The 72,089-nt window shown below is 37.6% G+C and overlaps 6 protein-coding genes and 2 pseudogenes across 6 annotated transcripts; 3 read left to right on the top strand and 5 right to left on the bottom strand.

Annotated features, from left to right (window-relative positions):
- Window positions 1-2,383: 2,383 nt before the first annotated feature.
- On the bottom strand, window positions 2,384-4,783 carry LOC121802080 (zinc finger protein NUTCRACKER-like). Its single transcript, XM_042201641.1, has 3 exons — window positions 4,494-4,783; window positions 4,015-4,411; window positions 2,384-3,371 (listed from the first exon to the last, which is right to left on the bottom strand). The coding sequence occupies exons 1-3, from the start codon at window positions 4,588-4,590 to the stop codon at window positions 2,642-2,644; spliced, it is 1,224 nt and encodes a 407-aa protein (XP_042057575.1). The 5' UTR covers window positions 4,591-4,783; the 3' UTR covers window positions 2,384-2,641.
- Window positions 4,784-20,727: 15,944 nt separating this feature from the next.
- LOC121803341 (glutaredoxin-C9-like) lies at window positions 20,728-21,420 on the bottom strand. Its single transcript, XM_042203021.1, has one exon. The coding sequence runs from the start codon at window positions 21,179-21,181 to the stop codon at window positions 20,867-20,869; it is 315 nt and encodes a 104-aa protein (XP_042058955.1). The 5' UTR covers window positions 21,182-21,420; the 3' UTR covers window positions 20,728-20,866.
- Window positions 21,421-30,932: 9,512 nt separating this feature from the next.
- On the top strand, window positions 30,933-33,269 carry LOC121802595. The gene is made up of 2 exons (XM_042202279.1): window positions 30,933-31,714; window positions 32,939-33,269. The coding sequence occupies exon 1, from the start codon at window positions 31,083-31,085 to the stop codon at window positions 31,710-31,712; it is 630 nt and encodes a 209-aa protein (XP_042058213.1). The 5' UTR covers window positions 30,933-31,082; the 3' UTR covers window positions 31,713-31,714; window positions 32,939-33,269.
- Window positions 33,270-33,320: 51 nt separating this feature from the next.
- Window positions 33,321-34,610, bottom strand: LOC121803766 (annotated as a pseudogene).
- A 357-nt stretch (window positions 34,611-34,967) lies between these two features.
- LOC121803180 (8-hydroxyquercetin 8-O-methyltransferase-like) lies at window positions 34,968-36,365 on the top strand. Its single transcript, XM_042202880.1, has 2 exons — window positions 34,968-35,773; window positions 35,912-36,365. The coding sequence occupies exons 1-2, from the start codon at window positions 34,988-34,990 to the stop codon at window positions 36,218-36,220; spliced, it is 1,095 nt and encodes a 364-aa protein (XP_042058814.1). The 5' UTR covers window positions 34,968-34,987; the 3' UTR covers window positions 36,221-36,365.
- A 10,366-nt stretch (window positions 36,366-46,731) lies between these two features.
- On the bottom strand, window positions 46,732-54,019 carry LOC121802231 (annotated as a pseudogene).
- A 6,287-nt stretch (window positions 54,020-60,306) lies between these two features.
- Window positions 60,307-61,916, top strand: LOC121802785 (8-hydroxyquercetin 8-O-methyltransferase-like). The gene is made up of 2 exons (XM_042202484.1): window positions 60,307-61,243; window positions 61,465-61,916. The coding sequence occupies exons 1-2, from the start codon at window positions 60,428-60,430 to the stop codon at window positions 61,765-61,767; spliced, it is 1,119 nt and encodes a 372-aa protein (XP_042058418.1). The 5' UTR covers window positions 60,307-60,427; the 3' UTR covers window positions 61,768-61,916.
- A 4,790-nt stretch (window positions 61,917-66,706) lies between these two features.
- On the bottom strand, window positions 66,707-68,028 carry LOC121803348 (8-hydroxyquercetin 8-O-methyltransferase-like). Its single transcript, XM_042203029.1, has 2 exons — window positions 67,248-68,028; window positions 66,707-67,168 (listed from the first exon to the last, which is right to left on the bottom strand). The coding sequence occupies exons 1-2, from the start codon at window positions 68,013-68,015 to the stop codon at window positions 66,890-66,892; spliced, it is 1,047 nt and encodes a 348-aa protein (XP_042058963.1). The 5' UTR covers window positions 68,016-68,028; the 3' UTR covers window positions 66,707-66,889.
- Between the last annotated feature and the right edge of the window lie 4,061 nt (window positions 68,029-72,089).

Raw genomic sequence — 72,089 nt, 5'->3', positions numbered from 1 at the left:
CACATCAAATATTCTCAATATAAAGTGTTTTTAATTGATCCTAGCATATCTTTAATATATGACGTCATTTTGAATAGCATGTGTCATTGTTTCCAGTCAAGTAAGTTCAAATTTTGTGGGGTAAAAAGTGAACCAAAATACTTATACTCACTTGTGTACATTTCATTAAATATGAAATATTTTATTTCTTTGAAATAAAATATTAAATTTTTATAATATTATTTTATGAATTAATAAAAAAATAAAAAAATAAGAATAACATTTTTTTTAAATGTTCAAGAAAATAATTTCAAGACAAATTAAATCAAACTACATAGCAATGTTCAAGGCCTTTTAAAATACTTTTAATAGTTGAACCTATAATTTATTACTATATGAGTTTCACAACAAAATCGAAGCTAATATTTTTTTTAGTTTAAATCATAAAATAAACTTAACACAAAAACTAATAGTACTATTAATTTTAATGGATTTCAATAAATCGTGCATGTGAACAATTTTGTACAAGTCCAGATTTTTCTTCCCATCGGAATTTATGTGGCCACAAGTATTTGTAATACAGTACCTTTTTAGACTTTATGTGATGAAAGTGACAAATGCAATTTTTTTTCTTCCAAATAAAAGTTTGCAGAAGTAGATGTTGTCTACATTCTACAAATAATATCGGTTTTCCACGTATTTAATTTTTATTAAAAATAAATTTACATAATTGTCTCGACGCATAATTGTAAAGTCCCGGCCCATTTTCAAACAATCTCAGATGATTACAATATTTTATACTGTTTAACCATTATACCACACCACGTGGAAATCCGGATGAATGAAATGTTCTACTGTATTACTATCCTGAAAGAATTTGGCGCGATCTGAAATCAAACCATTTAATCAGATGAGTAAAAAATGATTGTAAATTAATCCATTACAAATCATAAAAAATAATTAAGGAGTGAAATGGGTTGGTATATATAGAGTTTTATAATTACAAAAAGTAAAATTCACATAATTATTCAGTGTATGTTCTAAAAACTAATGAGGCTCAAACAATTTTTTAAGGACCGGAAAATTTAAAACACAACACTACTAAGGTCTATATGTAATTTGGGCTATTCATCATTCACGTACTTATTTATATGAACTTAAATAGTAATAAATATACCTTATATAATTCTACAGAAATATTGGGCCACCAATAGGACTCTATATCAGCCCAATAAACATTGGATACAACCTTTTATTCCAGGATTTTGTTGAGTTATGAAAATATCGCACATTTTTGTTCAATTAAAAAGTTATACTATATAGTAATTAATATCGTATATTCATTATAAAACTATAGAAATATTAAAACTAATAATAATTGAGATATCATCTTTCATTTTTAAGCAAGAAAGACTTAAATGTGCATTCATTCAATATTAATGTTATTTTCACAAGTATCGCAATCAAGATTAGCAAACTTCGGTCGGACTCACATTGTGATAAATTAAGTATTAACCACAGACCGTCCAACTTCCATTAAGGTTACGAAACTCAGTTTACTTCTGCAATGAGCACTAACTATGATTACCTTAGTGTTGACTCATGGCAACGTGTCTAAATGTCTTGTTTCACTTAACTATATTTGGCATGTGCACTCAACGCTCCAAATTTCACCAACTCATTTAACTTATACTCCCCCCGTCCGTCATTAGAAGTCTAATTTCTTGGCGGCACGAGTTTTAAGAAATGTTAAGAAAAATGGGTGGAAAAAAGTTAGTGGAATAGGGGTCTCACTTGTATATATTAGTTTTAAATGAAATGTGAGTGAAATGAGTTAGTGGAAGGTGAAACCCTATTACCATTTATAATAAATGTGAACCAGGACTCCTATTCCCAGGCGGACTAAAATGGAAAAACAAGACTCCTATTCGCGGACATGGGAGTAGTATTTTAATATAAAATCAATATATAAAAGTAGAACAATATTTCACTAATTTTTTCTACCTACCTTCTTTTATAAAGTCAAACAATTTCATAAAATCTGAGTCGATTACAAATGAGACATTTATTGGCGGACGCTATTCCAACAATTAGTGATTTTGAAATTTGATAATTTTGTAATTTCTTTTTTCTTTTTTCTACATACAGACTTCTACATTGTACTTATAACGAGTTCTATGGAACTTTGAACTAATTCAGTTTGCATTTTATAAATTACTATAAAAAGTGAATTAAATCACGTTTAGATTCGAGCACCGGTAGTGGTACTAAGCGCATGTTGTTAAACAGAAGTGTCGGGAATGTCAGCCTTTTTTAGTTATCTTTTTGTATAGCAGTACGTAGTGGCTGCTTTTTGGATTGTGACACAAATTAAGAATCTTTCCACATTTAATTACCAGTTAGGTTTTACATCACCAAATTTTCCATTCTTAATTTCGAAAAGCAACGAAACAAATTAGAGAAGTAGAGAAGAAAATCGTTACAACTTACACAATCGCTTGCTAGTTGTAGCCTTTTGTAACACATTTTTTATTTCCACAATTAAGCAACAACAATTAATTAATAAACGTAATTAATCAAGATAGCAATAATGGAGTTAAAAAGGTGCCCTACTTCACTTTCCCTCCACTATCGTTCTTCCTTTTTGTCAAATTCCACAAAATTATATCCATCCATTGATAGAAGAGGGGTGGCAAATAGGATGGATCCCAACTCCAAGAAAATCCCTCGTCTCCCCTCCCTCCTCCTCATAGCTCTGCACCCGACGTCGTTTCGAACAAGTGTACATCTGCAACTGCCCATTCATCGCCGAATTCTCATTCACAGAGCTCTCCACATCGCTCCCAAAGCCGCTCGTCACCGAGCTTGTACTGTACAACCCGCAAAGCCTGTTCCCATCCAAGCCATTGTCGTTGCACTTCACCCCAAAACTCCCGAGTATCATCGCTGGATCGGTCGTGGTAGCCCCGATTTGTGCAGCTTTCTGTAACAAAGCCGTTGCAGACATCCTTGCGGAAGCTTCGGCTTCGTGGTTGCTACTAATTTGGTTTTGATGAGTGCTGAACAATGATGAGACGGTTGCTTCTTTGTGATTGGGGATATTTGGTGAGGTGTGGGTGATATCCCAATTTAGGTTGTAGAATGTGGATGGTGGAAGGTTCGAGAAGGATGGGTTGGGGAATGGTGGATGGTGGTCTTGGGTTGAGTGAGTGAGTTCGTGGATCGGATCGAGGGTTTGGTCGTTGATGGGCTTGAAGATGGAGGGGAAGTGTTGGGGCATGCCTAGGAAATGATAGTTGATGTGGTTTGGCGCATGTGTTGCAGCTGTGACTCTTGCTGTTTCTTGGGCTAATGCATCGCAAAATGCGCGGTGGGTGATGAAGCTGTCTCTCCTAAGAGATAGAGTGAGATTAATTAGTTCAACTGTGACGACGAATGTAGATGCACTTTCATGGACAATTTGGTAAGGTAGACAATTCTTCTATCGTGGAGTTGTCTGATCTAAAACATCCTAAATTTAGTGTTTATCATATTTTTCTTTATATATATTCCCTACAAGACTACCCCATCATTGTAACATGTAATGGTTTTTTGTGATAATCAGAAAACTAGAAATGAAACCATCACCCTAAGACCTTAAACTCAATTACCTCCTTGAAGATCGGCTGAGCTACCTGTGCAGGCAGACCATGATGTATCCATTCTAGTGAACTCATAATAATTATAACTAATAAATATTCTCAATTGGGGTTTGATGAAACCTAATCGAATTTAATTAGGAGAGGTGCACTTTACATCTAGATGCACATATTGTTTTGGCCGAGCAAGACTACCCTATCCAGTTTTGGAGATGTACAACTCTCTCTCTCTCTCTCTCTCTCTCTCTCTCACCCTTGTAGTCTAGCAAGCTCTAATCAAAGGTCAAAGCACAAAATATTTTTATTGAGGGCTTACTATACCACATGAATTATAATCTCAAACACACACACACATGTATGTATATATATACAGGGGGGGTGGGGGGAAGAAAGAAACCTTGAGAAAATGGTGCCGCAGTCACACTTATATTCCCTGGTTCCACAAGTCTTAGTGTGAGCCTTCCAATCAGACTGCACCGCATAGCGCTTGGCGCACTTGTCGCACTTCCACTTCTTCTCGCCGTGCTTCCGGCAGAAGTGCTTCTTGATCCCAGTCAAGTCTCCGAGGGCCCGGGACGGGTGGTGGTGGACGCAGGCCTTCTCGGGGCACACATACACCCGCTTCCTCACCTCCTTGCTCGACCTCTGCTTCAGCTTCCACGGCAGATTATGCCCTCTTCTGTGCAGCTGCAGATTCTGATCCCTTTGGAAACCCTTCCCGCATACCTCGCACACGAATCTGTTTGTCGCCATCAGCGTCTTCGGCGACAGCGCTATCACCTCCGCCTCAGGATCTGCACACATACATATATTCCCATTCAAGAATTAATATTCCCATAAATATTGAGAAGAAATTGATTTTTCTTAATTACTTACCTGGGGTGCCTGGCAGATTTCTCTTCTTCTTTGGTGGGGGACTGGATCCACTTGTTAAAGGGTTTTGACTGGAAATGGTGGATTCGTTATCTGTCATCTTCTCTTACAATGACCTTTTTTCAGAGAGAGAGGGAGAAAATATCTAATACTATGTGTTTTCAGTGAAGATGAGTAATGGAAGGTTTTGTGTTAAGCAAAGCATTAATGAGTGCTAAATTATGAAGTTTTTCAATCCCATTAAGTAGCTAAAGGGGAGCCATATGGCCAATCTCTCTCATACCTCGGATATACAAATATTATAACAGCTTGCTGTCGGAATAAAATAAAATACTTGTATACTTGAAAAGAAAGTGGGAGGTGGGTTGTGGGACTACAAAGGTTTATGATGACACATATGATGAGGGAAAAGTTGAACTATACACCTTTCTGATTGGAATCATTATCCTATAATTGTTTTCCATTTTTTTACAGTAATAGTTGTTTGCACTATACTAACTTTTTATTCGGAAACAAACATGAATTCGAGTAAGAATAAAGCTATGCGGCAACATTTTGGCCTGCCATAAATTAATTAAATAAAAAAAAATTGATTTTTTTTTAAATTTTTTGTTTAATACTACTTGATTTTACTTTTATATCATCTTCATTATATGTTGCTCAACATGTTAGTGTTGCTCTTTCGTAGTTTTTGCTCAACTTATTACTACTGTCATTTCTTGATTATTGTTCAACGTATACAGTAATTCGTGATATTAATGTGTTTTACGTAATGGAATTCAAAGATAAGTATCAACTCACAAGTCCATTCACACACATATAAGTTTATATCGGTAATTCTAATTTTTTTATACATGTAAATGGACTAAATTAACTCTTTATGGCCGGCCACATTATGGCCATTTAGCATCACTCTTCGAGTAATTCTTGTCTCAGTATTTAGTTTGTGCTCATTTTTTTAATGAACATTAAAGAGGCCTAACTAGTAAGTAGCCATTACCTAGCTAAATGTTTAATTTTACATTTTCTTCAACTCAATCAGCCAAGAATTATAAGAAAAAACATGCGAAAAAAGCTATTCTTCAACTAAAAGTAATATGCATTGACTAGCAGTTTAAATTCACCAAGAAAAAGTTGGCCCAGTTAAAGACACCTCATGAAAAAGAAAAGAAAAAACACGTGAGATGCAAATTAATTTCAAGAATTTTCGAAAACAAAATTTAAATTATAACCTTGACCTACCAACTGTGACTTCCAAAGTAAATGACAAGAAAATAATCATATATGAAAGGGTATAATAATCTCCCTAATTTTGTGTTGATAGTCTCAACCCCATTTTTCCATCACTGATTTTCAAATTATTATCTTTCATAATCATCTCTATCTCTCACAATTGTAAACAATATTTTGGACTCAACATAAAATTTTTGGCTCTGTCATGTCACTGGTGATAGGTAACGGTGAGATAAATTTTAGATAGCAATGAAAGATATGAATCGGCCGTTAAACAAAACTTGAGGGAAAAAGGTTTATACACTTGACCATTTGTTGATATTAAAGCTCTATGTTGAAGGAGTAGAATCAAGAATGACTTGGTGTTGGATGAAATGATTCTTCCTATTTCTTTCCTTTTGTGCTTTTCCTAAAGTTGATAAAGCAAATCTTTTTTCGAAAGAGATCTGTTGGGATTCAAGTTCTAACTTTCTCATCTCCACATACATTGATTTCATTTCATGAATTGCAATTTTACCTAATTCATAAATTTGTGTAGCATGCGATGTATCTCAACAACATACTTAAATCTGAGTTTTGCTTTATACTGCACGTCCTATTTATAAATCTTTAAGAACTTTTACATTAAAAGCGTATAAAGGATATTCATTGATACAAATTGTTGTTCGACAAATTAAAGCACGACGAGATCGATCATAATTCATGCACTCTCGCAGCAAATTTTGTGCATCAAGGGAAAGGGTGGTGTACGATTTGATTTTTACTAAATCAAAGTGGATGTTCGACTATACTGGAGTAATTAATGTGATCAAGAGCACTAGCATAATCTTGCATGCACTCTTTTCCTAATTTTGCTCTTGAAAGACTTTGTCATTGTTGTAGATTGTACATTAAAACTCAAGGCAACTTTTATAAATTATAATATTTCAAACCATTTATAGTTAAAAGAGAAAAGCATGCATTGACTGGAGATAAAAGGTGGCCCAGAATCTGATTTTACTAAAGGTGATTTATTTATTTAAAGTAGAAACAGTTTTAAAAATATGTTTAATTAAGAGAGGGGCAACTGACAAAGGCAGTGAATTTTTTGGAGTGTGAGTGGTCGTCCCCTTGTGGGCTGACTTTTCCTGCCAACACTTAATCATAATGTAATGATGTCTTTCTTTACAATTTAATCTTTGGAGTTTAGGTATTGAACTTTGGCGACTACAGAATATTCTTGCCCCTCCCCATAGGCTTCAACTTACTATGTCCACTTTTTCTCTAACTAAACCTAATTTTATTTCATAAAGGTAAATATTGGTATGATTTTCAAGATGGACTATAATTTCCTTTTTTACGGAAAATTATTGAAATCTATTACCGGACATTTTTTTTCGTATTTCAAAGTTTACAACGATTGTCGAGAATATCATGACGTGCTTGCCGTAAATAGTGTTTTGACAATGTTAGCATGTCAAATTCACAACAGTAATTTAAAGGTAGTGAAATTGTGTGGTGGTCGGTCTATACAGAATATATATACTTGTAGGAACTCAAAAAGGTGCAAAAATAGTTTGTATGCTTTTGTGTGTATCGTAGTTGGTTTGAGTAAAAGTGAATTGTTATCATCAAGGGTATGTTTGTTTCTTTATTTGTCTTTTACCTAAACTCTATGATATTACATGGATATTTTGAACCCTGGGAAATATTTTATACTAAGGATCTTGGACTTTGAGAGTATTTTCTAGTTTCAAGGATTGAATTTTGTCTCCAACTCTGTATTCATCACCTGCTGCATGCCTTGAATACTTCATTTCAAATTTCAAAGTGGGATTCACTCTCTTCTCTTTAATAATTGCATGTTTGTAGTTATTAGAAATGCCAAGAATTTTTGGAATGGAATATTTGTCTTATAAAAGTTTTCAAACTCAAACGGAATGTGTTGTTTATTCCCAATTCATTTAATCTATAAACTCATGGAGCTATATATATATAGGGGCTACCAATAAGCGTAGCTTAATTAATCAAATTGCTATCAAATTTAAATGAGCTCGAATGTAGTTTATGTTCATCTTAAGGATATTATTATATAAAGTGATTATAATTGTTTGTATTGTGAGTGGATAAAGAATCTCATTTTATAGATATTTTTACCTATAGTAATTGTACATAATTGTGATAATAAGGATATTAATGTAACAATTGTAGTAGGGTAATGTGCAAAAACAGAAAGTGCACGTTTTTATAGAATTGACGAAAAAATAAAAATGTGCATATTTTTATGGCATGAAAGATAGTAGTATATGACATTTTATAATGTCAAATTTAAATTATATCACTAACTATTTTCTTTTTCTAACTTTGAAGAAATTCACTGTTTGGTAGATTACAAATACCTTACAAAAATGTACTGAAAATTTAGATTCATAAATTCTTAATCACGATATAGACAATTCGACCTCCCATTTACATATACGAGTATTAATTATCCTTAATAAAACGGACTTTTAAAATAGAACGAAGTTTTTGTACATAACATGAGTTTCCCATTTGTCATTTGATATGGGATATAGTATTAAAGTCCGTATGCATTATTGTCAGAAGAGTAAGGAATCTTCACCTTTGGAGAGATCTTATCTCATGCTATTGCTTGTCTCGATCTAGTTGTATATGTTACGTGGATCATAATTAAGTACACCGATTGTCAAATGTGAAACGATTTTTATGAAGCTTACTACTTTTGTTACTAATTCTGTCAATTAAGAGGATATTTGCTTTGAAAAATTATAACTCATGATTGAATATGTATTATGTATGTTTGGTTCACGAGATTAAATCTCACAACTTAATCCTGAATAAATAATCTTAAGATAGTTAGTCATAGTAACCAAACGAAACCTAATTCAATCAACACTCATTAGTCTATATACTAGTAATATTTTACTAGAGTACTAATAATATTGTAAGTATTATTAATTAGTACTCTATCGTCAACACAAAAGGTCTTATACTAATGCACCATTTGTAAAATATGAGAACGAAAAAAAATTAGATAAAGTAGTACATAGAACAAGGAAATGTGCTGAAAATGTTTTTGAAATAAGAAATCGGACTAAATTTGGTAGACGGACGAAAATGAAAAAAATAAGACTGCCTCCATCCCACTTTACTTTAGGCGTTCCTTTCGGCACATGATTTAAAAAGTTGTGTTTAGTGAGTTAAATAAAGTAGAGAAAAGAATAAAGTAAGAGAAAGAAGAGAGAGTAAAGTAAAAGAAAGAATAAAGTTTGTGTGATTAGATGTTTTGTTTTTAGTTAAAAAAAGAAATGACTCAAGGACTTGGGACAACCCAAAATGGAATACGACTTATGTAACTTGTGATGATTATTTTTTTTAACGAAAGAGTATGAAATCATACCATAACGAGAGAAACAAAATTAAGTGCAAAAATACATAATTTTCTTTGTTATAATCCATTATGTATAGTTGGCCGCAGCGACGGAACCACGTAGGGACAAGCCCCCGCGCCAGCGGGGGCTTTGCGGCACTAGACCCCGATCCCCCCCATATACAGCCCAAATCCGACCAGTCTCCGCCCCAGACCAAGCCAGCACTGCAAGTCTCCAACTCCAGCCATGCCGCCGCACCACTGTTCTCTGGAATTGAAATTTGACGAAGACTAGGGCTTACTAGTTTTGGGCTATTAATTTTATTATTGGGCTGCTTTTTAATTTTGGCCTTTTGATATAATTAGCCCAATTCCCAAATCATTAATCACGGCTGGAGTTACTAAATTGCTCCTCACAAGTTCACACCTGGTCAGGAGAGCACGACCTGCCGCCGGATCTTTAAAGCTGTGCTCCGTCGCCGATTAGGGTAATTATTTTGATGGATAGCAGGGTACGTAAATGTTCACTATTTTATAAAATTATAAAATTAATTTTATCATAAAAAATAATCTTATTTTTTTACAGTAGTTCATCTCTATTTCATGTTTCTTAATTTTATTTTCCTCAATTCGTCTTAATTTGTTTGGTACTTGAATTTGGCCCACTTTGCCGGCACCAGACCCCGATCCCCCCCTTATACAGCCCAAATCCGACCAGTCTCCGCCCCAGACCAAGCCAGCACTGCAAGTCTCCAACTCCAGCCATGCCGCCGCACCACTGTTCTCTGGAATTGAAATTTGACGAAGACTAGGGTTTACTAGTTTTGGGCTATAAATTTTATTATTGGGCTGCTTTTTAATTTTGGCCTTTTGATATAATTAGCCCAATTCCTAAATCATTAATCACGGCTGGAGTTACTAAATTGCTCCTCACAAGTTCACACCTGGTCAGGAGAGCACGACCTGCCGCCGGATCTTTAAAGCTGTGCTCCGTCGCCGATTAGGGTAATTATTTTGATGGATAGCAGGGTATGTAAATGTTCACTATTTTATAAAATTATAAAATTAATTTTATCATAAAAAATAATCTTATTTTTTTACAGTAGTTCATCTCTATTTCATGTTTCTTAATTTTATTTTCCTCAATTCGTCTTAATTTGTTTGGTACTTGGATTTGGCCCGCTTTGCCGGCACCAGACCCCGATCCCCCCTTATACAGCCCAAATCCGACCAGTCTCCGCCCCAGACCAAGCCAGCACTGCAAGTCTCCAACTCCAGCCATGCCGCCGCACCACTGTTCTCTGGAATTGAAATTTGACGAAGACTAGGGCTTACTAGTTTTGGGCTATTAATTTATTATTGGGCTGCTTTTTAATTTCGGCCTTTTGATATAATTAGCCCAATTCCCAAATCATTAATCACGGCTGGAGTTACTAAATTGCTCCTCACAAGTTCACACCTGGTCAGGAGAGCACGACCTGCCGTCGGATCTTTAAAGCTGTGCTCCGTCGCCGATTAGGGTAATTATTTTGATGGATAGCAGGGTATGTAAATGTTCACTATTTTATAAAATTATAAAATTAATTTTATCATAAAAAATAATCTTATTTTTTTACAGTAGTTCATCTCTATCTTATGTTTCTTAATTTTATTTTCCTCAATTCGTCTTAATTTGTTTGGTACTTGGATTTGGCCCACTTGGTAGTTTGGTAAACTAGAATTAGTATAAAATTATCTGTATTGTGCAAGTTGTAGTTAGTAAATTTAGTAGTACATGTATATATGTATATATATTATCTAAGAAATCTTGTTGTTGTTGGTTATAGTTATGTATTTGTATTTTTCCAAAAAACTAAGGTATGATTAAACTGCAAGTGCTTCAAATAATAGTACTAGTATTCTTATTAAGAAAGATAAATCTGGGATAGAATGGAAGACGAATGGATGAATGATATCTTAGTTATATACACTGAGAGAGAAATTTTCATAAAAGAATTAGAAATGAGACTATTCTTCGGCATTTCAATGAATGATAACTTGTCGAAAATAGTAGTTTGTCGTAAAAGTTGTACAGACAATGTATGTAAAATTAAATAATACTATTAATTATTTTATTTTTAAATTTCAGCCCCGGCTTATTTGATTTTCTGGTTCCGTCACTGGTTGGCCATAATTCATAATCATTATACTGTGATGGAGTATCATTTAGGAAAAAGAGAATGCGAAGGAAAGTGTAAGAAAAAAGGCTATATTGTTCATGGACTAAAACGTGTTGAAACATTCAAAGTAAAGGGTCCACCTCCCACAAAAATTGACACTAATTTAATCAAGAAACCCAATTCATAATTTTGATGTTGATATATTTGTTAAATATAAATAAAAGGCAAATATCGACGCTTAGCACATTATCTGATAATATTCCATCTGTCTCGTACTTATATAATTAACTTTAGAACATGTTTCAATTTTATTTTATATATTTCAGTTGCTTGACTAAAAAGAGCAAAACTAAAGACATCACTAATAATATTAGTACATAGAACAATTTAAGGGTATGCATAGCTGTGCATAGAATTTCTTAAAAAGAATATGATTGTAAAAAACTAATGTTAATATATGGTATCAATAATTATACTACTATCTGTTTGGAAATCAATATTTTACTCAAAGTGCCAAATCAGACTCTGGTTAGTGGTGTTTGGGCTCTCTGAATTTCAAGTAAAAATGCATCGAGGTTTAAAGATATAAATAAGTTTTTTAAAATAAAACAAACTATTATTGTTTGAGTTGGTTTACACCACCGAATTAGTTCAGTTGTTAAAAAAGTCAATTTTTTTATGATAATGAAAAGTATTATACCACTCCCTCTGTTACTCAATAACTGGCCACTTTAATTCTTGCACGAGTTTAAGAAATATAAAGAAAAGTGGATTGAAAAAATTAATGGAATATGAGTCTTATTTTAATACTCTAATTTTATACTAATATAATGTGATTGAAATGAGTTAGTGAAATGTGACACTTATTTATCATTTATGGTAAAAAAGTGAAAGTGTACAATAAATAAGAGACAAACGAAAATGACAAAAGTGATCAATTAAGGGGGCGGGAGAGGGGGGGGGGGGGAATTTAGTTCCTTTTTGGACAATTATTGTGGTCAAATATAGGCCCCAATTTCTTAAAGGATTCCACTATAAAATTATTTCAAGTGGCCCTTCATCTAGGCTATAATGGCACGCTCGGCATTAGATATCAGCAAAATTTTCAACATTTTAATTTTGTTTTTAATTCATGGAACCTGCGTTAAATAATGGGGCGGTCGATAATAATAATAATAATATGGATTTCATACTGCTAACTAATCCATATTTTTCTTACAAAAAATATCCATATCGATATAAAAGAACTGATTAATTACTCTTCGCTTCATCTTAAAGATTAAGAATCTTATTCGTGAAAATTAGATTCAGATACCAATTAAAAATCTAAAAAAAATTACTGCAAGTCCAACAGATATAAATCTGTTTGAATAGTTAAAATTCCAATGAATGTATGTCGCTCCCAACTCCCAATCTATGATCTTCATGTGTAAAGGGTATTACAATCTCAAATAAAATTTCTCAAACATTCATTTCGATTGCATTTATCTATATTTATGTATTCAATTTGCCATAGTGACACAAGGTGTGCAATGACTAACAATTCAAACTCCTTAATATAGCAAAAAAAAAATCCTTAATATAGCTCTTTTTTATCTATAGGAAGTTAGAAACTAAATTATTAATTTGCATTTGAACTTCTGGACCAATAGTTTGGGCTATAATATTTATATGGGCCTAAACTTCAGAATTACAATATTCTAGCCTGCATTTAATTTTTGGGCTCTTACAAAATATATACTACTACTTACTGGAAAAGATTTGGTAACAAGTACAACCCTTCGCGGCCGAATTCAAGAATTCGTAATTTACTAATGTTTCACAATTCTCAATTGAAGATTAAATTTAGCTAAAGTCATCCTCGTTTTCCTTGCTATTGCAAAAACAAAATATTTTCTCATTTTATACTGAAATTATTATTAAAATCCTACAGTGCCTGACTCTAAAACATATCTTGCTCTCTCTTTATTTTCCTTTTTCAAATATTCCAAATATATTGATTTGTTTCCAATAAATTTTGTTTAAGACATCTGCCAATTTAGCCAGGTTATTAGCAGGAGGGACAAATGCCCTCACTCGAATTTTGCATGCATGTAAAAGAGTAAAGGTCAATTTTGGTCCTAAACATATGACCGAAATACGAATTTGGTCCAAAACATTCACTTTTGAAAAATGACTCCATAACAAATGAAATTCGTGTCGATCCGGTCCTTTTTTAACGGCGCCGTCGATTTCCGACGGTCAACCGTTAATTAACAAATTGTTGACCGATTAGGCTTAATATGGGATTATTACCACTTAATTATTTGCTAATTATTATGTTAATAAAAATGTTTTTTCTTATTTCATTTTTTGTTAATAATGAGAAACAAAATAAACTAACACTCGAACTTTTCCACTCCCAAAAATCAAACTCAATCGACTTCTCTCTCTTCTCTCTCGACGAACTCCGACCAAAAACACTAATCAGCGATTCACCACCAATTCCAACCTCGCACGTTGTTGGTGATGAGCTGGAGGTCGCCCAATGCTTACTACCGGTCCAGCGGCGGACTTGTGGATGTGAAAGCGACGTATTCAAGGAAGAGGAAGTCCAGCCTGAAACCGCCTGAAAACGATGGTGAAGGTCAATCGGAGCCGACGGTTTGAGTTCTCCTCCTAATACCCTAATACTTCTCACAATTTTTGTTGGGCCAACAGTTAGGAAGAAGCACAATCGAGACAAAGAAGGCAATCGGAGTGTAATGAATACCCTATTTGTTCGATGGTTGTGATGTATGTAATGAATACAAATACTGGTTTTTTTTACATCAATCGTCACTGTCATGTTTAGAATAATGAAATGTTCAAGACGTATTTGACATTCATAATGAAAATATTGGACTAGTTTGACGGGTATTTTGTTGTATTTTTATGCTTCTTCTTCTTCGACGAACAAGCTTCGTCCTCGACGAAATAGAACCCTAAAATCAAATTTTGAAATTCGCAATCCATATTTCAAATCCAATTTCATAACTTTCGTATGCATTACAGCATCGTTGGAATTCAAGGACTTAGATTAGAATCAGAGACGTACATTCAAAACTGAAAACTAAAAATTCAAATTTCAACATCGTCAGAATCTTCAATCCAACCAAGCTGCTCTAGTGGCTTGGGAGTTGATATCAGGGAGCTTTCACTTCCTAGGAGGTCGCAGGTTCGAATCCTAGGAAGTGCAGATTTGGGGATTAATTTCTCCTTGGGCCCACAAGCCCAGAATGACAACGAAGCGCACCTACGGGGTAAGACGCTTCACCTCCAACTGTTAGGTCGGGGGTCCGAGTCACATCGGAGGGTAGATGGGGAACCATCGTCGATCCTCCTAAATTTGAAAAAAAAAAAAAAAAAAAAAAAAAAAAAACATCGTCAGAATCTTCAGAGGAGCCCGAACTCACGCCTTCATCTTCGTCGATGGGCCGCCGTTGTCGCCGGAAGCCCTGCAACACCTGAAACGACCGATATCCAATGGGTCCGACGGATTTTGTGTTGAGTTGCTGAGAAAGTAAAAAAAATAGGGTTCATGGTGAAGAATAAGGGAAGAAACGAAAGAGAAAGAGATGGGAAAATAGAAAAAGGTTGATTTTCTTTCGGTGAAATTAAAAAAAAATTGAGTTTTAATTTCATCTTTATTTTGAATTTAAAAATATTTCACAATTCTAAAAAAAAATTAAAAAATATTTGCTACAGTAATCACAAAAGCCTAATTCGGTCAACAATTCGCTAATTAACGGTTGACCGTCGGAAATTGACGGCGCCGTTAAAAAAGGACCGGATCAACACGAATTTCATTTGTTATGGACCCATTTTTTAAAAAGTGAATGTTTTTGACCAAATTCGTATTTCGACCATATGTTTAGGACCAAAATTGACCTTTACTCCATGTAAAATTATTCAATGAATGCCCCTTTTCAAAAATTATAAAATATAATCATATTACTAATCTAATTATAGCTATCTAATTTTCTGATTATTTTTCTGCATATATTCCGAGTTTATTTTTAAAAAATTTCATGCTCAATTATTTTTCATAGACGAATAGACTGAAATATAAAACCCACAAATCACAGACACAGTGGACTCAGCTAGAGCATTAATCATGGTACCATTATTGCCAACTCATATTTTTCAAAGTAATTTTGTACTATGATTATATCTGTACGAAGAAATAATAGTAGGGTTTAATTTCTTATTGCAGTACACACTGTGAGACGATACCACCGTTATACATGTCAAAATCTAATTTCCTGTGTTCAATAAGAAATGAATAGTAATTTCTAGTATTTGTAGTACATGAGTATGTAGGAAAACGTGTGAAAATTGGAAAAGGCAAGGCCTTTGGCCTTTCACTTTGAGTAACCTCAAATTCTTTTATGTAGTGTCTTAATGCATGGATCTTTCATGTCTCCATCTCTAGCCTATATAAGGCATAAAGTTGTAGAAAGGAAGAACACAAAAACAAAACATTCTATCTTCTCTCTAGCTCTCAAGCATTCTAGTTTGCTTTTTAGGAGCATTGTCTAGCTCGGTTCTCGGAACTACATCAAGTTCGCCGGTGCCTAGCGGGTTTGAGGTGCTTCTACACGCTAGGAGGAAGTCGTTTTATCTTTGGGGGCAATACGCCATTCCGTGAGCACTAGCTGGGGCGTAATTTGTCTTGCGGAAAGAGGGCTTTCCTCGACTCGACTTATAAATTTGGTTTGCTTTATTTTCGTTGTAATTTTCATTCCTCTATTTGTTGCAAGTTTCCTTTCGATTGTAATAGTTAGAGTACCGCCTGTACACGGCTTGGGAATTTCATCCCATTATTTCTAACAATCGCAAGACAAATTAGTGTACTCTTCTAAGACATGATTATACCAATTGAAGTTGGAGGAAACATGAGCACCAAAGCTGGAATGAAGAAACGAACAGTACCAATGTTCATGGGCTACGAAATGGTTAATTCCTTGAGATCTATTCTCTTGAGAATTGTGTTTATCGTTTGTCATCTGACAAGCAAGACCAATTTAGACTTGGTAGTAGTAATTGGGATGCATTGGTTGTTGAATATACCAATGCACATATGGTTCAATATAATTGTGTACTTATTGATGGAGACAATATTGTGCAAATTATTTGAACGTGTTGTTATAAACAACAAAGATCACGAGGTGGTCGCAATAGTCTCCGACGTGGACCATGGTAATAATCCAAATGAATGGTTTGTTGATACGGGTGCCACATGTCATGTGTGCTCCGAGAGAAGCGTTTTTTCTACCTACAAATCTGTTGGAGGTAGAAAAGTAGGTAGAAAAGTACGTATGGGAAACCAAGCCTCTTCTAAGGTGGTTGGTGTGGGTAATGTGTTCCTAAAATTAGGATCTGGAAAAGTTACCCTTAAGGATGTACTGCATGTCCCAGACATCCGAAATAATTTGGTGTCAGGCTCACTTCTAGTAAATCATGGATTTTTACTAGAATTTGAGTGTGAAAAGGTTTTATTGACCAAGTATGGAAAGTTCATAGGTGAAGGCCACCTAGTAAATGGACTTTTTGAGCTGAATGTTACGGTCATTCACCGTGGAAAAGGAATAAGCAATAAGGAAGATGACACGTCCTCTTATTTGCTTGAGAGCTCTGATTTATGGCATAATAGATTGGGACATGTAAATCTAAATGCTATAAAAAGATTAGTAAATCTTAATTTACTAAAAGTAGACAAGTTTAACTCACAAGAAAGATGTGAAGTGTGTGTTGAAGCCAAAATGGCTAAACTGCCGTTCCATTCGGTAGAGCGAAGCACAAAACCTCTTGAATTGATCCATACAGATGTATGTGATTTGAAATTTGTGCAAACAAGAGGTGGTAAAAAGTACTTCATCACATTTATAGATGATTGCACAAGGTATTGTTACCTTTACTTATTAAGAAGTAAAGATGAGGCAATTGAAGCGTTTAAAGACTTCAAAAATGAAGCTGAAAATCAACTTAATTGTCGAATTAAGTGTGTTCGAAGTGATAGAGGTGGTGAGTATGTAGCTCCGTTTGCAGAATTATGTCATGCAAGTGGTATAATTCACCAAACCACAGCTCCATATTCTCCTCAATCAAATGATGTTGCTGAACGCAAAAATCGAACACTAAAAGAGATGATGAATGCTTTGTTGATTAATTCAGGATTACCCCAGAACATGTGGGGGGAGGCTGTGTTAACAGCGAATCATATCCTGAACAAAATTCCACTAAAAAATAGGGATGTGACTCCTTATGAGTTGTGGAAAGGGAAGAAACCGTCGTATTCATACCTCAAAGTGTGGGGGTGTTTAGCGAAGGTAGAAGTACCACCTCCGAAACAAGTTGCAATAGGCCTTAAAACAGTCGATTGCATCTTTATTGGCCATGCACTTAATAGTAGTGCCTATCGTTTCCTAGTCCATAGATCAGCTGTGCCTGGCGTGGCTGAAGGAACAACGATTGAGTCAAGGAATGCTATATTCTTTGAGAATGTTTACCCTTGCAAGAGGCAAGAGGATCGTTCTAGTGAAAGAATGATGGATGAATCCACTAGTTCTAATCCTCCAAAAAGGACGAGGTCAAGTCCTGAGGATGTTGAACCAAGACGTGGTAAAAGAGTTAAAGTTGCTAAAACATTTGGTCCCGACTTCATAACTTTTATGTTGGATGATGAACCAAAGTCATTGGCGGAAGCTCTGTCTGGCCCAGACGCAACGTGGTGGCAAGAAGCTATCAATAGTGAAATTGAATCCATCATGAGAAATAACACTTGGGTGTTAGTAGACTTGCCTGAAGGCTGTAAGGCTTTAGGGTGCAAGTGGATTCTGAAAAGGAAATATAAGCCCGATGGTACTATAGATAAGTACAAAGCTCGCCTAGTTGTCCAAGGCTTTAAGCAGAAAGAAGGGCATGACTTTTTTGATACCTATTCACCTGTTACGAGAATCACTTCCATTCGGTTGCTTCTTGCGATTGCTGCTTTGCACAATCTCGATATTCACCAAATGGATGTGAAAACTGCGTTTCTGAATGGTTATCTGGAAGAAGAAATATATATGGAACAACCCGAAGGGTTTGTTGTGCCTGGGCAAGAGCGTAAAGTATGCAAACTGGTAAAGTCATTATATGGGTTGAAACAAGCACCATTACAATGGCATTTAAAATTTGACAACGTGATGTTGGCAAATGGATTCACTATCAATGAGTGCGATAAGTGTGTTTACATTAAGAACACAGATAACGGTTTTATTATTGTGTGTCTTTATGTAGATGATATGTTGATTACGGGCAGCAATAGTGACATTATCAACGAAACCAAAAATATGTTGAAGAGAAATTTTGACATGAAAGATATGGGTTTAGCTGATGTGATTCTCGGAATCAAAATTAAAAGGAATCATGAGGGAATTGCTCTGACACAATCTCATTATATTGAGAAAGTGCTAAAGAAATTTCACTCGTTCGATTGTGATCCAGCTAAGACTCCATTGGAACCCAACGTTCATTTGAGTAAGCACACGGGTGAGCCTATAGCTCAAGAAGAATATGCAAAGATCATAGGGAGTTTGATGTTTATCACAAACTGCACCCGACCAGATCTTGCGTGTACGGTGAATAAGCTGAGCCGATTTACGAGCAACCCAAGTAAGGAACATTGGAAAGCTCTGCGTAGGGTTTTGAGATACTTGAAGTATACTCTTAACTTTGAGCTGCAGTACACAAGATATCCCCAAGTACTTGAAGGGTACTGTGATGCAAATTGGATCTCTGATTCAAAAGACTCGTTCTCGACGAGTGGTTATGTGTTCACTGTGGGGGGTGGTGCTATTTCATGGAAGTCGACGAAACAAACGTGTATAGCTCGATCCACCATGGAATCTGAGTTTATCGCATTGGAAAAAGCAGGGGAAGAAGCCAAGTGGCTCAGAAATTTCCTAGAATGTATTCCATGTTGGAAGAAGCCAGTGCCGACAGTAGTGATATACTGTGATAGCCAAGCAGCTATAGGGAGAGCACATAGTGGCTTATACAACGGTAAGTCTCGACATATTCGTCGGCGACATAATACCGTCAGACAATTGATCACAAGTGGTGTTATCACAGTTGACTATGTAAGGTCAGTTGATAACTTAGCGGATCCGTTAACAAAAGGTTTAAACCGTGATTAATTGCATAAATTGCTAAAAGGAATGGGACTGAAAACCACATCTTAAAAGATGATTATAGTGGTAACCCAACCATACGATTGGAGATCCCATGGGCTTGGTTCAATGGGAAAACGAAGCTATATGAATCTAGTTGTAACACTTGGAAGATTTTTTATCTTCGCCCATTCTTTAGAAAGCATTGAGTGTTGTAACCTGCATATGGTAAGAGGCTAAGTTTTGACTTTTAATGATTCTTAGAAACCTCGAGGAGGTGGGTATTGCAGGATACCTAGAAAAGAATCACCTATGTAAGTGAAGAAGTGTGAGCCGCTTCAACATGTGAATCACTTATGAATCCAAAGTGGTGTTCCATGGCCAGTAAAGGACACAAACGTGAGAACTGATGAGTTTGTAAATAATATTGTGTCAATATTATTGTCTCGGTATACACCAAGGAGGAATGGTTCAAGGCATCACGTCCACCAGGCCGCCGGTATGCCCGATAGTGTTGACTATGGAAAGTTCAAAGCCCCAAGCTACTATTTCAAATGCAATATTGTTTCTCGAGAATTGAGCAAAGAGTCTGCATACATGCATACATGTCTAGTGTTGGTTTGAGCTTGCAGCGCTCTAACCAATGTGGGGGATTGTAAGAAAACGTGTGAAAATTGGAAAAGGCAAGGCCTTTGGCCTTTCACTTTGAGTAACCCCCAAATTCTTTTATGTAGTGTCTTAATGCGTGGATCTTTCATGTCTCCATCTCTAGCCTATATAAGGCATAGAGTTGTAGAAAGGAAGAACACAAAAACAAAACATTCTATCTTCTCTCTAGCTCTCAAGCATTCTAGTTTGCTTTTTAGGAGCATTGTCTAGCTCGGTTCTCGGAACTCCATCAAGTTCGCCGGTGCCTAGCGGGTTTGAGGTGCTTCTACACACTAGGAGGAAGTCGTTTTATCTTTGGGAGCAATACGCCATTCCGTGAGCACTAGCCGGGGCGTAATTTGTCTTGCGGAAAGAGGGCTTTCCTCGACTCGACTTATAAATTTGGTTTGCTTTATTTTCGTTGTAATTTTCATTCCTCTATTTGTTGCAAGTTTCCTTTCGATTGTAATAGTTAGAGTACCGCCTACACACGGCTTGGGAATTTCATCCCATTATTTCTAACCGTGTATTTGGAGATGAGTATGGAGTAAATTAGTCAGACTCAATATCAGTCCTATTACACGAGATAAACATTACGTGGAGTACTATTTTTCCACGAGAAATTAATTAGGTTAGGCCCACTGCAAATCGAATATTTTGAAATCTCACCATCATGTTAATAACGTTCACGATGAGTAAAACTAGAATTCTCACGAACACCATACCAAAAATAAATAAACTGAAATGAAATAAAAGTGAGGAAATACATTAGTAATTCCAATTGAAATGATATCACAACCACAAGGCCCCAGCCTGCTTGAGCAACGGAGTCAACTCGCCCGTGATGTGACTCGCCATGATCCGATCCAACCCACCGAGCCACCGCCCTCCCACGAACACCACGGGCAGCTCCGCAGCCCTGAGCTCGACGAGTACGTCGTCCTCGCACTTGTCGTCGACCTCAAAGACGGCCGGGTTGGCCCCGAGGCCCTGCAGCAGGCGCTTGGCGACGTGGCTCATGCAGCAGCCCCTCCTCCCCACCACCACCACCGCGCTCTCCGCCACCATTCTCCTCAAGCTTGCCGGAATCTTGATCGCCTCTTGCATCTTTTTAGGAGATATAGCGAGAGACGTGGGGTTGTTATACTTATATATATTGAGACTGAGAGGGTGATGGGGTTTGATTTTAGTTTGTTAAGCGTCATAAAAAGTTGTGGGTTATGTAAAGAGTGACGTCATAGCCCTTGTTTTGATGAAAGCTTGCACATCTTTTTCTTCACTAAATGGCGTCACTCCCTATATAATTATGCATAGTCGGTGCCCGCATTTTACCAAATACCCGACTTCACAAGTGGGAATTTTACAAATTCAATCTAAAAACAACTTTTTATCGTATTATCTTCTATAAACTATATTCATTATTTTTAAATGACAATTCACAATATGAAATTTACATGAAATTTTTTTTATGCATACTTTTCTGGCATAAAAAAAATGTAACTTTACATTTGGCACGATGAACGCTTACGTGTTATTATGATCAAATATGGATGTCTACGTGTGTTTTTTATTCTAGCTGTCACATTTTTTCCATCACCCTTTTCCATTTTTGGCGATGGATGTATTAAGATTGGAAATAAATCTTGTAAAAATGTTTATTATAAGTCAGAAAAAGTAAAGAGAAAAAAAGTGATAAATTGAACACAGATAATATAAATAGATATTTTTTAATTTCCATGCCAAAATTAAGGTATTCAATTAGTCCCTCCGTCCTACAATAATTGTCACTCTTTTCCATTTCGACCCATCCTATAATAATTGTCACACTTCATTTTTACCATAAATGGTAAGTAGGTCTCACATTCCACTAATTCACTTCACTCACATTTTATTATAAAATCAATATAAAAAAGTGGGTTTCACATTCTACTAACTTTTTCAACCAACTTTTCTTTACATTTCTTAAAACTCGTGCTCACAATAAGAGTGAGAATTATTGTGGGACAGAGGGAGTATTATTTTGCTAATTTAAAATGCGAGGTAAAAATAATTTATAGAATACCTTTAAAAAAAAGAATGACGGAAAACATTTCTATATTTTTTGTTATTAATATTACCTACTGTGAAAGCACGAAAATGGTTCTCACAAAATTACAAAATAAGCAAGTACTATAAGTATTCTCGAGCCTAATAATCTGAGGTCGTAATTACACGGTAGGTTTACATTCACGGCTAAAACTGAATGTGGGATTACTGAATAGAAAATTAATTTATAAGAATTACAACGTCACCTACTCTTATTTAATTAAAATAAAGGCATAGTACGTTTAATCTGACAAGAGTAAGTGACTTCAGAATCGGTGATTCAATTAAAAGCGTCAATTCATGCATGTAAGAGGCTCTACTATGCTGTCCCCCACCGTCCCTTAACTGTCACTTAAACTACTATTTGAGGGTCACACTGTACTTTTTTACTCTATCCTTTAACTAAGGGACAGAACCTGCAACGCTCCATCCCTTAAACCGTCTCTTAAATTATTATTCATTCAATTTCATTTTTTATTTTTATTTCCAACCCAATTCAATTAAAACAAACACACTTCATTAAAATTAAAATAACATTACAACATAAAATAAAAATACAACTTAAAATTCAAAAAAATAAAAAAAGACATAATTAAAATCCTAAAAAATAAGAATGACATAATTTAAAATACAATTTTATAGAGACATCCTTAAATGTTTTATGTTTCACTTTCGATGTGGGACAAAATCATTCAAGGATGTCTCTATAAAAGAGAAACAACCAAGAATGAGTTTGTCCCACATCGAAAGTGAGACATGAAACATTCAAGGATGTCTCTATAAAAGAGAAACAACCAAGAATGAGTTTGTCCCACATCGAAAGTGAGACATGAAACATTCAAGGATGTCTCTATAAAAGAGAAACAACCAAGAATGAGTTTGTCCCACATCGAAAGTGAAACATAAAACATTCAAGGATGTCTCTATAAAAGAGAAACAACCAAGAATAAGTTTGTCCAACATCGAAAGTGAAACATAAAACATTCCAGAATGTCTTTATAAAAGATAAACAACCAAGAATGATTTTGTCTCACATTGAAAGTGAAACATAAAACATTCAAGGATGTCTCTATAAAAGAGAAACAACCAAGAATGATTTCATAAATTCGGAAGCCCATCAAATATATATGGGCTATTACGAATTTCTTGTATTCATTTATTTGTAAAAATTGTTTTTAAATATAAAAACAATTTTTATAAATAAAAAGTATTTTTTTAAAATTCGATTTTAAAAAAAAATGGTTTATTGCGTCAGCGTGACGACGCTCAATCGCTGGCCGGCGAGTGGGCGTTACGCATGGCGCATGGGCGCGCCACGTCGCCACGGCGCGTGGCGTGACAGCCCGTCCCGTGTCTCGCATGCACGGGTCGCGGGACGGGCGCGGGACGGGACGATGTGCCGCAACGCGTCGCGCGAGCGTTCCGTCCCTCCGCGACGGAACGCGGGACGGTGGCGCGCCGCGTTGCGTAGGGACGGAACGCGGGATGGTGGCGCGCCGCAACAGCGACGGAACGCGGGACGGTGGCGCGCCGCGTTGCGGGTGCTCTAATACTACCTACTTTTAAATAAGCTTATCCCCATCACGTCTATTTTTGGGGGTGGTCCAAACTTGAAATGACGCACAATTTGCGCATTAAAAACCATGCCCACACTCCATATAGATTAGTGAAAATTTACAACGAATTCTAAAATTGGGGTTTGTTAACAGTTTGATGAGAATTTTTTTTATCTGAAATTGTTGTACTATTGAATGTTTTCTTCGTTAAGAAATTCAAAAAGGAAAAGAATGAGATGAACATAAAGATTATCTTTCACTGCTCATTCTTTTCCCAATTCTCTTCAGTTACTAAGATATAACTCACAATTAATTACTTTCGATATGTTAGGTAACATACGTCTCTACTTATTAAGTGTAGCGGTATGTGACAACTCGAGAATATTGAATGCTCCATCAAATATGACATTTCATGTGTTGCTATCATTCTTAAATATTCTAAGTATTTTTTGTATTTATAATAAGTACAAACTTATATCAAATTTGATGTCACGGTTGCTGTGATACTATTATAACTATTTATTTATTTTCAAATTTAACATGTTGTCACGAACGCACCTTGTTAAGGATGACAAAGTTTGAAAAACCGACTCTTAGCAAGGGATATAATAAGAAGGAAATAGGAAGGGGAGTTGTCAATGAACGAATATTCACTTAAAAACCAATGATAGAAAAAATCATAGTAGTCGGCACTTGATCAAAAAAACCGAATGGATTAGTTGATATCATCAAACATTAATTAGAGTCTAGAAATAACGATAAAACGTAGACTAGAATCATTGTACGTAGTGAAAATAGTTTTAAACACAGTCGCTTGTATGGAGACATGCACCTCCGAGAATCTTCACTTAAAACAAAGGGGAAAATCACTGAAACTCTATTCAATTCATAAATTTTAGCATACTCGAACGTATAGACATTACATAAAACAAAAACATTTATTGCAAGACAATAACTAGAAAACAAATTTGAGTTCGAGTTTTATAGTAGTTAAGGAATATCAGTCATTTAAATGAGGCCATCTGTAACGCTGTCTCTTATCCGTCTCTTAACTGTCTCATCCCTTAACTATTCATGGGCCACACTGTACTTTTCACTCCATCTCTTAACAAAGAGACAGAACCTGCAACCCTTCATCTCTTATCCGTCTCTTAACCATCTTATCATTTAACTATTCATTCAATTTCATTTTTTTTTATTTCCAAAAAATTAAATTCATAAAAACACACTTCATTAAATAAAATAAAATTATAACTTAAAATTCGTAAAAAATTTAAAAAAAACATAATTAAAAATCCTAAAAAAATGAAAAATACATAATTTAATTTCTTCCGCTCACTCTCTCTACCGGTTGCCAAATTTTGCCCAAATGTGCTCCATTAGATCATCTTGGAGTTGGGCGTGGGCGGTAGAATCACGTGTCCTTACCCGAATAGACAACCGATCTTGCAAAGACGGATACACTCCACTGCGAGGCGGACTACTTGCGGTAGAGCTTTCGCGGGTTTCAGGGTCGAACCAATTTCCTGCCTCAGGTCCTTCGTCGGCGACAATCATGTTGTGCAAGATTATGCACGTATACATGATGTCGACCATACTCTGCATGAACCACATACGAGTCGAGGCTTTGATAATGTTGAAGCGTGCTTGGAGAACCCCCGAACGCCCTCTCCACATCCTTGCGAGCAGCCTCCTGCTTTTACGCAAAAAGAGCCTGTTTTTCGTTCACCGGCTAGTTGAACGTCTTCACGAAGGTTGGACACTTCGGGTAGATGCCGTCGACAAGATAGTACCCCATTTTATACCGCCGGTTGTTAGTGATGAAGTTGATGGCCGACGCTTTACCATCCAAAACTTCGGCGAAAAGGTCGGATTGGTTGAGCATGTTGACGTCGTTGTTCGATCCGGGGACCCCGAAGTACGCATGGCAAATCCATAGCCGATAGTCGGCAACGGCCTCGAGTATAACGGTGGGGTGGGTGCCTTTGTGGCCGCTCGTGTATGACCCCCTCCACGCCACAGCGCAATTCTTCCATTGCCAATGCATGCAATCGACGCTGCCAAGCATCCCGGGGAATCCGTGCACTTCTTCGTGAAGGTGGAGCAGAAACTGACAATCTTCCGTGCTTGGCTTCCGGAGAAAATCGCCGGTGAAGGCTGCCCGGACGCCATTGCAGAAGTTCATCAAGCACATTCTCTCGGTGCTTTCTCCAATGTGGAGGTATTTGTTGAACAAATCCGCCGTTTGTCCAGTAGCAAGCTGACGGATTGCTGCAGTACATTTCTGCAGTGTCGTGGGGCTGGGACGGCCAACGGCGTCGAACCCTTCTTGGAAGAACTCTTCCCGGGCTGCCAATGTATTTGCGATGGGGAGAAATAGTTGTTTCCGCATGCGGAAACGGCGACGGAAGTTGGTATCTTCCCATACCGGGTTATCACAGAAGTAGTCGCGTACTAACCTTGCGGCAGCTTCCTCCTGGTTACAATGGATGTAAGTCCGAGATCGTCTTTGGGGCGGCGCGGCTTCCTCCGCCTCCCTACGTCGATCTTCTTCAAGCGATTCTTCCATTATTCGACGCATTTGCTCAAATGGATCCATGAATGGCTTAAATTTGGGAGAAGAATAAAAGATATTATTTCAGATGAAAATTGGAGTGGAAAGAGAGATGATTTGAGAAGAATAGATGTGTGTTTGTGTGTGTGAAAGAGGAGTATTAATAGAATAAAAAAAGAAAAAAAATTTAAAAAATTTAAAAAATGACAGTTGAACGGTCATATGACCGTTTTTTATTTTTTATTTTTTTTATTAAATTCAAATTTAAAAAATGATTTATTGCGTCAGCGTGACGACATGGCTCCAGCGCGCGCCATGTCGCGCAGGTGCCTGACGAGCAGTCTCGCGTGCCGTTTCGGCGGGCTGGGGACGAGACGAGACGCTGCAACGCGTCCCGCCTCCGTCTCGTCTCGGAGGGACGAGATAAGGGACACCCGCGAGACGCGTTGCGGGTGCCCTGAGCATTCCTATTTAACGTGTTGGATAAAAAAAGGTGGTTACTTGGAAGTTGTCATTCTAAAAGTGGATGTTGTTGGAATAAAGAGCTTGGTGTGTATTTTAGGTCCAACAAGTTTCAAATTCCGGCTGGGATTTGTTTGATATTGTGTCTAGGATTATGACTCTATATCGTTTATATATATAGCTTCAAAAAAGAGTATGTAATGAAATCATTTACTTGGCATTAACACTATACACATTGTATCACATTAGGTAAATTAATCCTTGTTTTTTATTCTATATATGTTTGTGATTATCTGTATTTTATTCTAACAAACTTTTTAATAAAAATATTCAACTTTTTTATCTATATATACAATTTTCAATTAAATATAATTTCCAACGTAAACTTAATAAAACTTTAATTAAATAGTAATGAAAATTGACTCATTTCGGGCCAAAGCTTATAGTACTTGGGTTAAATTCGGGTCTACTTTATCGGATTATGGGCTATTTGGTTTAGGATAATTCAAATTGTGATATTCTCTAAACCATAACTTTTTAGTCGTAATTATATAAAAAAATTCGGATTATTTGGATCAACCTGCAGATTTCAAATGAAATTGATATCTATCATCACCACCATATTTGTTTAATCTGATAATGTTATATTATTGTGTCATATACATCATCTCCATTAGTAATGATGAATATGAAACGGTAATGTATATGTAAATAATCCATTTAGAAAACGGAAAAATCAAATTCTATAAGGGGTTGGTGATTAATTTTCACACAAACTTGTAGTATCAATTTTATTATTCTAACATGGGTTTAACATAATTACTGTGAATATTAAATGAAGAGAGTAAAGTAATAGAGAGGGAACAAAGTATAAATAAAAGTGTTTCATTTTTTGTAATGGGTCATCTAGTTTGGGATAAATAAAAAAGGAAAGTGAGTCATCTTTAATGGAACGGAAGGAGTACACAAAATTAGACTCAGTAGTTTAACTATGAAGATAATTTTTTTTTGGAAATTGTTAATTGATTGTGGTCCTAGAAAAATTAAATGGCAGTTTCAATTCCACCACGCATCCATGTGACATTGACTACTGATCATCAAAACGCACCCTACAGTTGGTTTATAATTTCTTTCGAATCATAAGTAAAGTTTGTTCAACTGGAATTGACTTCTTTCAAGGAAATTAAGTAGATATGTTTATAAGTTGAACAAAGAAAAACCAATTATAGCGAGTTTTAAAAAACAATCATTTCATACATCAAAATAAAGTAGTATATGGAGTACAATTATGTTTTAATAAATGAAATATTATAGATTGAATATAATACTACGGAATACTGTTTTGTTAACGTTGTTGATAATTCTAGCTTATGATTTTGATTTTCGGTGGATGACGTTTTAGTCAGCACTCCAAAACTAAGATGTTTCTGGACACACTTTTACACTTTATATATAAATATTTGAGTTTATTATTGCTTTGTAAACTATTATTATATTAACCATTATGACGATTTCGGTCTAAAATGCCATATGAAATTGAAAAATAAAGTACATCTCTTAGATGTCTGAACCCAGAGCCAGAGAAAATTTTGTATTTTTGGCTCCATCGAAAGCAATCAGTGATGTTAATTCTGTGAAAATTTAAGAATTATATTTGCTGAGATCAAAGAAGGAATGTTTTAGAATTAAAAATTTCTAGACTAAATAGTCCTCACTGATCGGATGGGCCCAAGAAATTCATTCATATAAATAAAAGGTTTAAAATTATAGAAATGATTGCGCTATTGAATGGGCCACTACCGAATTACAGCTCAAGGCAATGGGCCATTTTGTTGTTGGGCCTACTTTAGGATTATACAGACTCATAAAATAGGTTATATTATTGTTGAAAGAGAAAAACTTTTGTACGGGAGTGTACACATAGGCAGGCTGATTACTGATAGGCGCAAGACTAATTGCATTATTAATTAAAGTGATTACATATTAAATTATTAATAATTATGAATGCATGGAATCCTTTGCATATTTTGGTGCGCCCATATGCGCGTGGAGCGTACTTACTATAGCCCATTTATAAAGTTATTAATCAAATAAAATGGTTATATGAATTTGTTATTTTACCCTCTGGCCCTAGCCTATCAAAATTGTTGGACGGTAGGTCTCTGACGCAAGATGAGTGGTGAAAGAATTGTCCAAATTGCCATTTGAAGGCTTTCAGGGCATTTTCATCCGGAAAGTTCAAAATATCTCAAATGATATTAACTTGTCGTTGACGGATCTAAAATGATATTTTCAAAGTTCACAAACCTAAAATGGTTGGTTTTGGGGTTGATGGCATTCCTAAAATCCTGAAATATAGATAATCACAACTTCACAATCAAATAACAAGTGCTTTAAAAATAAACCTAATCTACAAGAGAACCGTATTGAAACAGTAATTATAAATCAATTATGATCGTGTTTGTTTTACGCTCCCCTAAACACTTGTTGTGGGAATTATAAATCAATTATGATCGTATTGAAACCTAGTTGTGTATGGCACGAGTGTAGTGTATAATTGGTAAAATAAACGAGAAGTAGTGTTAGTGGATTGTGAGTCCATATTATTAGTATGAGTAGCATTTAAATGTTTAAAACTTTCCATATTTAGACATTTGTCTAATTTTGGTGGACGACCTAAAATGGCAAAATTAGTCTATTTTTTGTGGATGGAGGTAGTATCTATGTTTGCTTATAGTTAAGAATTAAATAAATATCAGATATTAGGTTTGTAATGTATTCCCTCCGTTCCTTCATAGTTGAAACACTTCTTTTTGGCACTGAGTTAAAAATACTCCCTCCGTCCCATATAAATAGATCATATTTTCTTTTTTGTCCCTCCTATACAAATAGTACATATCCAATTATGACAACATTTTTCTCCTTATTTTTTACTTTATCTTTATGGGTCTCACCATTCACTACATAATTTAACCTACTTTTTCTATTTCTCTTACTTTACCAATTATACATTAAAACATGTGTTAATCTCAAATGACTTATTTCTATGGGACGACTATGAGACGAATGGAGTAGATGTTTAGTGTGTTGAGTGGAAAAGTAACAAAGTAGATAAAGTAATAGAAAAAAAATAGAGAAAATAAAGTAAGAGAAAGAAAAAAAATATGAATGAGTTCATTATTGTCGGAAATGACTAAAAAATAAACTTTCAGAAAAGTAAAAGAATAGGGTATTAAACTGGCCCATTCAATCTAACAAAGATGAAATTAAGCACCATATATAAGAATTTTCAACGGAATTAGCCAAGAATGCAAAAAACCAACATAAATAATATGGAGTTATTGCTCTCAATGTGGATGACAATAAATAAAAAAAAGTCACACATTAAACTTAACAACCATAAATTTTACATGATCGAGATAAACTCGAGTTAACATTTAAAAAATAAGATAAAATCGAGTAAACGCTATAAATAATTAGACAAATCAAATAAACTAAATACTCCCTCCGTCCACAAAAAATAGGGTACATTTGTTATTTTTGGTTGTCCACGAAAAATAAGGCATATTTTAAAAAAGAAAGTTTTCAACAACTTTTCTCTTACTAATAATATGGATATCACATTCCACTAACACTGCATTTGTTTTACTTTTTTCCTCTTTTTTCTTACTTTATCAATATTATATTAAAACTCGTGTCATTCATAAAGTGCCTTATTTTTAGTGGATGGAGAAGTGCCTTATTTTTTGTGGACGGAGGGAGTATGGAAGATTTTACAGCTATATGGAAAAACGAGACGGACCAGTTGCTCAATAAATTATGCTTTAAAATCTCGAGAGATGGACATGTTCATTTTATTTACGTCTCATGAAATATTTGTCACTACAAAATGGATAATGATAATCCTGAGAGCTAAACTTTCTTTAAAATCTTGAGAGATGGACATATTCATTTTATTTAGTTTAAAATATTCGTCACTACAAAATGGATAATGATAACCCTGAGAACTAAACTTGTCAAACATTTTATAGTAGTATATAGTTTAGTCAAAACATTTTATAAAACAAAGTTTTGCCAAACATTTATAAAATTAAGTTTAGCCAAACACGGAAGCTTATTGATAATTAATTGGACGAGGATAAGTGCGTATTTGCATTCTTACCCTTGCCCCAACTAAAGTCCCTCAAAAATAAAAGAAAAAGAAAAAGATAAAATAATTTCACATCTTGAAGAAATCAGACCTCAAATCCGCAATTACAGCTCTCATCGCACCTCAACTCCTCCTCCTTTCCTTTACAACGGTGGCTAACGGCGGCGGTTGTGGCGGCGGCGGTGGTGGTTGTGCAGGTGGATGGCAAGAAGCAACAAGTACACCTCCCTCAATTTCAATGGAATTTTCGAGAAAAAGCTGAGCAACAACAATCATCAATCCACCACTAACACCCCTTCCTCCGCTAAATCATTCTCCAATCAGAGCAAAACCGTCTTATCCAATTCTCGGATCCATGGACATATGCTCGTTTTGACCAAACCCACGCCCAAGCCCATCTCCATCCCTCAGAAATCCGAAATTAAGGAGCAGATCTCCTCTCCGCCTCCGCCTTCGGATCCAATTAAAGCCGATTCCATCTCCTTACGCCCGCAGGGCCGGATCGGATCCGCTCCGCTGCTGAGCTCGTCACCCTTGCCTTCTCCTGTGTCGCCGCTGCCGTCAAAGTTCGTGCCGCCGCATCTCAGGCCGGGTTTCGTGGGGAAAGAGGAGAAGCCGGGGCCGGACCTCGTGAAGGGCGGTTTTAAGGCTAAGCCGGATTTCAGAGGACAGAGACCGGGTCAGGGTCAGGATTCGGGGAATTACAGGTCCGCGGCGATCGAGGGGAGACCGAAATCGGGGGGCGGATATGACCCGATAAGGAGAGGCCGTGAGTTTTCAGATCCGAACCACCCCAGTTCGAGTGGGAACCGGCCCAATTCTAGTGGATGATGGTACTATAACATTTGATTGATTACTGTTTATGTTTGTTTCCAACTGATGTTTGGGTGTGTTTTTTTGCATTTCTATATATTACTGCTCTGTTGTTATTGGTAAATGAGATTTAATTGATACTTGAGCATTAATATAGCGGATATTTGATTGATTTCGTGGCTATTTGGCAATTACTACTACATAGTTTTTGAAAATGATGAATTTTGACCTCGTTTCTATGGCTGTTGTTCATTTTTCACATTTAAGATGAGAAGTTTGGATTCTTTGCTCAGTGATTTTTTGAAATTATATTGATTGCTTCGATTGTATCCTCGTTGGTGTATCGTGATTGTGAGCAAAGCACCTGAGAAGGGTCATACTTTTGATAATTTGATGCCTAATTTTGCCTTGATATCGCCTTTGATTTCGATATATGGCTATAAGATGACTTTGCAAAAGTTTGACTTTGATGTGGTGTTTCATATGCTTGTTGGCCTTTGCTGATTATAGCTAGGTACAAGGTATATGTCTTTGGTCGATCAATTGTTGAAATCTGCATACTGAGTCTACTAGTGTTGTTTGGTCGATCAATTGTTGAAATCTGCATACTGAGTCTACTCGTGTTGTTTGGCCGATCAATTGTTGAAATCTGCATACTCTTGCTTATCCATATAACTTGTTTTTAATTACTCATGCTTGTGTTTATAATCAATACAATCACCTAATAACATGCTTTAGGAACATTTGAAGTTGAGACCTCTAGTAAGATGTGAGAAATGTGTTGATTCATCCATCACAAAATATTTGACTAGACAGATATGGATGTGATTTATCCGAAGTTGTTTTGTGCAATGGGCCCAGCCTTGTTTTGGTTAAGGGATCTCGATAACATTTTTTGTGTCATATGTCTTGCAAAGTTATAAAATAATTTGAATATTGTTTTTCTAAGTTGTTGATTAATTTTATGCGAACAGTTTACAAATTTCATTATTTCTTTGAGATGTGTTGCAAATCTATCTCTGCTTTTACCAGATCATTTACATGCTTTAATCTAAGTTGCATTTGAGTGTACATCATTTTACTATGCTGAACTCTGTAACTCTGTTATAGGATCCTTTGTTGATGTTTAATAAATTTCCATTTCACTATATAGCATGTTGCTATGCTGAATGCTTGTATCAATAGTTAAAACGCAAGATGCGTACAACTGTTCGTACTGAAGTAAAGCGCTGTATGATAATCAGGTGGGAATTCAGTCTGTGGAGTTGTGGGTGTTGTAGAATGCTTCAACTCTTTTCGTAATGGAACATGGATGGATTCTAACACAGCCGTTAGCTTTATCGTCAGAGTGTTTCTTGCTTTGAGCTTTGATAAGTATCTTCTATCTTAGGTCCTTTTCAAACAATGTCAATAATAAAGGAGACAACTTTGAACTGTAATATTTTCTTTTGTAATGCTGTGTGTTACACTGATTATTGTGAAAATATTTTGGAGGAATCGTATTTCCTTCCTATCTGTACTGAAATTGCCGCATTTTATTTGACTATTGGATGTAAGTCTGAAATTTCTGTCTTAGCTTCTTCATTTTTAAATAGAGTAAAGGCCAAAATTAGTCCTAAACATATGCTCATTTTACTATTTTGGTCCTAGACTTTATCTTTTGAATTTTTACATCATGAACGTTTCAACTCGGATCATAATCGGTCCTACACTAATTGTTCCGTCTATATTTAACGGTCAACGCATCATCTTCTCCGTCAAAAGTCGGGTGGCTGAGAATGTAGCTGAGCAGTTGCGTCCCTCTCAGCGCATTCGTCAGCGGCAGATGCCTCTCCGGCGGCCCCTCCTCCATCTCCCACATAAACTCCGCCGGAAAGCCCCTGTAATTGTACTGCTCCACCTCCAAGCTCTCCAGCTTCTTCATCCACCCCACCTTGATGAATAACGCCAAGAAATCCCCATTCAATTTCTTCTAGATCCTCAGTTGCACGCTGTAACCGAACTTCCAGTCATTGTGCTGCGGCCACTGCGCGTCGATTTCCTGGAGCGCCTCGGCGAGGATGAATTGGACCTCTGAGAAGAAGACGTAGCCGCGCTTCACGGCGGCGTCTCCGGCGAGCGCGTTGATGAGGCGGCACGTCTCCTCGTCGCCCTGCTAGAGGTCTTTTCCGGCAAGGTGCTGCCGGATGAGGTTTAGTGAGGTTGAGTATTTTGACGGAGAAGATGATGGGTCAAAATTGATACCGTTGACCTGTAAATCTAAATGGAACAGTTAGTGTAGGACCGATTGTGATCTAAGTTGAAATGTTCAGGATGCAAAAATTCAAAAGATAAAGTTTATGACCAAAATTGTTAAATGGGCATATATTCAGGCCAGTTTTGGCCTTTACTCTTTTAAATATCAACATAATTGTCATAATATCTCAACATAATGTGTATAGAATGTTAATATTAAATTGTGTTGACATACTCTAGGCATTGTGTTGATATGTTTAATATACTATATTGACATCCTATTCGAAACCCTAACTTTGGCGGTTATTCCTATCTTTCTAATATTAAAAAATGAAAAAGATATTACACATTTGACACTGTGCTGACATTTTATGTTGTGTCAACGGTTGATGCTGTGTTGACACTGTGCTGACATTGTATGTTGCTACTATTTTATCATCTGTTGATATTTTTAACGATCCAGATCATAATTTGGAGTTTGTACAATATATGAATTTGCATTTTATCACTACATATTTTCCAATTACGTAAAAATATAATACTAACATCTTTAATATTTTCACGTTTTGTTTTTCAAAATCAATTCCATTCTTATACCCCTTTTATGTGAATTTCCTTTGATATTGACCGGACACCAAACAGTTTACGTCCTTTTGCAACAAATACTTCAAACCTCACCATTCCCTACCGCCAAATTATAAACAAATTAAAGTAGGCAATATTTTAATAAATCACTCGATTGTTGCTATTTTTTATTGAATCACTTGATTTATGAAGCCCGATAGTAGTACTATTATCATGAATCATGCAATTCCTGTAGCCCAATCAATAATATTTCCAAGTAATCATGCACTCTTTCTTCCCAAAGATATATCTTACTTAATTAAACTTCGGTAATATTTGATTATATGAAAGCATGAAACTTCCAACTCAAGTATATACATACCAATCCACCCCCATCAAATCCAATAATGTTTCTCCTTCTATAAATAGAGCTTGCAAAAAACAATTATTTCACATTATACATGAAAAAAGTAATATCAACTCCTTCCACAAAAATGGCATTCCTTAATGGCTTAGAGTCTACGCAAGATCTCCTCGACGCCCAAGCTCATGTCTGGAACCACACTTTCAACTACATAAACTCGATGTCCCTAAAATGCGCGGTTCAATTAGGCATACCCGACGCGATCCACAAACACGGCGCCCCTATGACGCTTTCCCAACTAGCCGACGCCCTCTCCATCAACAAGGCCAAATCCAATGGCCTCTTTCGTCTAATGCGGATTCTAGTCCATTCCAACTTCTTTGACAAGGTCAAGAAGACCTTGTCTAAGGAAGAGGAGGAGGAGGAGGAGGCATATTGTCTCACACGTGCTTCTCGTCTCCTTGTGAGAGACGAGCCCTTGAGCATGGCTACTTTTGTAGTCACCATGATCGAGCCCACCTTTGTGGATCCATTCCATCACATGGGTGAATGGTTTGGCGACGATAACCCCTCTCCATTTTTCACTAAAAATGGGAGAAATATTTGGGAGCACGCTGGGGTCAACCAAAGCTTCAATCAACTGTTTAACGAGGCAATGGCGACTGATGCAAGACTTGTGACTAACATACTTGTTCAAGAATGCAAGCAAGTTTTCGAGGGGCTGGAAACGATGGTGGACGTCGGAGGTGGCATGGGTATCGTGGCGAGAGGCGTGGGGGCCGCCTTCCCGGGCTTGAAATGTGTTGTGCTGGATCTACCACATGTTGTTGCTGGCTTGGAAGGGTCTGACAAGTTGAGCTTTGTTGGTGGGGACATGTTTCACTTCATTCCGAATGCAGATGCAGTTTTTCTCAAGGTATGTAATGTGACCTTATTTTATTAAGTAATACTACTAGTGTTAATCAATTACATCTTCCTTCTTACAAACTTGTTCAAAGAAACACCAAACCAGATCTGAAACCTATATATTAAGTAATTGGCGGTTAAATGGCAGTGGATTTTGCATGACTGGAGCGACGAAGAATGTGTTAGAATACTAAAGAAATGTAAAGAAGCTATAGCTGGGAGTAACAAGAATGGAAAGAAGGTGATTATTGTGGATATGATTGTGGGTGATAAAGGAGAAGAAGATAAAACAACAGAAACAAAGCTCCTTTTTGATGGTATGATGATGGCTGCGTTGACAGGAAAAGAAAGAAGTGAGAAAGAGTGGGACAACCTCTTCTATACTTCTGGATTCCAAAAATATAATATCACTCCCTATCCCTTAGGATTGAGGTCTCTTATAGAGGTTTTTCCATAATTATTGTGTTCCTGTTTTTAAATTCTTACAATTGTGAATCAAATCATCAAATGTATTGTCTGTCACCACGTTTTTTATTTTTTGAGTTCAGTACGATGTGTAACTCGTTTATTGTGTATATATGTAATGATCAGTTACGTTTGTTTCTCGTTGAGCGGCAGCTATTACTACAAATAAATCACCACAAATAATACACGTGTATCACTCTATATAAATCTAAATTGCCAAACAAAATTCTTGTAATAGTTTATCAAATGTATCACCACAATAAACGTTAGTATGCCTTGAATCTGTATAGTTTGCCGCTAGCCGAACTGGGTCCGGGGAGCGGAGTGCCCCTGGCCCGACGCTATGATATGTTTCTGTTTTATGTCTTAATTTTGTATTGGACCTAGTCCGTCGTCTGTGTGCCTAGTTATATAGAAGTAGGGCGCATAACTCTGTAATCTGAAAACAATCTAAATAACATCTATTCTCTGTTTCCGCCCGTGGACGTAGCCAACGCAACGTTAGTGAACCACGTAAATTCTGTGTCTCTTTACGTTTTTGTTTGTCTCGATTACACAATTGTTCTATTCTGTCATAAAAAAATGGTATCTAGAGCCTGGTTTTCGAACTAGGGTTTTGAATTTCGCATCTGTTAGGATTTATGTGTTAATCGATCAAGATGTCCGCTCTGAACGTGAAGGTCGACAAATTCACTAGGAGAAATAGTTTCGGTCTATAGTAGATCAAGATGAGATCTTTGCTGAAGCAGCAAGGGTTGTGGGCGCTGCTAACTGCAAAGGGAAAAACGAAAAGGCAGACGAGAAGGATGACGAGTGGGTAACCCTAGATGAAAAGACCCACTCGACAATCATGTGGTGCATGTCTGACAATGTTATCATCAAAGTTGCTGATCAGGAAACTGCGGCTGCCCTCTGGACGAAGTTGGAGAGTTTATACATGACGAAGTCTCTAACCAATAAGTTTCTCCTAAAGTAACGTCTATTCCGATTACGTATGCAGTAAGGTACGCCCCTTCGGGACCATCTCGAAAATTTGAACAAAATTTTACTGGATTTGCGTAGTGTTGAAGTTAAAGTAGAAGATGAGAATGCTGCTTTAATTCTGCTAGTTTCTTTGCCTGACGTATGAGAATTTTGTTGAGTCTTTTATGACTGGGAAAGAAACTCTATCTCTGGAAGATGTTCGATCTGATCTCCATATTAGAAAAGATTTACAACAGACAACTAGTTCAGCCAAAGAAAGTCAGGCGTCAGGATTATCTACTACGGGTACAGGTTAGAAGAAATCTGGAAAGAAAAAGTCAAAATCAAAAGGAGGATCGAAAGGTTTCCAGCCCGACGACATCTATAGATATTGTAAAGAACCATGGCACTGGAAGTATGATTGTCTGAAGAAGAAAAAGAAAGAGGGCAAGAAAAGGGATGCAAATGGTTTACCAATTATGGCAGAAGCTGATGACTCAGATTCTGAAGTAAGCTTGGCGCTGGTTGCAGATGACCAACCACACTGCAACGATGTGTGGATTTTTGACTCAAGAGCATCGTACCATCTGTGTCCGTACAAGGAGTATTTTACCACTTACGAGCAGATAGATGGAGACAATATTACAATGGCCAACAGTGCAGTCTGCTAGGTGGTTGGCATTGGCTCTATCAGAATAAGGACGCATGATGGGGTGATCTGCACCTTTGATACGATTATTATTATTATTATTTAGTTAGTTAATTATGGATTTGCATATCTTTTCCATATCTTTTGTCTTGCTCATTAAGTTAGTATCCCTATTATAAATAGGACTATTGTTATTCTCATTATTCAATGAATGAAATCATAATTATTGTATTTTATCTTTTATTTAATTTTCCGTTTAGAATTTCCAATTGTCGACAGAACAAGGTTTCTCTGCGACTTTCTTTATCTTTTTCACTTGATAAGGGTTTTTCCCTTATCAATTGGTGCTTTCATCATGTTCTCATCCTCCAATTACTGTCATGATGTCACGCAACTATGCCGATTATCAGTCCGGACAACCCGTTTACACAGATTGGTAGCAGATGTATTAATTCCACGTTGCCCTACAACCGCTACCATACCAGCCGGACGGACACCATCAACATCACATCTACCACGCCCGACAACCCACTAGCTGGGACCCACCATGGCTACGCCAGATCACAACATATCAGCAACCGCCATCCTACGAGCCAGATATGTACTCGCCACCACCACCCGGACGTAGTTCTACCTGCTGGGACCCACCTGCCTACTGGGAGACACCAGGACAACGCCCCTTCCATGAAGTCTTAGCATACGGTCAGCCGCTGCCCCCTGCCAGTAACTCAAGTTGGAATCAGCCCGGGCCGCAGCCGCCGCATCCAGCCACAACAGCGGCAAACCCGATTGAAGCGATGCTTGATCAATTATTGGAGGCGTGCAAAAGGATGGAGTCTCACCTAGATGCAATCGTCCGCCACATCGACAATGATGCAGTGTATGGCAGCTTGAAATCCATGAATGAGTTCAATCTTGATGAAGTTATCAATTGTCCTCTGAATTTCGATATGGTGATGATTGAGGACAATAAAGCCAACGATGGTGGTGATCAACCCATGGATGCTGCTTATCAGTCCATGAAATATGGAGAAGACGCTCCTAATATATCAGTAGAGGAGAAATAGAAATCTGCTACTACGAGGCAGAAAGAAAAACTCGAAGATAAGAGCAGGAGCAAAGTCATGCTCTTCAACAGCAAGTCCTACGCCGGAGATGAGATGCTAATTGTTGCCCCGCCCCCACTCAACGCGAAGATCTATCTGCCGTGCATCCCCGATATCATTGGAAAGGAAGATGCATTGGTAGATGATGAAGATAAGTATGGTTCTACCAAGGAAGTGAAAAAGATGGTCGAATCGCTCAATGTTGCTCAGGAAGAACATATTGAGTTGATGACGTTGATTAAATCCAAAATGAATGGAAATGTTGTTGCTTCAATACAAATCATTTGTGGAGGAGCTGTGAATGATGGAAACTACACGGAATTGGCTTCACAGCCCAATCTGGATGGTTTCCTTGTTGTTGCAAAGTTGTACGAATGGAGAAATTCACTTGTTCTGTGCCCATTTGATCCCGGAGGGTATGCCTCGCAAAGCTTCTGTAATCGCCGCTCATCGTTGCTTCTTGATTTTCACTTTGAGGACAAGGTGATTTTCAACCGCGGGGGAGTTGATACGATTATTATTATTATTATTATTATTATTGTTATTATTTAGTTAGTTATTTATGGATTTGCATATCTTTTCCATATCTTTTGTCTTGCTCATTAAGTTAGTATCCCTATTATAAATATGACTATTGTTATTCTCATTATTCAATGAATGAAATCATAATTATTGTCTTTTATCTTCTATTTAGTTTTCCGTTTAGAATTTCCGATTGTCGACAGAGCAAGGTTTCTCTGCGACTTTCTTTATCTTTTTTACTTGATAAAGGTTCTTCCCTTATCAACCTTGAACAATGTCAGGCATGTTCCACAGATGACGAAAAATCTGATATCTCTAAGTACCTTTGACAGTAAGGGATTCAACTTGAAAGGTGAAGGTGGAGTAATGCATATTATGAAAGGTTCGAAGGTGGTTCTGACAGCATTGAAACGGGGTACCTTGTATATTCTGAAAGGTTCCATCGTAACAGGCTCTGCTGATACTGCATCATCCGAGATTTCGGCTGAGAATATGACAAAGCTATGGCATATGAGGCTTGGTCATATGGGAGAACAAGGGACGCAAATTCTGTCCAAGCGTGATTTTCTCTCTGGGCATAAAGTGAAGAATCTGGATTTTTGCGAACACTGTGTTTTTGAGAAGCTTCATCGCAACAAGTTCTCAAAGAAGGCTGTTCATCGGACCAAGGGGACGCTCGACTACATTAACATGGACTTTTGGGGTCTATCTAGGAGTGAGCATTCAGGTTCCGGTTCGGTTTTTTGCCCAAACCGAACCAAAACTAAAAAACCAAATTTAGTTCAAAATCCTAACCGGACCGAACCCAAAAAACTAAAAACCGAACTTCAAAAACTAAATAAAATAAAATAAACCATAAATTTTCAATAAAAACTGAAAAATTGAAAAAAATATGGACTATATATTAATATATATATATATATATATATAATATTTTATTTTATATATACTAATAGAATATAAATATATATATAATATAAAATTAATAGAATATATAATACATATTATATAAAATATATTAAAAGAATATATATTATATAATATATTAAATCAATAGAATAAATATATATAATATTATATTTAAAATATAATTCAGTTTTTTGGTTTTTCGGTGTGTTTTTTGCCCGAACCGAACTGAACCGAAACGAACCAATTTTTTTGTATTTTAAAAACCGAACCGAACTGAAAAATCGAAAAAACCAAACCGAATTTTAAAATTTCAGTTTGGTTCGGTTCGGATCTTCGGTTTTTGTTTTTTTTGCTCACCCCTAGGTCTATCACGTGCTGAATCTATTGGAGGTCACGAGTATTTTGTGTCGATGATTGATGACTACTCGAGGATGACTTGGGTGTTCATGATGAAGCATAAAGGTGACGCTTTCAAGAAGTTCAAAAATGGAAGACCTTGGTGGAAAATCAGACAGGGAAGAAGATCAAGTGACTGAGAACTGATAATGGTTTGGAATTCAGTTCGTCTGAGTTCAATGAGTTCTGCAAGAACGAGGGGATTGTTCGCCACCATACTATTAGACATACACCGCAGCAGAATGGTGTGGCAGAACGCATGAATCAGACACTGCTGAAAAGAGCGAGATGTATTCTTTTCCAGGCTGGTTTGACTAGGAAGTTTTGGGCAGAAGCAGTAAACACGGCGTGTTACCTGATCAACCGTGGACCTCACACTGGCATTGACTGTAAGACACCTTATGAGGTATGGTCTGATACACCTGCAGATTACTCGTTGCTGAGAGTTTTTCGAAGTACTGTTTACTATCATGTGAGTGAGGGTAAATTGGAACCAAGAGCTAAGAATGGAGTATTTGTTTGTTATGGATAAGGAGTTAAGGGGTATAGAATCTGGTCACCTTCAGAGAATAAAGTTATTCACAGTCGGAATGTGGTGTTTGATGAGAATTCTATGCTTAACTCAGTTATGAAGTCTGTCGGTGCAGAGGATTCTGGTAGTGTTGATAAACAGGTGGAGCTACAAGTCATTCACGATGAGAGTGAATCACAACTCCAAGGTGGAGAAGATCAACACACTACTGCTAAAACTACTAGTTCTGATACCCATCTGGAAGCTCGTCAAAGAAGCATTGCTATTGACAGAGCTAGGAGGACAGGTGTGAAGTCTCCGTTGAAGTACGGTTTTGAGGACATGATGGCATATGCACTACAGGTTGCTAGTGAGTTGGAGGATGAACCATCTACTGCAGAACCATCAACCTACAAGGAAGCTGTTTCGGGTAGTGAGCGTGCTAGATGACTCGCTGCAATGGGAGAGGAGATGGAATCATTGTGGAAGAATCTGACTTGGGAGCTGGTCAAACGGCCTAAGGGGAGGAAGATTGTTACTTGCAAATGGATAGTCAAGAAGAAGGAAGCGACCACAACAAAGGAGGGTGTTAGATACAAAGCTCAGCTAGTTGCAAGAGGGTTCACGCAGAAGGAGGGGGTTGACTATAATGAGATTTTCTCGCTAGTGGTTAGACACACTTCCATCATAGTGTTACTTTCGATAGTTGCACATTATGATTTGGAGCTTGAGCAACTAGACGTGAAGATGGCTTTCCTACACGGACCATTCGAGGAAGATATCTACATGACTCAGCCAGAGGGATTTGTGGTTCCGGGTAAGGAGGATTATGTTAGCAAGTTGAAGAAGTCCTTATATGGACTAAAGCAGTCCCCGAGGCAAGGGTATAAGAAATTTGACAGCTACATTATCCAACTGGGATACAACAAGAGTTCGTATGATTGTTTTGTATATCATAACAAAGCTGATGATGGTTTTGTGGTCTATCTTGTTCTGTTTGTGAATGATATGCTTATAGCTGCAAAGTCGAAGTCTGAGATTCAGAAGTTGAAAGCTCACCTCAGTGCTGAGTTTGATATGAAGGATTTGGGTGCTGCAAAGAAAATCCTCGGCATGGAGATATCTAAGGATAGAACAAAGAAGAAGCTTTCCCTGTCACAGAAGAGCTACATTGAGGAGATTTTGTCAAGATTTGACATGTCTACATCAAAGGCTATTGATACTCCAAGTGCCATAAACATTCATATGTCATCTGATCATGCACCGAAATCTGAAGTTGGGGAGGAGTACATGTCTCGACTTCCGTACTCGAATGCTATTGAGAGTCTGATGTATGCTATGGTCTGCACTAGACCAGACATAGCACATATTGTTAGTGTTGTTAGCACATGTTGTTGGTCTCGTTTATGGAGGTGATACTCACTATTCTGTGATTGGTTATTCTGATTCTGATTATGCTAGAGATGTTAATGGTAGAAGATCTATGACTGGCTATGTTTTCATTCTTGGTGGTTCCGTTGTTAGATGGAAGGCAACTGCAGGCTGAAAGCAGAGTATATGACATTGACTGAAGTTGCTAAAGAGAGAATATGGCTGAAAGGGCTAGTTGGTAATCTTGGTCTACATCAAGAGCAAGTTGTTGTGTTCTGTGATAGTCAGAGCGCTATCTGTTTAGTCAAGGATCAGGTTCACCATGAGAGGACCAAACATATTGATGTGAGGTAAAATTTTCTGAAGAATGGGAAGAGAATTAAGGTGAAGAAAGTAGGTACTACTAACAATCCTGTTGATATGTGACAAACACAGATTTTGCATGTTTTTAAGGACTAGATTTGACTTGTTTTAAATGTCAATCATGCAAATTATGTTATTAAATTGCATATGTTATACATTTGGTATTTTTGACGTGTTTGTTAATAAATGATAGAAAAAGATAGAAAAATGCGAAAAAGGCCAAAAGTGCAGCAGCCTCTGTTCGAGCCCATTCTGACAGCGATTTTGACGTCCAGTCAGTTCTTACTACATGCCATTCTCTTCGTCTTCGAAAGAGCTTCGCGTGGAAATCTTGCATGTCTCAATCGGAGTTCTGTGGAGAAAGTTATGACCATTCTACGAACGTTGCGCAGTGCAGTCAAAGCTGACTGGAATTTATGCGGAAATTCACGGTAGAAAAGAAATTATTATATTGTGAAGCCAAATCTCTCCTATTTCATATAGGGCACGAAATTTATAAAAAATAAACCTTTTTCCAACCTATAAATACCTCTGAACCTAATTCATAATCTGGATCTCAGAGCCTCCAATCCTTCTCCCTCTCTACACTTCTTCCATTCCATATTCCACCCTTAAATTCATCCATCTTCCATTGGAGCGGAGTTCTGCAGATCCAGACAAGAGAAGACTGAAGATTGAATATTCAACCTTGGGTTTTATCAATTTCTTTCATGTCTCGTACTTTATTTGTAGTTTTTACTTGTCTATGAGTTAAACATCAATTGTGGAATTTTTGGTGAAGATATTCGATTGATTTTCCTTGTTAGCTCTTGTAGTTATTTGATTTATCCTCGCGCTTTCTATATTCAATTGATTAGCTACCTCTTGAATACATGTTAGAGTTGATTAGAGTACTCGGGAGACGAAATAGTTGACTTGGAAAATGGATAATTCACACTTTAATTCAATAGAACTCGGGAGAGTTGAGATTTCACGTGAGGTCATTGGTCTTAAAGATCTTTTAGGAGTTAGATGTTAGAGATTTAAAGGGGACTTTGATTTCAACACCTAATTTACGGATTTCTCACCTCGGGATATGGTTTAATCCAGCTAAGTGACCGACTTAATAACTCTAGAGACCGTAATTCAAGAAAGTCGATTGTGTTTTGGATCCTAATATTCTACATTCCTATGCCTGCTTTGTATCATTGTTTATATGCTTTCTTTTTATTTGTTTATTTATTTTTCAGTCTAGTTTAATAAAATCAAACAAAAAAAACATATGTGTCTTTAAATAGTATATGACGCTTAGTATATGATAGCCAGTTGCAATCTTATTCTCTGTGTTTGATATCCCGGTACTGACCTTTAGCTATACTAGATCTACCCTGTAAACTTGCATGTATTTTTAGTGCTAATAAATAGTGCATCAATATGTTCACCAAGCCGGTCCCGAATAGCAAGTTTCAACATTGTTTGGACTTGCTAAACGTCATGAGCTGTTAATTGCCCGAGGAGGGCAAATCTGAGGCAAGCTATTCGTCTGGCATTATAATGATGCGTCTGCAAGGAGAATTCAAGTCAAGGTGGAGATTTTTTAGTATGCCTTGAATCTATATAGTTTGCCGCTAGCGAACGGGGGAGCGGAGTGCCCCCGGCCCGACGCTATGATATATTTCTGTTTTAGGTCTTAATTTTGTATTGGACCTAGCCCGTCGATGTGTGCCTATTTATATAGAAGTAGGCACATAACTCTGTAGTCTGAAAACAATCTGAATAACATTTGTTCTCCGTTTCCGCCAGTGGACGTAGCCAACGCAACGTTGGTGAACCACGTAAATTCTGTGTCTCTTTACGTTGCTGTTTGTCTCGATTACACAACAATGAATATCATCATTATTTTGACAGTAGAAAATATATTACTATAAAAAAATTACCTATATATAGACAAATACTCTTAACTCGAATTCTCCTTGTAAGTAATACAAATTGATCACGTGTCCTTTTAGTACAATTGAAAGTCGACTAACATTGCAACATAAAGAAGAATGTTGTACCCATGCAACGCTAAACGGTCTCATAGATGATTCAATACTAAATTCAAAACACATTTATCTTCATTTTATTCTATCTCTTTTACTTTACTCTCTTAACTTAACACATTTTATTCTATCTCTTTTACTTTACTCTCTTCACTTAACACAAGATAAAATTGCATAAAATTTCATGCCACCAATAAAAGGGTCATCTTCCTTGAAATAGAATGAGTATTAAAGAAACTGTACCTATAAGGCTATAGTGGCCAATAACATATAACGATAGAAATTTGTGCAGTGGAAATAAAGATACGATCGATTAATATGTACTCCATCTATAACTTTAGTACTCCATCCCTCTCTTATAATTTGTTATCATTTGACCTGACACGGATTTTAAGAAATGTAATAGAGTGAGATGAAAAATTTTGTGGCATGTGGGTCCACTACCCAAAATGATAAAAGTGAAAAGTGACAAATTTTTTGGAACGGACGAAAATGAAAATAAGTGGAAAATTATAATCACTTAAATAACATACCAAATGCATCTCTCTCAATTTTTCCCAAATAAATTCTATGAATATTTAGGGATGTCAATCCAATCCGAAATCTGTTGGTCAGCCCGAATAACCCGGTAAAATTAGTGGGTTAGGGTTGTAATTTTGTAACTTGAATACAAAACGGGCTAAACGGGTTAGCCCAAATGGGTTGACGGGTTAAACGGGTTTGCTCGAACGGGTTGCGGGTCGACCCGACGGGTTATAACTTTTAATTAAAAAATATTAGGTTTTAGAGATTTTTTTGAATTTCACGTGGCACAATTATTAGTTTTCTTCAATCTTCATTCTCTATTTTTCCACTCGATCTCACACTATAAATTTTCAAGTTCCACCCCGACTCATTATTCCATCGTTCCATCATCTGCCACTACTGTCTTAGCACCACCAAAACCAATCAAGATAAAATTTAAAACTAACCCATCAAAATCTCAGTATATTTATCATTTTAATAATTATTCATGTAAAATATGATTTTTAATTTTCATAAAGAATTAATTATGAGCAATACCAAAAATAATGACACGAACACAAGCTTTAATTCAAATTGATTGATTTAATTTTGATTTATCTTTGTTTATGTTGTAGTTAATCGAGATGAAATACTTCTCTCCAACTATTATTGAAGAAAACTATGAAAATTTGAATATTTTATATGGTTCTAAAACTAAGAATAAAAAATATCTAAAATTTAAAATCATTTTATAGAGAAAAATTTTGATACATGAGATTATTTTTGAAAGTTTTTACACTCGAATAGCCTGATGGGTTAGACCGAAACCCTGCGGGTTAGGGTCAGGGTTGAAATTTTTTGGCCAGAATAGACCGCACCCAAATAGACCGGCAACCCAAGTGGGTTGACCCGAACCTGAACGGATTAGCCCGATTAACATCCCTGTGAATATACTACGCGATAAACAAAAAAAGCAAGTGTATTTTTTATACATTGGCAGTTGGCCAACACCAACTCTAGAAACACTCACAGCTCACAAGCCAGCCGCTAAATCCAAGACCCACCGCAGAAGCGCTAATGTATCCGTTGCAGGATATATATACTACGTACCTCCCTCCATCATGAATTGTCCCTTGTTAAAATTTTTAAATATTATAAAAGTTAATTGAATAATAATCTCTCCATTTCTTAAAAATAGAAATTTTTTCCTTTATAAGTATCACTATAATAATATTCCAATCTACATAAGCATCACCACAAAGTTATTTTAAGGACACGTCACCAGTCACCACAATAGTATAGTGATCAAGATGCACATTAACAAGTCCAAACGACATCCCCACAATTTACAATTAAAACTTAAAAGACACATTAACATGTATCCAGACACAATACTAGCAACATATATGGACCAGTACAATGGAATAGTACAGAAATGATATAATTAACAATAATAATTAATCATGACAGAAACACCTTGATTACAGACCTCAACCCTAAGATAGGAGTGATCTTGTAATTTGGGAAGCCAACTGTAAAAAAGAGCTTAGCCCACTCTTTCTCACTTCTCTCTTTTCCAGTAGTCACAATCATCATCAACATATGCATACACAGCTGAGTTTCAATGGCCTCATCTTCTTGTTTCTCACAATCCACAACCATTTCCACTATAATCACTTTTCTACCTTTCTCTTTGCTTGAAGTTATTGCTTCTTTGCATCTTCCCAAAATCTTATTTCAATCTTCATCGCTCCAGTAATGGAATATCCACTGTTAATTAGTACTACAAGAGTTAATTTCATCAATTAAGATTTAAAAGATACACATATACTATATTGAAATGACATGCTTTGAAGAAAACTGCATCAGCTGGTGGAATGAACTCAAACATGTCTCCACTAACAAAGCTCAGATTCTCAGATCCCTCAAGCCCAGCAACAATGCGGGGGAGCTCGAGCACCTATTAAGGGTAGCCTTCCTTAACGTTCGAATTCCACACACTCAAGAAACCGAAGCCGTGGTCGTCAAGCGCCCAAGAGGTTTTAGGTCGGCGAAGACGTCCGACAGAGGGGGGTGTTGGGCGCGAGAGAGGTTCTCGTCGGCAGCGATAGAGAATTAGAGTTTTGTGATTCAAGCCAAGTTGGGCGAAATACTGATTTCATTAATTGGTTGAATGAATAAAATGATAACAACCTATCTCTATTTATAATACTAGAATACTAGCTTATGGAATAAGAAAATAATATATGAAAAGATACTATGAATCAAAAGATAACTAAATAAAAGATATGGAAGATATGACATTAATGTCTCGTATCAACTACCCCACGGTTAAAATCCACCTTGTCCTCAAGGTAGGAACCACGAAGCAACGATGACAGTTGAAAGCAACAACTTTGGCGAGGCTTCTCCTCCTGGATCAAACGCAAACCAAATAGGCGAACGTCTCCCATCATCTCCATCAAATTTCTGATCATTAGTGAAGACAACCGGTTTTGCTGGCATGTTTAGCCCAAGGCTACAGGTCTCTGTGGCAAATAAGCACTTGATAAATCCTTCATGTGGAAGCTCCTTATCATTATTTGACAGCACATTCATAGCATTCCCGAAAACATTGTCAATGTGCAGTTGCTCATTCTCATCACATAGATCCATTTCTGCCAATTGCGTAGCAAGAAATTCACAATTTCGTTTGCTAAAACTGACACATATACCAGGATCGAATGCACACAAAGGGATCACTGTGACCATCTTAAATATATCACTAACTGCATCACCTTTACTCACAACTAATCATTTCAGCCCTTTAGCATTTTCTTTCCATCCAACTTTAACAATAATCTCATACCACACAACATCTTTCTCTCTGCCTTCCACCTCCCTAGTAATATCTGATCCCGCACCTGTAAGTGCACAGATCATGACTGACGGATACGATACTTCGTGATGGAAATTCACAACTTCATCCATCAAACCATTCTCATCACCATTGAGTAGATTTGTTTCCTTCGTGATCGCATTCGACTTCTCTTCTTGTATAGTTTTCATCTCTCTCGCAACACCAACTCCTAACAAAGACTCTTCATTTCCACTAATATCGGGGTTGCACGACGAAGATAACATGGCTGGTGGAGATGGCACATCATCTAACAAATCCCAACAATTCGCAACATCCTTCGATGACATTTGAGCAACATTGAACGAAGCGATTATCTTCTCATCTTCACCAATAGAACCATCCTCCTCTTTATCTTCTAGCAATGTCTCCTCCTCTTCACCAATCTTCTCATCATATACCCCAATGAGCCCTTGCAGCGTCATATTGTCAGTCTTGACGATCTCTTCCATGGCCTCGTCGTTTGGAACATCAAGATTAGCGCCCCCATTGTTAGCGGCATTGTTAGGAACATCATCAACTAGATTTTCGGCATCAATATTCTCCTCAAATACGCAATTCAACCGGGCTAGGAGGGCAGCTTGCTCCAATCCATAAATACGCATTTTCTCGTTGAAATCACTTACAGCAGCTAGTTGGGCCGGGAAAGGCGAACGAACCTTGAGACCGGGAGCAACAACATGCAACGTCGTTGTGCGGTGACCCAACGATCGGTCGCATTGCGGTGGCTGGTACATAGGTTGCGCGTGCAGTACTTCCGGCGAATCCCAACAGGTAGGCGAGCGTGGAGGCTGGTTCGGAGTTTGACTGGTCACACGCGCGGGCTGACTGTACAGGTCCCGCGGTGGCTGTTCGGTGGAGTAGCGGGGCTGGTGGGAGGAGGGTCCGGAGGAGGAGGGTGAGGTCTGTTGGATTATAGGAAATATATTGGAGGAGTATTTTAGTTTGGGGGAAATATTTGAGGGGACAATGGGTGGAATATTTGGGAAGTGATTTAGGAGATATTGATGTGGGGAAAACCAAGACACTCTTTATTTCTCAAATTCTCTCAACTACTCAACTTATCTAAAATGTTACAACTCACTCCTATTTATAGGAGTCCTCTTCATATTCTAGAATCTACATAATAATTTTATATTCTAAATATCTAGATTTTTATCTATAAAAATCTAGATATTTCTTACATAATATCTAAAATATAGATTATTCTCCTAAAATATCTAGATATTTCTACTAAAATATCTAGATATTTTCTCAAGCTTATTTCTAGACAATTCTACAATATCTAGATATTTCCATTACAAAATCAAGTTTAATAATATTTCAACACTCCCCCTTAAACTTTATTTGTCATTCCGAGCAATGTCCTTATCTTGACAAAGTCTTCATGCTTGAGTGGCTTTGTGAAGATATCAGCAACCTGATCTCGCGACTTCACATACTCGACTTGAATCTCTTGATTTGCAACGCATTCTCTGATGTAGTGGTAGCGGGTGTCGATGTGTTTGCTTCGGTTGTGGAACACTGGATTTTTGGATAGCGCAATGGACGACTTATTATCCACACAAATAGTTGTTGGCTCCTTTTGTGGCCACCAGAGCTCCGATAATAAACTCCTGAGCCAAATTGCGTGACAAACACTGAAAGTGGCAGCCACATATTCGGCTTCGCATGTTGATAGTGTGACAATTGGCTGTTTCTTAGACATCCAAGTGAAGGCAGTGTCTCCCATGTAGAACACATATCCACTTGTACTCTTTCGATCATCATTGTCTCCAGCCCAATCACTATCGCTATAGCCAACAAGCTTGTAATCATTAGATTGTGAATAAAATAGGCCATAGTCGATTGTACCTCTGAGATAACGGAGTATCCTCTTTGTTGCCTTGAAGTGGGAAGTAGTTGGATTTTCCATGTAGCGACTTACGAGCCCAGTAGCGTACAATATATCTGGCCTTGTGCAAGTTAAGTACCGTAGGCTTCCAACCAAGCTCTTGTATAGTGTCGGATCCACCTTTTCTCCTTTGTCGTTCTTAGATAGCTTGACCCCGCACTCCACCGGCGTGTTGATTGGCTTGCAATCCTCCATTTTGAATTTCTTCAGAATCTCCTTTGCATAGTGTTCTTGTGTGATGAATACTCCATCTTCAAGTTGCTTCACTTCTACACCGAGGTAGTATGCCATCAGCCCAATGTTCGTCATCTCGAATTCGTCAGTCATGGCCTTCTTGAATTCCTCGAACATGCTTGGATTGTTTCTTGTGAAAATGAGATCATCCACATACAAGCACACTATTAAGACATCATTTCCTTTACTTTTCACATAGAGCGCATGTTCATGTGGGCATTTGGTGAAGCCGTTATCTTCAAGATACTTGTCGATCCTGCTATTCCATGCCCTTGGTGCTTGCTTTAGCCCGTACAAGGCTTTCTTCAACTTTAGAACTTTATCTTCTTGGCCATTCACCACGTAGCCATCAGGTTGCTTGATGTAGACTTCTTTATCAAGGAATCCATTCAAGAAAGCCGACTTTACATCCATTTGATAGATCTTCAATCTATTTTGGGCTGCAAGAGAGAGTATTAGTCTAATAGTTTCTAGGCGAGCAACGGGAGCAAATACCTCATCATAGTCGATTCCGGCTCTTTGGCTATATCCTTTTGCGACGAGTCTTGCTTTATATCCTTCAACTTCACCATTGGAATTCTTCTTAATTTTATACACCCACTTAACTCCAATGGCCTTATGACCCTTTGGTAGTGTCACCAACTCCCACGTATCATTCTTCTCTATAGCCTTAATCTCTTCATCCATTGCGACTCGCCAATTTTCACTTTCTGCAGCTTCTTCATAGTTGACTGGTTCACAATCAGCAAATAAGCAGAATAAGGTAAGATCTTCTAACCTTTCAGTGTCTTCATACACTTCAGCCAAATTTCGTGCGCGTTGTGTGGCTCTTTCGTTCAAGAAAGATGACGGCGAGCCTCCAACGGATGTAGCAGGAGATGCAGGTGGAGTTGTTTGTTCTTGTTGCTCCTTTCTTATTTGCTCGTCTATTCTTGGATCTCCAAATGGAGGTATGGAAGTGGTGTCATTGTCCGAGCCGAAATCCCATACTCCTTCTTCATCGAACTCCACGTCTCGGCTAATCATTATTTTCTGCGAAGTTGGATCATATAGCTTATAGCCTTTAGTGTTAGAGTCGTACCCAATGAAGATGAATGGCTTGCTTTTGTCATCGAGTTTACTCCTCGTTTGATCTGGTACATGTGCATAGGCTTTGCTCCCGAACACTCTCAAGTGTGCGATCCCTGGTTTTCTTCCGCTCCAAGCTTCTTGAGGAGTCATTCCCCACACACTTCTGGTTGGAGACCGATTAGACAGGTATATAGCGCACGCCATTGCTTCTGCCCATAGCTCCTTGGGCAAATTCTTCGTCTTTAGCATACTCCGAGTCATCTCAACGATAGTCCTGTTCTTTCGTTCGGCCACTCCATTCTGCTGGGGGGATCTTGGAACCGTTAATTGCCGCCGAATTCCTCTTTCTTTGCAAAATTCTTGAAACTCCCCGGATGTGAATTCTCCACCTCGGTCGCTCCTCATTGCTTTGATCTCTAGACCACTTTCTTTCTCAACGGCAGCCTTGAACTTCTTGAAAGCGTCAAATGCTTCTGATTTCTACTTCAAGAAGTATACCCACGTTTTTCTTGAAAAATCATCGATAAATAGTAGGAAATAATTATTTTTACCGAGGGAGCTTGGCTTGATTGGTCCACACACGTCTGCATGGATTAACTCCAATGGTTTCTGAGCTCTCGAACTCGACTCCTTTGGGAATGGCTTTCTGAAGTGCTTCTCAAGTAAGCATCCTTCACAGAGTTGATCGGGATGCTTGATGGGCGGTAATCCTCGTACCATTTCTTTATTTTATAGCAATTTTAAGCTACTAAAATTCAGGTGCCCAAATCGAAGGTGCCACAACCAAGACTTATCTTTGTAGCATACTTGAAGACAATTCACCACATCATTTTGCACATTTAATAAAAACATTCTATTCTTGGACATTGGCACTTGGGCGATCAAATTATTTTTGCCATCTCTTATTGAAAGGCAATAATCCTTCATATGAATATTATAACCTTTCTCTAAGAGTTGTCCAAGACTCAAAATATTATTTTTCATATTGGGCACGTAATATACGTTAGAAATAAAATCATGAGCTCCATTCTTCAGACGAATTAGTATTTTGCCTTTCACTTTAACTGGAATTTTAGATTCATCACCAAAGGAGACGTTACCACTTACTGATTCATCAAGCTCCACGAACATGCTTCTGTTCCCGCACATATGATTGCTCGCTCCTGTGTCGAGGTACCAGTTAAAGGGAAAGGCAAAATACTAATAATGGAAGCAGAAGAGGTAAATGTGGGCTTCAATGTTTTCTTATTCGAACAACTGAAATAGTTTGAAATCGGCGTGCAGGTGGATGCGTTTATGGGAAGACCTCAACCTTAAAACTGAATGAATCTTGTAAGATTTGAAGCCAGCAGGAAAGAAGAGCTTAGCCCACTCTTTCTCACTTCTCTCTTTTCCAGTTAGACAAGTCATCATTAGCACATCAAGCAACAATTGAGTTTCAGTTTCTTTACCTATTTGATTCTTACCATCCAAAATCATATCAATTACAATCAACTTCCCACCCTTCTTGTCCTTGCTCCTCCCAGTTATAGCTTCCTTGCACTTCTCCAGTATTTTCATACATTCTTCATCTCTCCAATTATGCAATATCCACTGTTAACAAATTACAAACTAGCGACGTACGGATCAATTAATTTTATTATTCAAGTATTACGTACCTTGAGTAGCACTGCATCAGCATGAGGGACGGATTCGCGGAAGATCCAACACCGTAGCCTTCAAGCCCCTTTCGCCAGTGTTCCTGCGCCTCCACCACACTTTCCAACCCCTCGAAAACTTGCCTACACTTTTTCTCTAGTACGCTCGCCACCAATCTCGAATCATTACACATAGCTGCGTTAAACAGTTGATTCCACCTTTGCTCCATCCCGGCATACTCCCATAGTGTTTTCCCATGTTTGAATACAAATGGAGAGCTGCATTCATTCCCAAACCATTCACTCAAGTGATGCAATGGATCCATGAAGCTGCAGTCTAGCATCGTGAGAGCGCTCGTCTCTCAACAGGAGGCGTGAAGCCAGTGTGAGACAATAAGCCTCTTCCTCTTCCTCAGACACAACTAATTTGACTTTTTCAAAGAACTTGGAGTGGACTAGAATCGGCATGAGGCGGTAGAGGGCGTCGTGTTTGGCCTCGTTGATAGAGAGGGCGGCGGCTAGTTGAGGAAGTGTTATAGGCTTGCCGTGTTTGTGGATGACATCGGGTATATGCCTAATTGAACCCCGCATTTTAGCGACATGGAGTTTATGTATTGGTAGATGTGGTTCCATACATGAGCTTCAGCATCTAGGAGCTCTTCTATGGAACACTCTTCTACCTTCGGAAATGCCATTTTTGGGAGTAATAGTTGTTATAATCAAATTTTCTACATGAAACGTTGTTGTTTATTACTCCATTATATTATATTAAAGAAATAGCAGTTCAAATCCAATGTTATAGGACCATTCCTTTCTTCTTTAATGATAACGTTAATTTAGTGGAAAAGAGACCCGTTTGTTAAATAGCTGAGTACCACAAACTTGTTTATAAATATCTTTATTGAAGACAAATTGTTTAGTTATCATTCCTCTTTGTTAAAATGAATGTATTCAAATTAAAATATCTAAATTCGAATTTTGACTTTTCTATAATATCGATTTCGTCGATTCGCTGGGGCTTCACTGAAGTTGAGAAAAATTTAAAGGTCACAAGTAGACATGCCCATGATTCTTAAACCAGCGGTTCCGGTTTGAGAAATGTGGAATCGGAACCGAACTGTGAGGCTATTTCACGGTTCCGGTTTCGGTTCGAAACCGGCGGTTCCGGTTCCGGTTCCGGTTCCGAACCTCCGATTTTCCGATGGTTTTTTACGGTTTCGAACCGCCGGTTTTCGGCAGTTTTTCGCGGTTCCGACTAGATTTCACGGTTTTCCGATGGTTTTTCACGGTTCTGGTTTGGAACCGTCCAGAACCGGCGGTTCCGGCACGGTTTCGGTTCGTAAAATTTGGAAGCGGAACCGGCCCGCGGTTCAAAATATGGCGGTTCCAGTTCAAGAAAAAGTCACGGTTCCGGTTCGAAACCAGAACCGGCGGTTACGGTTCCCCGGTTAACCGCCGGAACCGAAAACCTTGGACATCTCTAGTCACAAGTTTGAGTAATTAAGACTAGGGCATAATTTAATTACTACTTGATCCTCTGGTGGGCTGAGTTTGAGTTGGGTTGGTCTTGTGCTAGGCTTCTAACGGGCTTGGTTCCGGTCTGGTCATCAATTTACATAGAAAAAGTCTAATTGGAGCCCACTATAAATGATGACCCTTGTCCAAGCCCATTTCATTTCTCTCGTGGGTCAGTATCTTAATTACACCGGAAATGCATTTGATATTGACCGGTCACCAAACAATGCCGCAAATACTTATTAACGTTAATGTAATTTTTAATGTGCATATTATTACGGGTACGACGTTATGAACATTTAGTTTGCCACATGTTTTAATGCATAATTGGTAAAGTAAGAAAGAAATAGAGAGAAAAAGTAATTAAAGTGTTGTTAGTGTATAATGGGTCCCACCTCTTCAGAAAGAAAAGGCTTTCCAAAATTAGAATGTTCATACTCCCTCCGTCTCCCATTAATTGTCAACTTTTGTCATTTTCATCCGTCTCCCATTAATTGTCAACTTTTGTCATTTTCATCTGTCTCTCATTAATTGTCCATTTTCACTTTTTACCATAAATGGTAAGTAGGCCTACATTCCACCAACTCATCTCACTCACATTTTATTATAAAACTTATGTATAAAAGTGGGACCCTATTCCACTAACTTTTTCAACTCACTTTTCTTTACATTTCTTAAAACTCGTGTCGGAATCAAAGTGGACAATTATTAGGGGACGGAAAGAGTAATTTTTTAGGAATGAGGGAGTAATAAATAGGCCGTGCATCTCCGAGTGAGATACTAACTTAGCTTAATATTAAATGCTTAGTATATTGGTTCAATTTTGTAACCATAATTGTTTATTTTTTTGTTGATTAGCAAGATTATGTGAATTTTTTTAAAAGATATATACTTCAATACCTTGCTACCGTTTTAGATAATTAAAAGCATTTAATTATAAGAAAAGCCTTATAAAGTTGATTGATTTTCTAATATATAGTAATGATTAAGTTTCTACTATTTACTACTAATTGCATTTCTATTATATAAGTAGAGATATCCTAATTTAGTTTCTTTCTTACATATTTCGCCTTATTGTATTTTCAAATTTACTTTTGCGTGAATCTGTATGCAAATACTTATTTTGCAACGCTTTTAATAATTTAATCCAAGGGCAGTTGTTCATAATTATACATACATGATCAAACTTTTTTTAACATTTAACATTGAAAATCAATTTATAAACATTAATAGATTTTAAATTAATTTCATACTAATCATTTTGCAACACTTCAAAAAAAATTTGAAATTTTAACTTAAATATTTGTATATTTAAGAAAAAAAATTATTTTTTTCTAAATATTGTATAATTAATTCAAATCAAGCTCGAAATCATGTTACAATTTGGCATAAAATTTCTATATCACTTCTTTCTAAAAAAAATACATGTAATACAATAAATAACATAATTAAATTTGAAGTAAATTCAATTAAATTTAAAAATTTCAGGATATTATGTACATGTACAATTTATGTACATTTATCTTTGCTATAAATTGATACCGACTCCTCAGAATTTGGTAACTTCAACTCCATTAACAACCACTTATGAATCCTTTTTTGGTTTACACCCATTTTCTAAGCAAAGTTAAATCTGACGCTCACGATCGGTCCTAGTCAAACTTAAGGGGTGATTTTCAGTTTAACGCGCGTATATTTATATTTTGTAAGTATACCATGATAATTAATAATTTAATCTGGACCATAATTTTTGTAGAATAACGGAAACACTAATTCCTCTTTTTAAATTTTTAATGAAAATGATAGTTTTGACATTTTAACATAATTGGTAACACGCTTATTTCCTCAGACTCATTATGCAAATTAATTTCTATCTCCTAAAATAATTCAATTTTTTTAATTTTACATAACATTTTAAATAAGTCAACGAAGAAGGATTTTATTTTTTAGCACGTCTCTCTTTAATTCTTGCCCCTCCATTAATTATAATTGTAATCCGGCATTGGGGAGTGATGAAAATGTTTCTTTTTGTATACTAAGATAGTGGTGATGTTAAAATTTCAGTTGTAAATATCGAGGGTCAAAATTCTGAATCCACATTTTACATACTAAGTTTTTCTCGCTAAGAAAAAGAAAAAGAAAAAGAAAAAGAAAAAGAAAAAGAATAAGGAAAAGGAAAAGTAACATATCGTTTTCGGAAGATTAGTAGTACTACTGCTCCCTCCGTCCCAAGGAAGATGGCCCCATCTTTGGGCGGCACGATAATTTATGTAGCTTTATTTTGTGTGTGAAGTGGAGAGAATAAAGTAAAAGAGAGTGAATAAAATAGAGATAAATGTGTTTCCATTTTTAGTAATAATATCTTAGTTGAGACAAAAAAAAAGTGGGTCATCTTTAATAGGACGGAGGGAGTACTTGAGTAGAAATACTCCATGCGAATAGAGCAATGGAGCAAGAGGTACCAAATTATTATTATAATTACAAGTTTGTAATTACTACTCCCTCCGTCCCTCTGTAGTAGATGCATTTCTTTTCGACACAAAATTTAAGAAAAATTGTTTTAAATGAGTTAAGTAAAAGAAGAATAAAGCAGAAAGAAAAAAGGTAGAGAGATGAAGAGAGAGTAAAGTATTTTTCGCTAAAATATGAAATGACTCGGCTACAGTGGTACAACCCAAAAAGTAATACGACGCAGTTACAGAGGGACGGATGAAGTACTATTTTGAAAGGAAATGCATCAACCAGATAGGTCTAAATATAGGACTACGCCGGACACGCTATTATATACTCCCTCCATCCAATAATAGATATCATAGTTGGAGAATGTCACAAAATTTTACGAGATAGTATTATTTTGTGTGTTAGATGGAGAGAGAAAATAATATTTTTAGATTAATGTGAGAGATAACTTTTTCTGAAAAAGGTAATGTGACATCTTTTATGGGATAAACTAAAAAAGAAAGTGTGACATCTATTATGGGATGGAGGGAGTATTATATTTGGATATGTAATATTGGTAGGTTTTTAATGAATTCAATAATTGGCAGGGATCACAAATTAATAATTAAAGGGAATGGACGAACTGACAATTAATATACTCCCTCCGTTCCATAGTAATAGAGTCATTTTGCCATTTTGGTACGTTCCATAGTAATAGAGTCATTTCCCTTTTTAGTAAAAGTCAACACATTTTTCCACCCCTACTTTACTCTCTCTCACTTTTTTCTCTCTTCATCTCTCTACCTTTTTCATTTTCCGCTTTATTCCCCCTTTACTTAACTCACCTAATACATTTTTTCTTAATCTTCATGCCGAAAAGAAACGCCTCAATTACTATGGAACGGAGGGAGTATTAAATTGAAAATTTGTCGCGGAACAAAAGCAGGCTACAGTTGATTTATATATACAGCTGTACAGTATTGCGTGCAAGCTTAATAATTTATGGTTGAGCTATCTTATCAGTACTAAGAAAATGTCGAAAATGGGAGAATATAAATGGTGTATTTTAAACCATTTAACGTTTTAAACCGTCTTATCAACTTTATATAAGTTGTGTTCTCTGATTGAAATAGCGGAAACAAACATTTTTATATGTTTTGAACTCTTTATCAAAATTTGAAAAAGAAAAAATAGACTAATCAAATAAAATAAAAAGAAAAAAAATAAAACTCTTTATCTAAATTTGATACTGAACATGAGATAATACTATAATGATATACGGACCACTAAAATATGATACTCCCATGTCCCATAGAAATATGCTAATTGGGGATGACACGTGTTTTTATGCATAATTAGTAAAGTTAGAGCAAAGAAAAAAAAGTAGTTAAAATAATGTAGTGGATGGTGGGATCCATAAATGATAAAGTAAAAAAGAAAGAGAAAAAATTGTCATAAATAAATATGGACTGTTTGTAAAAATTTGGCATATTTCTATGGCACGAAGGGAGTAAAATTTTCTTACTTTTCATTTCATGGTATTAAATTTGTAATCAAAGCATACACATTTATATAATATATAAATAAAATAAAACTATTTTTTTGTAACACTTAGAGCTCCACGCTATAAATACGGTTGTCATTCGCTCGATCTTTGCACCAACGTTCTATTTATAAAACTAATACTAATCCCTTCGTCGCTTAATACGTGTCTCACTTTGGTTCGACACAGATTTTAAGAAATGTAATAGAAAGTTGGTTAATAGAAAGTTGGTTAAAGAAAAGTTGATTGGAAAAGTTAGTGGAATGTGAGACCCACTTTTTTATATTGGTTTTATAATAGATTGTGAGTAAAGTAAGTTAATGGAATGTGAGACCTACTTACCATTTTGGTAAAAATGAAGCGTGACAATTAAGTTGGGACAAACCGAAATGGAAAAGAGTGACAATTAAGTTGGAACGGAGGGAGTACTTACAGATTTAATATGAGAGAGAATAAAGTAAAAAGCCTGAAAAAGATAATAATAATAATAATAATAATAATAATAATAATAATAATAATAATAATAATAATAATAATAATAATAATAATAATAATAATAATAATAATAATAAAATACTAAGAGAACGAACAAAGTAAGAGAAAATATACACCCTTTATCCCATAAAAATATGAACATATGTTATGACACATGAATTAAGACAACATTGGTGAAATAAGCGAGACGAGAGGAATGATAGTTACAGTCGTGTTAGTGGATAATTGGACCCACATTATTATTAGTGTTTTAAATGTGGTGTAAGTTCTAAATAACTTGATGTATAGCGATAATAAATTGGGATAATTTTGCATAAATGGAAATGTCCATATTTTTATTGGACTAATAAAAATGAAAAATGCATATATTTTTATGCGACGGAGTGAATATTGTTTTTTCTTAAAGAATAAATGAATCAGTCAGATGTTGCCAACTTATAGTGGACTTGGAATGGATGGAAGTACTATTTTCTAGTTATATAGTAATCCTTTCGTTCAATAGTAGTAGAGTTACTTATTTTCAGCACGGATATTAGAAAGAAATATTAAATATATTAAGTGAAGAGATAATAAAGTATATAAAAAGAGAAGAGTAGAGAGAATACAGTAAGAGATGAAATAAAGTAAGTGAGAGGAAATGTGTTTTATTTTGCAAATTAGTGAAATCACTCTACTATGATAGACCGTCACAAAATGAAAAAATGACTTCACTACTGTGAAACGGTAGTAGAAAAATATAGGTATATCTTTAATATTTTACGTTTCGTATTTCAAAGTTAACTCCATCCTAACATCCCTTTTACTGACGGGACACCATCCAGTACTTACGTACTTTTGCAACAAGTACACTTCAAATTATAAACAAAAGTAGGCAAATTTTTAATGAATCACTTGATTCATTTATTAATCCCAATAGTACTACTATTATCATGAATCATGCAATTCCTGTAGCCCAATCAATAATATTTCCAAGTAATCATGCACTCTTTCTTCTTCCCAAAGATATATCTTACTTAATTAAACTTCGGTAACATTTGATTATATGAAAGCATGAAACTTCCAACTCAAGTATATACATACCAATCCACCCTCATCAAATCCAATAATGTTTCTCCTTCTATAAATAGAGCTTGCAAAAAACAATTATTTCACATTATCACATGAAAAAAGTAATATCAACTCCTTCCACAAAAATGGTATTCCTTGATGGCTTAGAGTCTACACAAGATCTCCTCGACGCCCAAGCTCATGTCTGGAACCACACTTTCAACTACATAAACTCGATGTCCCTAAAATGCGCGGTTCAATTAGGCATACCCGACACCATCCACAAACACGGGGCCCCTATGACGCTTTCCCAACTAGCCGACGCCCTCTCCATCAACAAGGCCAAATCCAATGGCCTCTTTCGTCTAATGCGGATTCTAGTCCATTCCAACTTCTTTGACAAGGTCAAGAAGACCTTGTCTAAGGAAGAGGAGGAGGAGGAGGCATATTGTCTCACACGTGCTTCTCGTCTCCTTGTGAGAGACGAGCCCTTGAGCATGGCGACTTTTGTAGTCACCATGATCGACCATACCTTTGTGGATCCATTCCATCACGTGGGTGAATGGTTTGGCGACGATAACCCCTCTCCATTTTTCACTAAAAATGGGAGAAATATTTGGGAGCACGCTGGGGTCGACCAAAGCTTCAATCAACTGTTTAACGAGGCAATGGCGACTGATGCAAGACTTGTGACTAACATACTTGTTCAAGAATGCAAGCAAGTTTTCGAGGGGCTGGAAACGATGGTGGACGTCGGAGGTGGCATGGGTATCATGGCGAGAGGCGTGGGGGCCGCCTTCCCGGGCTTGAAATGTGCTGTGCTGGATCTACCACATGTTGTTGCTGGCTTGGAAGGGTCTGACAATTTGAGCTTTGTTGGTGGGGACATGTTTCACTTCATTCCGAATGCAGATGCAGTTTTTCTCAAGGTATGTGACCTCATTTTATTTGGGATTAAATGATTAATAGTATTTTTTTTTTGTTTTTTAACTTAACAAATGCAACATAATTTAAGTCTTTTATTTTTTGAAAAGTTGATAAATAATGGTGTTAAATAATTAGTACTACATCTTTTTTCTTCCAAGTTTGTACAATGATACACAAAATCAGATCTGAAACATAGATTTTATCAAATGCTATCAATTCGCAGTGGATTTTGCATGACTGGAGCGACGAAGAATGTGTTAGAATACTAAAAAAATGTAAAGAAGCCATAGATGGGAGTAACAAGGATGGAAGGAAGGTGATTGTTGTGGATATGATTGTGGGTGTTGAGAGAGAAGAAGATAAAACAACTGAAACAAAGCTCCATTTTGATGCTATGATGATGGCTGTGGCTACAGGGAAAGAAAGAAATGAGAAAGAATGGGCCAACATCTTCTATACTTCTGGATTCCAAAAATATAATATCATTCCCTTAGGATTGAGGTCTGTTATTGAGGTTTTTCCTTAATTATTGTGATCCCTTTCTGCTCCTATGTTTATATGCAACATGCCCTAATTAAATTCTTATTATTGTGAATCAAATGTATTCTCAGTCGCTCATGTTTATTTCATTTTTGGAATTTAATATAATGTGCATATATGTAATTAGTTTGTTAAGATATGGAGTTTTATTTTCGTTCGTTGAAATATAATGTGGTAGCTATCGCCACAAATAAATGACTATACCACAAACCAAAATTGCCATACAAAATTCTTATTATAGTGTATCAAATGTATCACCACAAATGAATCATATGATTCACATCATTTTGAAAAAAAAATGGACTTGATAAAGAAAAGAGGGTTGCAACTATAAGTTGTAATTAGTAAAAGGTCTAACATTTAGAAGTCCAAAATAGAAGGCAAAAAACCACATTAGCATGTGGAGAAGAAGACATGACACCACCCCTAATCAATTTCCATTACCTTTTTCTCCCTCTTATATTTCCCTTATTTTATCAATTGCACATTAAAACTTGTGCAATGTTTAAGTTTGTCTATTTTTTTAAAGATGGATGGAGTATTATTAAATTTTTTAAATTTTAGGTTAATATAAAATGAATACATGTTTCGTGCATCGTACATGTGCTACACTAGTATCATTAAAAGAAGAGATTTTTGTATATTGATGGGACACGTCATTTGGAATAACTACTAGAGCATGATATTACACGATTAAAACTTTATTATGATTTAAATCTAAATAAAAAATTATAGTAGTATTTTTTAATTAATAACAATAATTAATACAAATTTATTTCTTAACCAATAACCCAACCTATCCTGATGCAATTGAAACCATTATGTTCTTATTGGATCGATCCGATAAGGACCAAACCCAAAAATTGCATTTTCGTGTCGTGTTAACTTCATGCTTGTTCGTGTCAGTGTCTGGTTATTGTGTTGTGTCAAAAATGGTTAGCAAAACGTCTCAAAGGGGAATACATGTCACTTGAAAAAGAAAGGGAATTGACATTAGAGCATCCACACGGGGGCGCCCTAAGGCCATTAGCAATGGGGCGCACTATGGCGCGCCCTATGCATTTTCATTTTATTTGAATATTTAAATAACTACAAAAATTGGGAAAAAACTTCATTTCATTTATAGAAATTAATACATTACAATGCGAATTAAAAAAATACGCAAACTCAGCGACGGCGGTTACTGGCCCACACTTCTTCAATCATGTCGTTCATGAGCTGAACATGGTCATGTTGGTTGTGCATTGAGGCATGTCTAGCTAGAACCTCATTGAAGCCCGACGGTAATCCTCTAGCAGGGGGCTCGGTCGCCGTGATGGACGAGCTAGATGCACCGTCATCATCGTTCCAGTCGGTGATGCTCCCACCCTCATGCTCGACTATCATGTTGTGCATGATTATGCACGCATACATGACATCGGCGATGACTTTCTTGAACCAGAGACGAGCCGGCCCTTTCACAATTGCCCACCGTGCTTGGAGCACACCAAATTCCCGCTCGACACCCTTCCACGCCGACTCCTGCTTTTGCGCAAATAAATCCCTCTTCTCACCAATTGGACAGCTGATCGTCTTCACAAAAACAGGCCACCGTGGGTATATGCCATTGGCCAAGTAGTACACCATGAGGTATTGGTGCCTGTTGGCAGTGAACTTGATGGCCGGGCCGTTGCCATTGCATTGCTCGGTGAAGAGGGTGGATGAGTTGAGGACGTTAATGTCGTTGTTCGACCCGGCTACGTCGAAGTAAGCATGCCAGATCCAGAGCCGATGGTCAGCGACGGCTTCGAGGATCATCGTCGGGTGGCTGCCCTTGTATCCACTAGTGAATTGGCCTCTCCATGCCGTCGGACAATTCTTCCACTGCCAGTGCATACAGTAGATGCTCTCTGGCATCCCAGGAAAGTCGTGCGCCGTCTCATGCATCTTCATCAGGCCCTGGCAATCAGCGGCAGTCGACTTGCGCAAATAAGTGTCGTCGTAGGCCTCCACAACTCCCCTAAAAAATCTCTTCAGGCACTCCCGGCATGTTGTCTCCCCGATGTGGAGGTACTCGTCGAAAATGTTCGCCGTGGTGCCGTAGGCCAACTGACGGAGTGCAGCCGTGCACTTTTGCAATGGTGTAAGGTCGGGTCTGCCTACACCGTCTTCCTGATACGTGAAGTATTCATCACGTGATGACAACGTCCGGACAATGCTGAGAAAAAGGTAACACGGCATTCTAAACTAACGGCGGAAAACAGTTTGTCCCCACTGTGGTTGATCGGAAAAATAGTCTGCAACCAGACGTTTGTGAGCTACCGCGTGGTCGCGTCGGACAGACCTCCGACGTCGAATAGACCTGTGGATCTGCTCCGCCGCAGCCTCCTCGCGCTGCATTTGGGCTAAGCATTCCGCCATGGCCTCTTCAACGGCTGCATATAAGGCTTCCAAGGTGGCCAAGGTCGAACTACCCGACTCCGAGGAGCTAGAACTAGTGGCGTCATCGTCGTGGTTCATTTTGGTATTTGAGAGAGGTAGAAATGTGAGAGATGAGAGAGGTGAGATGTTTCGTGCGAACAAGTGAATGAGAAATGAGGTTTAAATAGCCATCAAAAACGCGTGCCATCGTCCGCGACCATCGTCTGCCGATCCCGCAATGGGGTGCCCTACGTCGCGGACGATGGCCTATCGTCCGCGCCATCGTCCGCCGAGCCCATAATGGCGCGGACGATGCATCGAGCGCGGACCATGGCGGGCACCCACAATGTGGGCATCGTCCCCGCCCGAGGACGATGGACGCCATCGGGCGCCCCATTGCGGGTGGATAAAATGCTTAAGTGGCGGTGCATAGGGCGGGCCATCGGGTGCCCCATTGCAGGTGCCATAAGGGGCGCCCTAAAGCCTGCCCTATGCACCGCCACTTCAGCATTTTATCCTCCTCCCATTCCACCTGCAGTGGGGCGCCCTAAGCATTTTACTATTGTTTTGTTAATTAATTTAAATGTTTACAAATATATAAATGCAAACTTAGAAAAAAAACAACGATTAACTAAGAACGGCAAAAAATTCATTGATTATAAAAAAAAAGTTACACGGGTTAGAAATAAAAAAAATGACTATCCTACAAAAGCCCCAACTTCCGGCTCAACTCATCGATCAACCTCTTGAAGAATTCGGCTCTGGCTGAATCCGTACACTTCATAAGGGCGCTGTGCGTATCCAACAATGTCCGTGCCATCGAGGCCGTTGCCAAATCCGCGTAGGCAAGTGTCGTCGGCGTCGGGGTAGGGGTCGGGGTAGGGGTCGGGGTCGGGATCGGTGATGGGGGGGCAGCGACCGAGGAGGATGTCGCCTTCGCCTTCCCCTTGTTCTTCGCAGCCTTAACGCCTATGGGACGCCGTCGGGAGGACATTGGTGTGCCGGAAGTCTCTTCCCCCGTGCACGTCTGGTTGAGGTCCACCAGACGAGTTCCGCTTTCGCTGGTCGTGTAACCACCAGTGTCGGTGGTCTTCGTCCTCTTCGACGCACCGGTGTGCAGAATCCCGCCTTGGAACTTCTGTTTGTCCCTCAAGAGCGCCCAGATGTTGAAATGCTTGAAGTCGTCGTACATGGACTGGTACGACAACAGTGCTCTATCGCGCACGTCGCTCAAGCTCTCGCCGCTTCTCTGATCCCTCGAGCATTTCTCGTACTCCACCGCGAACAGATTGACTTGCTTCTTCACCTGATCCTAGTGCTTGCGGGGCTGCTCCCGTTGACGTTTGTACGCGCTCGGCGGCTTCGCCTCATTGTAGCGCTCATCGATGAGCTCCTAGTACGCGAGCTGCTTTTGGTTGTTCGCGAATATCGGGTCCTCCGATATATCCACCCAACACCTCGCCAAGACGAGGGTTTCATCCGGCTGGTAGTTCGTACGGCCGGGGGCGTACTCTTCACAAGTTGTCGGAGGTGGCAACTTGTGCGCTCGGTGCTCGGTCCGCTTCTTTCTGGCAGGGGCGGCCGGGTGGGGGGCGACGGAAAGCGGCGGCAGGGCGAGTTGGAGACGGCTCCATGTCGGAGAGACCGTGCAAATCCGTACTGAAGTCCTGATCGTACTGCGTGTTGGCGTCAAACGACCGATATTCGCCAGGTTGTGTACCCGGTCACCGTGCGCCATCTCCAAACATCGGGCTACTAGGACTTGAGTATCCACCGGAATCCATTTTATAGCGTAATTTGAGAGTTTAAAAGTTAATCGAAAAGTTACAAATGAAAAGTGAAGCTGGGGTATATATATAACAAAATTTTCAAATTTTTTTTTAAAAAACAACTAAAACACGTTGCATCGTCCGCGTCATCGTCCGCGTCGCCCACAGTGGGCGGACGATGGCGCGGACGATGCCCTATCGTCCGCGCTTCGTCCGCGGACTAAGCATCGGGAGCGGACGACGCATCGTCCGTCGTCAGCGGAGCCACAGTGGCGGACGATAGCACGCCCGATGCATCGGGCGCGCTATCGTCCGCCCCACTGTGGATGGCCTTATCGAGTTGAACTTAATTACATCCTATTGTATCGGGCACGCTATCATCCGCCTCACTGTGGATGGCCTTATCGAGTTGAACTTAATTACATCCTATCAATCAATGTTGCCCCGGGCACGCTATCGTCCGCCCCACTATGGATGGCCTTATCGAATTGAACTTAATTACATCTTATTGCATCGGACGCACTATCGTCCGCCCCACTGTAGATGGCCTTATCGAGTTGAACTTAATTACATCGTATCAATCAATGTAAATTAAGACGTATCGACATTTCTGATATGAAATAAGCCACAAATCATCATAAGGCAACGACATTTCTGGTTTGAAATAGTAGACCACAAATTATAAAAAGCACAGTACCGCTGTATTCAGCAACATGTGGTTTATGTATGGGAATTTAAAATAGGCATCACCACAGTAATATTCAAAATACAATAATATTCAAAATTACATAACCATCGCCACAAAGTTATTTTGAAAAATACGCATCACCACAATAATGTAGTCAAGAGGCATGCACTCCTTTCCACATTAACAAGTCCAAACGGCATTAAAAGAAAAAGCACAATGACAGAAATGATATAATTAACACTAATAATTAATCATGACAGAAATACCTCGATTACAGACCTCAGCCCTAAGATAGGAGTTATCTTGTAGTTGAGGAAGCCAGCTGCAGAAAAGAGCTTAGCCCACTCTTCCATCATCAGCATATCCATACACAGCTGAGTTTCAATCGCCTCATCTTCTTGTTTCTCACAATCCACAACCATTTCCACTATAATCACTTTTCCACCTTTCTCTTTGCTTGAAGCTATTGCATCTTTGCATCTTCCCAAAATCTTAATACAATCTTCATCGCTCCAGTAATGGAATATCCACTGTTAATTAGTACTACAAGGGTTAATTTCATCAATTAAGATTTAAAAGATACACATATACTATATTGAAATGACATACTTTGAAGAAAACTGCATCAGCTGGTGGAATGAACTCAAACATGTCTCCACTAACAAAGCTCAGATTCTCAGATCCCTCAAGCCCGGCAATAACGTGGGGGAGCTCGAGCACCACACATTTCAAGTCGGGAAAGGCGTCTGCAACGATCTTTGCCACCGTGCCAGTGCCGCCTCCCACATCCACCAAAGTTGTCAAACCCTCAAAAACATGCTTGCATTTCTCCACAAGTATGCTTCCCACAAACCTCGCATCACTAGCCATTCCTTCATTGAACACTTGATTAAAAACCCTATCGTTTCCTATAAATTCAAATAAACCACTCCCATTTCTGGTAGAGAATGGAGATGTGCATTCATCGTTAAACCATTCGGCCATATGATGGAATGGATCCACCATGATCGCATCAATCCCGACAAGTGCGAGAGGGGCGAAGCTCAAGGGCTCGTCTCTCAGCAAGAGACGTGAAGCCCTTGTGAGCGAGTAGGCCTCTTCCTCATGTTCGATCTTAACTTTGTCGAAGATCTTGGAATGGACTAGAATTCGCATAAGGCGAAAGAGGGCGGGGGATTTGGCTTTGTTGATGGAGAGGGCGTCGGCCAACTGAGAAAGTGTGATAGGCTCATTGTGTTTGTGGATGGCATCGGGTACACCTAATTGAATTGCGGATTTAAGGGACATTGAACTTATGTGGCTGAACATGAGATTCCAAACATGAGATTGAGCATCCAGAAGCTCTTGGGTGGTATCTACTGCATTAGCCAACGCCATTTCTTGGGATGCTAGTGTTCTAGCTTGCTTTGTAAATTTTCCCTTCACTTATAGAATAATTTACAGTATATAGTTGCACTTCATATAATTTAATTAATGAAATAGTCCGTTCTATTTTTTTGTCTGTGAAACATAAAATTGAATATTCGCAGAGATAGCGTGAATATTCGCTAGAATTGACATCTTATCTCAAGGCAAACCCTCAACCCAAAACCCCTAGATCTGCTAGGATTTGAAATTTTGAAGTCTATCAAAAGTGAGTTAGAAATTGGGCTTCAAAAGGCACGTATATCTCTTCTAACTCTTGAATTTTTGCAAAAATCTTGTCACTTCTTGATTGAACTGAGCAACTTTCGAACGCATAACTTTCTCTATTGGACTTGTCCAAAGCCTTTGTCTCAGTGGTAATGAGCTTAGACATTATTATATGAGGTGCCGAGTTCGAGTTCAATTAATGTTTATGTTCTGACTTTCTTCATTTGTTCATTTGTTCATTTTGCCTTGATTAACTTCCTAAAAAATCAAACTTACAACATAGTCTATAAAACATTTAAAAGTGCATAAACCAAGGGGAAAAAAACCATGTGAATGATTCACATCATCCCTTCGTCACAAGATGCTCATTTACTGGGAAATTTGTTATTATACTAATACACATGAACATCTAATTTTCAAACCATTCCTTTTAGCACAACTAAATTTTCAAACCATCCCCTCCCTACTAGTAGGCTTCTTTTGTTCGATTTTAATTAAAAATCGACTTTTAATTATTAAAAAATGATTTTTATTTTAAAAAATCTATTTTTAAAATAAAATAAAATAAAAATATAATTTCACAATGATCTATACTTAAAGTCGGATCTGTGAATTAGTGAAAGATAATGTTTTGTAGTAGTATATAATCTTTTACATAAAAGGAGTATATTTTGCATTGTTTGAGTAAACCTTTTATTATAAATTTTCAACTTCAACCTTCCTTATAATTTCGATGTGGGACAAATAGTTCTTTTATAGATAGGTTTCAACACCAATTTTCCTTATGATTTCGATGTGTTGGTTTTATTATACTTAAAAGAGAGTTTTTATTGCTTTATCTATAAATTTGTTTAATTCCAATACAAAATCAAAGTTTAATCTATTGGTAAATATAACTTGGAAAGTCTTACAGATTGTGGGTTCAAACCTCGAACCCAGCATTTTGTTTTTTATTTTTGTTATATTTTTCTCATTTTATTGCATTCACTTTCTTTTGAAATAACATGTTTATACTTTTGTTATAATATGAATTTATTTAGAATATCATTTTAATAATTTTAACTAAAATTAATTTGTATGTGAATACAAATTTTTTATTGAATCTCATATTTTAAATAAATTGAAAATATAATTTAATTTAATTTCATAACAAATAAAATAAATTAAAAAATGAGAATAAATGAAATTATGATATTCAAAATAGCAATAAAAGAGATGGTTAAGAGAGGTGGAGCAAATATCCTTATCAAATCCATAAATAATCGATAGCCATACATTCATAATGTGATTCTAAGTTTCGTTAAACGACAGCGTACCACATTTATCACCCTTATGCCACATATCACATCGGCATCAATATCAAAATTTACTTTATTTGTTAACCGCCCCTTCGATTGTGATTGATAAATTAAAATATAACTCTTGTTTTATTGTTTCCCGCCCATTTACGAAATTGGTAAAGTAAAATTGAGGATGAGAATTATAGTTAAAATAGTGGATAGTAGAGTTTACATTATTAAATTGATATAACTTTTTAAAAATGAAACGTACATAATTTTATGAAATTGACAAAAATGAAAAGTGCACATATTTTTATTTTATGGAACGGAGGGAGCATTTGTTACTAAAGTTTCCAAATTCACAGCAGAATTATGAAAAAAAAAGTTATCAGTGGACTCGATCACTTTTTCATTAGTTAGTTTTAAGAGCATGCACAGCGGTGGACGGACGGCGTTCGTCCGTCCGTGCCAGCTCCACCGCTGCTGCGGTCGCGCCGCTGGCACGGCGCTGCTCGCTGCGAAGAGCACGTCCGTACCAGCGAGCAGGCGACGTGGCGGCACGCGATTGGGCAACGGCATAGCCGTTGCCTTTGAATTTTTTTTATTAAAAATCGGTTTTTCATTAAAAAATCGATAAAAAAATTTCACTTCCCAAAAAATATATATCCGTTTATTACCGTTTTTACCACTTTTTAATTTTTTTTCCCCCCAAAAATATACATTTTCATCTATAAATACCCCCACTTTCACACCAAAAAATTCACACCAAACTATACAATTCTCATCTTCATTCTCTCATATCCATTCTCATCTTCATTCTCCCACATCCATTCTCAATCTTTCTTCCACTCCTACACCATAACAATGTCCGGCCACGGCGATAACCCCCCGGGCTCCGGTTGGAACCCCGAATGGTTCGGTTCACCACCGTTTCCTAGTCCGGAAGCGGAATACTCGGCTCATCCTCAAACCCAAAGTTCGGGCGTTTCGGGTGGCTACCGGCCATACCCAATCGACGACCAAGGTGCCCCCTAAGGGCGATACGGGTGGACACCGGAGCCTAGGCCGACCGCCCCTCCCAAACTCTGACTCCTCCTACTCGCGGTGTCCGCAGACCGTACACTCCGGCGGAGATGGATAAATTGTTCAAGGCGTACTTGGAAATCTCCGAAGATCCGGTGGTTGGCACGAACCAATCCGGCGATCACTTTTGGTGGCGCATCGCTCGCCGGTACAATGAAAACCGGCCGCCGAGAACAGTCGAGTGCAACGAGAGTATGGTGCGCAACGCCATCTTCCGAGCCAACGATGAAATTGACAAGTTCAATGGTTATTTCCTCCATGAAGAGCGGAATGCGGGGAGCGGCCGGAACGAGGTCGACTTCATCACTGCCGCGATGAGCACCTACCAATCCATGAACTACAAGCCGTTCAAGTACCTCAACGTTTGGCAGGAGACGCGGACGCACCCGAAGTATATGGGAGGCGTAACATCCTCCTCTAGCGGCTCCTCCAAACGGTCAAGGTCGGTATCCCTATCCGATGCCGGCTCCGAAGAAGTGGCTAGCCAACTCGCCGGAGCTAACTTGAGTAGCCCTGACGCCGGCCCGAGCGGTTCCCAACGACGACCGCAAGGAAGGAAGAAGGCGGCGGCCAACCGCCGTCGAGCCGCGGCTGCAACCGCCGATGATCCAGTTCCCGCTCCCGTTCCATATGAGCCACCTCCACCCCCCACCAACTCGTTATGGCAGCTTTTGGCCCAACTCAATATGGCCGATAGGTCCACTATGACCCCCTCGCAACTTCGATCGCACGAGGCCATGATATTGGGCCTCCAAAGACAATTGGGGGTAGTGCCGCCGGATGAGTAGTCGTCCACGGGGGTATTTTTAGCTTTTAATTATGTAATTTTTAATTTTTAGGAGTTTAATTGTGTAATTTTTAATTTTTAGGATTTTAATTATGTCTTCTTTATTTTATTTGTAATTTGTAATATTTAGTGTGGTTTTTTAATGAATTTTAATCTTATGGAAATGTTTTTGTTTAATTGAATTTTAAATTGAATTGTGGTCGTCCTTGCGGAAGAGCACTGTTGTGGGTGTTGTGCTCTTGCCTAAGAGCAGGCAGGAATAGTGGTGACGGGCCCACAACCGTGCTCGCTGGCAAGAGCACGGTTGTGGATGCTCTAACACTCACAATTCAAGAATGTTTTACTCATGGTACTTTTAGGGGTGATAAGTGCTCTTATGATCTAGCTAACGGGTTATTAATTAGAGCCTATCATATTACACCTTATGTCCTATAAAAATATGGGTAATGGGTATGGCACGAGAATTAACACAAAATTGGTAAAGTAAGAGAGATGAGAATAATGGTGTAGTAAAGTAAGAGAAAAGAGGAGAATAGTAGTTAAAGTAATGTTAATGGGTAGTGGGATCTAAATTGATACTCCCTCCGTCCCCTAATAGGAGTCGCTCTTTGACCGGGCACGAGTTTTAAGAAATGTAGAGAAAAAGTTGGTTGAAAAAGTTAGTGGGAT

The sequence above is a fragment of the Salvia splendens genome, chromosome 5, assembly GCF_004379255.2.
Source record: "Salvia splendens isolate huo1 chromosome 5, SspV2, whole genome shotgun sequence".
Lineage (NCBI taxonomy): Eukaryota > Viridiplantae > Streptophyta > Magnoliopsida > Lamiales > Lamiaceae > Salvia > Salvia splendens.
This window is presented reverse-complemented; position numbering and strand designations above follow the sequence as displayed.

Coding starts and splice junctions, on each gene's coding strand:
- LOC121803180 (XM_042202880.1), top strand. CDS start 34,988: ATGGCATTCCTTAATGGCTTAGAGTCTACGCAAGATCTCCTCGACGCC. Junction 35,774..35,911: donor CAGATGCAGTTTTTCTCAAG/GTATGTAATGTG, acceptor GTTAAATGGCAG/TGGATTTTGCATGACTGGAG.
- LOC121803348 (XM_042203029.1), bottom strand. CDS start 68,015: ATGGCGTTGGCTAATGCAGTAGATACCACCCAAGAGCTTCTGGATGCT. Junction 67,169..67,247: donor CTGATGCAGTTTTCTTCAAA/GTATGTCATTTC, acceptor ACTAATTAACAG/TGGATATTCCATTACTGGAG.
- LOC121803341 (XM_042203021.1), bottom strand. CDS start 21,181: ATGCAAGAGGCGATCAAGATTCCGGCAAGCTTGAGGAGAATGGTGGCG.
- LOC121802080 (XM_042201641.1), bottom strand. CDS start 4,590: ATGACAGATAACGAATCCACCATTTCCAGTCAAAACCCTTTAACAAGT. Junction 4,412..4,493: donor AAATCTGCCAGGCACCCCAG/GTAAGTAATTAA, acceptor GTATGTGTGCAG/ATCCTGAGGCGGAGGTGATA. Junction 3,372..4,014: donor TGCGGCACCATTTTCTCAAG/GTTTCTTTCTTC, acceptor TCTATCTCTTAG/GAGAGACAGCTTCATCACCC.
- LOC121802595 (XM_042202279.1), top strand. CDS start 31,083: ATGGCAAGAAGCAACAAGTACACCTCCCTCAATTTCAATGGAATTTTC.
- LOC121802785 (XM_042202484.1), top strand. CDS start 60,428: ATGAAAAAAGTAATATCAACTCCTTCCACAAAAATGGTATTCCTTGAT. Junction 61,244..61,464: donor CAGATGCAGTTTTTCTCAAG/GTATGTGACCTC, acceptor ATCAATTCGCAG/TGGATTTTGCATGACTGGAG.